At 47.6% G+C, this 61,927-nt stretch overlaps 2 pseudogenes, besides 5 other annotated features; both read right to left on the minus strand.

Moving 5' to 3' along the window:
• Nucleotides 21,071-21,847, minus strand: BCAR1P1 (BCAR1 pseudogene 1; annotated as a pseudogene).
• Nucleotides 43,104-43,400, minus strand: RN7SL584P (RNA, 7SL, cytoplasmic 584, pseudogene; annotated as a pseudogene).
• Nucleotides 48,607-49,395: an enhancer, noted in NCBI's record as "H3K27ac-H3K4me1 hESC enhancer chr15:20306489-20307277 (GRCh37/hg19 assembly coordinates)". NCBI's record gives its function as "activates a minimal SCP1, AML or CMV promoter by ChIP-STARR-seq in naive H9 embryonic stem cells {active_cell/tissue: H9 hESC(naive)}" and the evidence as "EXISTENCE:reporter gene assay evidence [ECO:0000049][PMID:30033119]".
• Nucleotides 49,467-49,988: an enhancer, noted in NCBI's record as "OCT4-H3K27ac-H3K4me1 hESC enhancer chr15:20307349-20307870 (GRCh37/hg19 assembly coordinates)". NCBI's record gives its function as "activates a minimal SCP1, AML or CMV promoter by ChIP-STARR-seq in primed H9 embryonic stem cells {active_cell/tissue: H9 hESC(primed)}" and the evidence as "EXISTENCE:reporter gene assay evidence [ECO:0000049][PMID:30033119]".
• Nucleotides 49,989-50,508: an enhancer, noted in NCBI's record as "H3K27ac-H3K4me1 hESC enhancer chr15:20307871-20308390 (GRCh37/hg19 assembly coordinates)". NCBI's record gives its function as "activates a minimal SCP1, AML or CMV promoter by ChIP-STARR-seq in primed H9 embryonic stem cells {active_cell/tissue: H9 hESC(primed)}" and the evidence as "EXISTENCE:reporter gene assay evidence [ECO:0000049][PMID:30033119]".
• Nucleotides 50,509-51,029: an enhancer, noted in NCBI's record as "H3K27ac-H3K4me1 hESC enhancer chr15:20308391-20308911 (GRCh37/hg19 assembly coordinates)". NCBI's record gives its function as "activates a minimal SCP1, AML or CMV promoter by ChIP-STARR-seq in primed H9 embryonic stem cells {active_cell/tissue: H9 hESC(primed)}" and the evidence as "EXISTENCE:reporter gene assay evidence [ECO:0000049][PMID:30033119]".
• Nucleotides 52,591-53,111: an enhancer, noted in NCBI's record as "H3K27ac-H3K4me1 hESC enhancer chr15:20310473-20310993 (GRCh37/hg19 assembly coordinates)". NCBI's record gives its function as "activates a minimal SCP1, AML or CMV promoter by ChIP-STARR-seq in naive H9 embryonic stem cells {active_cell/tissue: H9 hESC(naive)}" and the evidence as "EXISTENCE:reporter gene assay evidence [ECO:0000049][PMID:30033119]".

A 61,927-nucleotide genomic window follows, 5' to 3' on the forward strand; every position in this document is an offset into this window, starting at 1 on the left:
AACAATCTCCAGAAACTGTTGTTGAAGAAACAGAGGCATCACACTTACTAGAAAAATATATTGTATTTCATATATTATGGGCATACAACGTGATGTTTTGATATATGCGTGCATTGTGAAATTATTAAATCAAGTAAATAAACATGTCTGTCACCTCACATACTGCTTTTTTTATGGTGTAAATGTGTAAAATCTACTCTCTTATCAGTTTTCAAGTATATATAGTACATTAGTATCACTGAGGTCTGACCATGGTGTGCAATAGATCTTCAAACGAATTCCTTCTGTCTAACCAAAACTCTGTACCCTTTCACCAGGGCCTCAGCTTTTACATCCTCCTAACGCCAGCTCCTGGTAGGCAACATTCTACTCTCTACTTCTCTGAGTTCAACATTTTTAGATTGCATGTGTAAGTGAGATCATGGAGTAATTTTTATACCAGGCTTATTTCACTCAACATAAAGACATTTAAATGCTCAACATCACTCACTAATCATCAGGGAAATGCAAATTAAAACTGGGATGAGATATCACCTCACACATCTTACAATGGCTTAGTCTGAGTCTGTTTTTGTGTTGCTATAACAGAATACCAGAGACTGGGCATTTCTTTTTTTTGAGACAGAGCCTCGCTCTGTTTCCCAGGCTGAAGGGCAGTGGCATGATCTCCGTTCACTGCCAGCTCCGTCTCCCGGGTTCACCCCATTCTCCTGCCTCAGCCTCCCGAGTAGCTGGGACTACAGGCACCCACAACATGGAGACTGGGCAATTTTTAAAGAAAAGGAATTTATACTTAATGGTACTTGAGTCAGAGAAGCCCAATATCAAGGGGCTGGCATCTGAAAAAGGCCTTCTCACTGCATCATCTAACAGCAGAGGAGGATGAGCAAGAGACCACTTGTCTGTGAGAAAAAAAGAGGCCATCTTTTATTAGAAACTCGCTCCTGTAATAACTAGCCCACTCCCATGATAGTGACAGTAATCCATTCATGAGGACAGAGACTTCATGACCTGATCACATAATAAAGTCCCACCTCTCAACACTGTTGCATTAAAGATTTTTTCCAAATCATAAACTTTGGGTGACACATTTAAACCATAGCATTCCATTCCTAATACTAAAATGTATGTCCCAATTACAATGTAAACTACATACATTCCATCCCAACTGTCTTCAAAGTCTTAACTCATCCAGCATCAATGCAAAAGTATGAAGTCCAAAGTCTCATCTAAATCAGATATGAGTGACACTGAAGGCACAATTTAGTCTGATATAAATTGTTTCCATCTGTGAGCCTATAAAATCAAAATAAGTTATCTACTTTCAAATACAGTGAATGATGAGGCAGGTATGGGATAGAAATTCCCATTTCAAAGCTCAGAGAGAGGCAAGGAGAAGGGGTGCATAGTCCAAAACCCAACATGGGAAACAACATTAAGCCTTAAACCTGGAAAAAATCCTCCTTGACTGCATCCTGTGCACACTGGGGAGGGGGATGGGCCCCCAAGGCCTCCAGCAGTCTTGCCTCTATGGATTTTCTGGGTTCAGTCCACTCAGCCTCTCTCACAGGTGGGACTGTCAAGCCTCTAGCTCTCCTAGGTGGACTGGATACCCTTTGTGGTGCCTCCAAACCCATATTTCTGCTTGGCATTGTGCTGAGGGCTCAGTGTGGTGACTCTGTCTCTGCAACAACTCACTGCCCGAGACCTTAGGCTGTCCACAGCATTCTTTGAAATCTACGTGGAGAAAGCCATGCCCTCGTGGTTCTTCTATTCTGCACACCTGCAGAATTAACAACACATGGATGCCATGGAAGTTGATGACTTGTACCATTGAAGTGATGGCTTGAGCCACACCTAGGTCCTCCTGAGCCACAGCATGGGCAGCCAAGGAGTGCTGTGCCTGGACACAGGGAACGGAGTCCTAAAGTGCCTGCTAGAAGTGAGGCCATAGATTTGCTTCAAATTTCTTCCATCATATATCCTCGTTTATGGCTCTGAACTTCCACTTTACAGAAAGACCTAGGGATGAGCACAATTCAGCCACATTCTTTGCCACTTTATGGCAAGGATGGCCTTTGCTCCATTTTCTGATGAGCTATTCTTCTTTTTCTCCTGAGACGTCATCAGAACGGCCTTTATTGTCCATGGTTCTACCAACATTCTAATGGTCATCACTTGAATAATCTCTAAGAAGTTTCAGAATTTCCTCACAACTCTCTTCTTCTGAGTCCTCAAAAGAATCACCTCTAGTGTTCTATTCAGGGCAATCTAGACTTTTTATAGTCTGATCCTCCAAATTATTCCAGACTTTGTGCATTACTACATCCACTTCTACATTTTGGAGTATTTGTAATCACAAAAGCCCCACCTCTTGATACTGATTTTTTTGTCTTAGTCCACTTTGTGGTGCAATGAGGCAATACCACAGACTGACTAAGTATAAGTAAAAGAAATTTGTGTTCTCACAGTTCTAGAGCCTGGGAAGTCCAATATCAAGGTGCTAGCATCTTGCAGGGGCCTTCTTGCTGTGACACCTATGTGGGAGGCAGGAAAGCATGTGCGAAGGAGAGAAATGGGGCTAAATTCATCTTCTAATGAGGACCCCAGGCCTGTAGTAACTAATCTACTCCCTCTATGAGTAACCCACTCTGCCAATAATGGCATTAATTGCTTCATGAGGGCAGAGCCCTCATGACCTAATCATTCCTGAAAGTTCTTACCTCTGGACACTATGGAATTTGGGATTAAGTTTCCAATATACATTCTTTCTAAATAGCCAGAGCTTTTTAATAGGTTTACCACCCAAGGCTACATGAGGCTGTGAAGCAGTGGCCTGAGGGTGACTGTCCTTTGTGAGAATGGAGAGGAGTGAACTGACTCATGGAGACACAAGTAGATGAAGTAAAGGGACTCATTGCTTCATTACATGGATAGTGAGGGTGACTGAAGGCATTAACGGATTAATCGTGGTGGCAAAACCATCTGAGGTGGACACCACGGGGAGCCAACCAGAAAAAGAGGACACATCCCATTAAATGGTGCTTCATCTCCTTGCAAAACCAATGAAAGAAAGCGAAACACAACGCCATAGTGTATACCAGACAGTGGATTGAGGGAAGAGTTTCCTAAGTCGTAATCGACAAAGTGGAGAAAACATACAAATCTTTGCACGGTGCTAACATTTGGACTGTGGCTTCATTGTTTCTTATTAACATTTTAGTGAAATATTGCTAGAAGGAGACTGAAAATGAAGTATGAAAAGTTAAATGGGATTTCTGTTCCAAGTTAGTCCTTTTCAGATGAGAGGAACTAAGAAGTTACAGGGAAGAAACAATAATATCTGCTGAGCAAGATTTTTGCAGGGCAGGCCAAGGAATTACCAAGGAGAAAAAGGAAATGTCAGCTTCACCTTGCATCTGCTCCCGAGCCAGGTCCTGAGCACCCCCTGCTGGCGCTGATCGTCCCCTGGTGTCTGATCCCCTCTGGTTCCCTCAGCTTCCCTGGTGGTGTCTGAGCCACTCTACTGGTGTCTGAGCCCCTCTGCCTGCCCTCAGCTCCCCCTCGTGGTCTGAGCCACCCTGGTGGTGTCTGAACCCCGCTTGTGATGTCCTGAGCCCCTCTATTAGTGTCTGAGCCCTACTGGTGGGTCCTGAGCCCCTTTGGTGGTGTCTGAGCCCCCTGGTTTTGACCCCCCCCTTCTGCATCCTGAGCCCTCCTGGTAGTGTCTGAGTGTTATTTTCACCATACACTCAAATAAGATTGAGCAGTGATTCTTTCATCTGTGGTGGTCATTCCAAGTGATCTGTCCAGGGCACATGGGGACTCTATCCCTAGGACCACTTGTCCCCACAGAAGGAGAAACCACAGTAGCAGCACCAAGGGTAGGTCACAGCATTGTCACCAGGAGTCCCCATATTCTTCTCCCAGACGCAGTGAACCTTGTCACCCTCTTCCCACACTCCACAGGGGGTGTACAAAGAGGCATCTTGCATTGACCTGACCCTGGGATGTTATGGAAAAGGAGACAGCCTGAGCTCATGACTCCTGGAATTACATGCTCCAGTCTTGGCTATATACAGACCTGCAATTCTTTTCCTTTTACTCAGGCACTTTGCCTTCTGGTTGAGGACAGTGTTCTACAGCCCTCCACAGTGTGCTAGAGCTGACTAGAGTCGAATAGCCACTTTCTTTGTGCAAGTTTCCTTTCTGTGACTTTACTGGATTTCAATGGTAGTAAGCGTTCATCCAGACAGATTCCAAGACAGTGTCCACATGAAAGGAAAACAAAGGCTGATGGGCAGAGACGCCCTGAGCATCCAGTCCCAGGGTACCTTTGCCAGCTGCCCTTCCAAACATCCAGAGGCAGGGAAGGGAGGAGCCCTGCTGAGCAGTGCACACATGTCCGCAGAGAGAATGTCACAGAAATGCAGCTCTGCTCCCGCTCATGAGAAGCAGCTCATCCGCTGTCCTGCAGGCCCTGGTGAGGAGCCAGCCCATGTTTGGGTCCCTCCTCAGCATCCCCACCATGGAGCCTGTGCCTGCTCATCACTGTTGAGGGAGCATCCCTCCTGCAGCAGGCTCACTTGTGGCTGCCCCACACAGGGCTGCTCTCAGTGTGTTTTCTCTGTGCTTCCAGGACTCCCTTGTGAACTTCAGCTTGGGGAGGTCGAGGACACATGAGGCTGCCCTGGGCATTCTCTGAGCCTTCTGCAAAGACTCTGGTTTCACCTTCGCTAACAATAGCTTGAGCTGTGTCCAGCAGACTGGAGTGGGTGGCACAAGTGTGTAATCCAGCTGGAAAAAATCAGTACTATTCTCCATCAGACAAGGAAGAACTCAAAAGAATTCTTGCTGTTTAACAGGGAGCTGAGCAAGAGTAAGGTGTAGAAAGCTTACTTAAAGAAATAATAACAGATAAATTTCCAAAACTTGAGAAAGATATAAATATCCAGGTACAGGAAGGCATGACAACACCAAACAGAATCAACAAAAATAAGACTACTACAAGACATATACTAATCACACTTTCAAAGACAAGGACAAAAAATGGATCCTAAAACCAGCAAGAGGAAAGAAACAAATAACATATGAAGGCATTCCAATTCCTCTGGCAACAGGCTTCTCAATGCAAATTACACAGGCCAGGAGGGAATGGATTGACATTTTTTAAGTGCTCAAAAGAAAAAAAAACCTGCCATCCAAGAATATATTCTTCAGCAAATTACCCCTCCAATTGAAAGGAGAGATAAAGACTTTCCTAAACAGAAAAAAGATGAGAGGATTCACCACCCTCAGGCCCATCTTACAAGAAATGCTAAAGGGAGTTCTTAAATCTCAAAGAAAAAAATGCTAAAGAATAAAACAAAACTTTTATAAATATAAAACCCACTGGTAAAATTAGGTACATGGAGAAACCCAGGGGATGGAGTCAAAATGTAGAATTTTTCTGTGTCTTTTTTGCCTTTGCTTGTTTCTGTTCTTTCATTTGAGTTGTCATCTCCTTTAAATAACTTCTCATATCTATAAGGTGTTTCTTTTAAGACTCATGATGACCACAGCACAAAAACCTATAACTGATTCACTAAAAATCAGAAGCAACAAATTCTACTGAAGAAAATCACTGAACCACAAAAACAAGAAAAAGAAAGAAAGAAAGAAAGAAGGAAGGAAGGAAGGAAGGAAGGAAGGAAGGAGGAAGGAAGGAAGGAAGGAAGGAAGGAAGAAAGAAAGAAAGAAAGAAAGAAAGAAAGAAAGAAAGAAAGAAAGAAAGAGGGAGGGAGGGAAGAAGGAAGGAAGGAAGGAAGGAAGGAAGGGAGACAGGAGTCTCAAAACTGCCAGAAAATGGGCAACAAAATGGCAGTGGTTGCTCCTTCCTTCTCTTTTCCCCCAACTAGACGGCATCGCTCCTCACACTATGCTACCTGGCGTTGGGACAGGAGTGACACAGGTCATGCTGAACTGTTGTTCTTATTCTCTTCAATGTGTCGTTTCTTACTTTTAGGCTGTAACCAGGTATGGGGATCTCTCACTTGGCTTCCTTAGCTCTTGTGAAGGATTTTTGGACGTGGATAGTTGTTCAGATTAATGTTCCGGCAGGGAACCATCACTGGAGAGTCCTATTCCGCCATCTTGCTCCTGGATGATCACTCAAGACTGTCAGACTAAAGGACACACATACACTGAAACTGAAAAGAAGGAATGAAAGAAGACATTTCACGTAAATGTTAACCAAAAGAGAGTGAGGTGGGAGTATCTACATATATATCAGAAAAAAATAGATTTTAAGTAAAAAGCTCTCACAAAAGACAAAGATCTTTGTCTTATATAATTATTATATGTGATACAAAGTTTCACTTATCAGAAAGATACAGTTATGCACACACACACATGCATCCAACATCAAAGTACCTAGACATATAAAACTATCATTTACAGATCAGAGAGGAGACACAGAAAGCAATACAATACAATTAGGAGATTTCAACACCCCACGTTCATCAATAGATAGAACATACAGACAGAAAATCAGTAGGGAAACAGCAGACCTGAATAGCACTAGAGACCAAATTGACCTAACAGATAGATACAGAACATTCAATTCAAGTCCAGCAGAGCATGCATTCTCCCCAAATGCACAGGGAACATTCTTCAGGATAGATCACGTGCTAGGTACTACACATGACCTTAGCCAAAAGGCTGAGGAATGATTACCTCACATGTTAGGTCACAAAGAAGACTCAACAAAATTAAGAAGACTGAATCGCATCAAGTATCATTTCTGACAATGGATTGAAACTAGAAATCACTAATAGGGAAAAAGTTGAAAATTTACAAAGAAGTATAAGCTAAGCAAACTTAAAAGATAATGTAGAAAATATTTTGAAATAAATGACAGTGAAAACGCACTACATTGAAACATGGGATACTGCAAAAGCAGTACTAAGAGGGAAATTCATAATGATGCCCACCTACATTAAAAGAGAAGAAAGGGGCTGGACATGGTGGCTCTCACCTGTAATCCTAGCACTTTGAGAGGCTGAGGTTGGTGGATAATTTGAGGTCAGGAGCTCAAGACCAGCCTGGCCAACATGGTGAAGCCCTGTCTCTACTAAAAATACAAAAATACAAAAATTACCTGGGTGTGGTGACTCATGCCTATAATCCAAACTACTCAGGAGGTGGAGGTTGTGGTGAGCCGACATTGCACCACTGCACTCGATGTTTATTGCGGCACTATTCACAACAGCAAAGACTTGGAACCAACCCAAATGTCCAACAATGATAGACTGGCTTAAGAAAATGTGGCACATATACACCATGGAATACTATGCAGCCATAGAAAAGGATGAGTTCATGTCCTTTGTAGGGACATGGATGAAGCTGGAAACCATCATTCTCAGCAAACTATCACAAGGATAAAAAACCAAAAACCGCATGTTCTCACTCATGGGTGGGAATTGAACAATGAGAACACTTGGACATAGGGTGGGGAACATCACACACCAGGGCCTGTCATGGGGTGGGGGGAGGGGGGAGGGATAGCCTTAGGAGATATACCTAATGTAAATGACGAGTTAATGGGTGCAGCACACCAATATGGTGCATGTATACATTTGTAACAAACCTGCACGTTGTGCACATGTACCCTAGAACTTAAAGTATAAAAAAAAGAGTTTGAAAAAAATAATAGAAAAATAAAAAAAAAGAAGAGAAAGAACCTAAATTAATCTTATTAATCTTACACCTCCGGATTTAGAGAAAGAATAAGTAAGTCCTAAGTTAGAATGAAATAATAAAGATTAGAGTAGAAATTAATGAAATACAAAACAGAAAAATAATAGGAAAAATCAACAAACTAAGGGCTTTTGAAAAAAAAGACAAAATTGACAAAACTTTAGCTAGACTACAAAAAAAGAATACTCAAATAAATAGCATCAGAACTGATCAAGGAGACATTACAACTGATGCTACAGAAATAAAAATGATCATGATGTGATATGATCTGGATCTGTGTCCCCAACCAAATGTCATGTTCAGTTGTAATCCTCAGTGTTGGAGGTTGGGGCTCAGCGGGAGGTGATTGGATCATGGAGAAGGTTGGTTTCTCATGGTTTAACACCATACCCCTTGGTGCTGTCGTCCGATAGTGAGTTCTCCTGAGATCTGGTTGTTTAAAAGCATGTAGCGTGGCCGGATGCGGTGGTTCACGCCTGTAATCCCAGCACTCTGGGAGGCCGTGGTGGGCGGATCGCGAGGTCAGGAGGAGACCATCCTGGCTAACACGGTGAAACCCTGTCTCCACGAAGAAATACAAAAAATTAGCCAGGCGTGGTGGGGAGTGCCTGTAGTCCCAGCTAGTCAGGAGGCTGAGGCAGGAGAATGGCGTGAAGCCGGTAGGCGGAGTTTGCAGTGAGCTGAAATCGTGCCACTGCACTCCAGCCTGGGCCACAGAGTGAGACTGTGTCTAAAAAATAAATAAATAAATAATAGAAAAAAATAAAATAAATAAATAAATAATAGAAAAAATAAATAATTAATTAAATAATAGAAAAAATAAATAAATAAATAAAGCATGCAGCACCTCCGGTTCTCTCTCTTGCTCCTGCTTCAGCCATGGAAGAGGTTCTCCTTTACCTTCCACCGTGACTGAGTTTCCTGAGGCCTCCCCAGATGCAGATCTTGCCATGCTTTCTGTACAGCCTGCAGAACTTCTTTTTTTTTTTTCATAAATTACCCTGACTCAGGTATTTATAGTAGGGCAAAAACAGACTCATACATGGAGACGACTATAAATCATTATTGAATAAACACCAACACATTGGATAACCTAGAAGAAATGGGTAAATTCCTCAAAACATACATTCTACCAAGACTGAATCATAAAGAAATAGAAAACCTGAAGAGACCAAAAATGAACAAGGAGATTGAAACAGCAATCAAAAATCTCCCAATCAAGAAGATTTGAAAATCAAGTTCAAGTGGTTTCTCCAGTGAATTCTACCAAATGTTTAAAGAAGAACTAAAACTAATAACTCTAAACTCTCCTAGAAAGTTAAAGGAACACTTTCAAAATATTTTTATGTGAGCACTCTCAGTCTGATACCAAAGACAGGCAAAGGCCATTTAAGAAAAGAGAACTACAGTTCATATCCCTAATTTGTATAGGTACAAAATTCAACAAAACCCAGCAAATCAAATTCAACAGCACAATAAAAGGAACCTATCCCACCACCAGAAATGCATGATAAAGTGGGATACATCTCTGAGATGTTCCTGTTTGAAACACAAAATCAAACATCTTTGTAGTAACTCTAAGAGCTGTAGCCTGGCCTGGCACAGTGGCTCAAACCTGTAATCCCAGCACTTTGGGAGGCCAGCGTGGGCGGATCACCTGAAGTCGGGAGTTCGAGACCAGCCTGACCAACATGGAGAAACCCTGTCTCTACTAAAAATACAACATTGGCAGAGTGTGGTGGTGCATGCCTGTAATCACAGCTACTTGGAGGGCTAAGGCAGGAGAACAGCTTGAACCAGGGAGGCTGAGGTTGCAGTGAGCAGAGATCTTGCCATTGCACTCCAGCCTGGGCAACTCCATCTCAAAAACAAACAAACAAACAAACAAACAAACAAAAACCTGTAGCCTTTTGGCAAGGAGATGCTTCAAGCCATTCTGAATGTAGTCACACCATAAATAACACATACCCAAACTCCAAGTGGATGATTCTTGGGTTAAATCGTTTTAACTGTGTTCAAAGTATTTTTGAGCTTTGGTTTCTCCCCAGGGTTACCATCACTCTTTTACCAGCACGATGTTGTTGACTGGTCACAACTGATGCAACGACAACCACAGCTGTGACTTTAAATTTTACCATCAGATGTTGATTGGAGACAATAACCAATTACCATACACCTCAAGATTCGTGGAGAAATCATGGTTTCATGGAGAAATCAAGATAACATCTACTTGAGCTCATCTGGTACCACCAAGCATGTATCTTGAGAGCTTCATAAATTACCAGAGTTAGCAAACAAATTTACAAGAAAAAAACAACGCCATCAAAAAGTGGGCGAAGGATATGAATAGACACTTCTCAAAAGAAGACATTTATGCAGCCAAAAGACACATGAAAAAATGCTCCTCATCACTAGCCATCAGAGAAATGCAGATCAAAACCACAATGAGATACCATCTCACACCAGTTAGAATGGCGATCATTAAAAAGTCAGGAAACAACAGGTGTTGGAGAGGATGTGGAGAAATAGGAACACTTTTACACTGCTGGTGGGACTGTAAACTAGTTCAACCATTGTGGAAGTCAGTGTGGCGATTCCTTAGGGATCTAGGACTAGAAATACCATTTGGCCCAGCCATCCCATTACTGGGTATATACCCAAAGGACTATAAATCATGCTGCTATAAAGACACATGCACACGTATGTTTATTGTGGCACTGTTCACAATAGCAAAGACTTGGAACCAACCTAAATGTCCAGCAATGATAGACTGGATTAAGAAAATGTGGCACATATACACCATGGAATACTATGCAGCCATAAAAAAGGATGAGTTCATGTCCTTTGTAGGGACATGGACGAGACTGGAAACCAACATTCTCAGCAAACTATCGCAAGGACAAAAAATCAAACACCACGTGTTCTCGCTCAGAGGTGGGAATTGAACAAAGAGACCACTTGGACACAGGAAGGGGAACGTCACACACTGGGGCCTGTCGTGGTGTGGGGGGAGGGGGAGGGATAGCACTAGGAGATATACCTAATGTAAATGACGAGTTAATGGGTGCAGCACACCAATGTGGCACATGTATACATATGTAACAAACCTGCACATTGTGCACATATACCCTAGAACTTAAAGTATAATAAAAATAAAAGAAAAAAGAAAAACAAAGAAATTATCAGAGTTAGTTACACAACCAGATTTTTCTATTATTTTAAATTTAAAATCAGGAGTTAAACATTCATATTCTGTAATGGCTTTCTGAATGCCTCCAGAGCTTGATCACTTGAATGTTTAAATAGGATTATAACCTAGGTTACAGCGACTAGTTTTGAATAATAATCTGCTGGAGTATGCTCTTTCACTTCCTTACTACCTAATTTGTGTGGGTGCCAATCTTCACATCAGCCAGCACAGGGAAAGGAGGTGTGTATTTAAAGGTTCCTTAACATTGTCCATCTTTTTTGGTGATGATTATGTTCTACTTGTTTTCAATGTTTTCTGCTGTGTACATTAAGAGTGTACAACATGGTGTTTAGATATACACATGCATAGTAAAAAGGTTACCACAACCTAGCAGCAAATTAACCAATCAATTTCCTTTTATGGTTACCGTTTTGTAGCAGGAGAAACTAAATTCTACTCTTTTAGCAAATGTTCAGTATACAATAAAATATAACTACAGCCTACCTGCTGCACACAAGAGCTCTTGATTTTATAACTGCAAGCTCTTTCTTGTGTAGCGTCTGCATAACTGCAAACTCTAACTTCTGTAGCTTCTGCGTGACTGCAAATGTGTTAACTTTCACCTATTTCTCCCCATTTCCTACCTCTCCACACCCCTGGTAGCCATCATTTCACTCTCTGTTTCTATGGATTTGATATTTTTAAAGATTTTACATGTAAGTGAGAACTTGCTGTATTTTTATCTTGTGTCTGGCTCATTTCACTTAGCACTACGTCCTCTGGATCTATCCATGTTGTTGTAAATGACAGTCGATCTCCTTCCTTCTTGTCCAGTATTGGGGTATGTTTCATCAAGTCTTCTTTTTCCCTGAAAACATCCCCAAATCATGCACTATTTCAACACTTACCTTCTAGATATCAGTCTCTTTGTCTATTTTTGAGACTTGGCTAGCTTACACCTTCTAGTCACTGGCTTAAATTCTACTATTCAGCGTGGGTTTACTTCAGCTGATGGTGATGGTACCTCCTTCTCCATAACATGCAGTTTCAGTTTTGAGATGTGATCCATCAGCACATATTGTGAGGCTCACATTACCAATGGGAGTCTGTAATACACCTAAGCAATATGCAGGCAGTTTCCTCACTAAGATGAGACGGGGTGAGCACAGCTTGATATTCTGCCACGCCTCCTGCCTGTCTCACTACTCACTACACACTAAATTTGAACTCACATGAAGTTCAGGTTAATGTTTCAATCTGTTTGGTTTAATTTAATTTTTACTTCAAGATTATTTCCATTATTATATGTGGCTATTTCAGTACAAATTGAAGGAAAGGCAACTTTTATTGCCTTTATTTATGAGGCTTTATTTATGGGCATGATGACAGCAGTTTTAAAAGTCACATTCCGACATAGTGATGGGCTGGATGAAGAGAGGGCATTCCCTCTGAAATGCTCTTCGGAAGGATCAGAAATGCCTCAATCGACCAACTCTCCTGTCCTCATGACTAGAGCTGTGTCACATCTTCAGAGAGACACACATCCGTGGTAGGAAGGATAAGATTACATGGATGAATCTGGCTGTTTTCTAATGTTTTGCCTGAGATGAATCCAAATATATGGGGAATGGTTATTTTTATTATTTTGGGATTTGTAAGCAATGGCTGAAAACAAGAATACTTTTTAAGATGACATTTTATTTTTGTGACATTCTGTTATTTCATTGTAGAGATTGACAATTACATTTTCTTTTTCAAAAAATAAATTGTATTATGTATATCTAAGACATACAACATGATATGGAATAAATATATACAGTAAAATGATGACTATAGTGAAATAAATTAATGCAGCCCTCAACTTACAGAGTTACCCACCTCCCCCATTTGGCAAGAACAGCTATAACCTCAGTTAGCAAAGTCCTGGATGCAATGCACCCTTATTAACTTCCTCATGTTGCACGTTGGATCTGTGGCAGCTTCCAGATGGGAAAGCCTCAAAGAGTCAGACGTGACGATATGGGGGTGCTGCATCTGAGCACACAGCTCCCTGCAATCCTCTCTGTTCCCAGGTGTCCTGTCCCAGGTGCAGCCGTAGGAGGGGCAAAGCCCTCGCAGGCAATCTCCGTGTCCCATGCTGCTTCCCGCTGCTCCGTTACCAGGGGTTACTCAGGGGGGGTGGATCCCCCGACCTGCAGGGAAAGGTTGGAATGCAATGGATTGCTCACCTCTGTTATGGAGGGAGCATATAGTTTATCCCTACCATCAAAGTTGAGTATCCATCTCCAGAGATGCATTCAGGATACATCCGGTTCTCCTTGCAGCTGAGTTTTGTGACTACTGAGGACACAGCCCTGTATGACTGTGTAAGAGACACAGAGAGGAGATCCCAGTGTGGGCCCAGACACAAACCTCACTGCAGGGGTGCCTGGGACCTGGATGGCAGGGGCCCCCAGGGCCCAGCCTCAGGGCATATGCAACCAAGGAGGGCATATGGGGAGGGAATCATCACCCAGGGTTTCCTTTCCTTAATGAACAGCATCTGAGCCATGGAACCTCTGCTTTATATCTGGGCTACGGAGTGGCCTGAGGCACCTGAGATGCAAGCACAATGGAGATGTTTAAGATTCTGTATGAGCATATGTGACATCACAGTTCTTTTTCCTCATCTCTCGGATTTCACTGAAACTGTGAAGAGAACTGTCATCCTACTGGCACTGTGTGCTGTGCAGGAAATTTCTAAAATATGGTAACCATCATGAGGGATGCCTTCGTGGCTGCACTGTGCTGGGAAGAGTCACACCAGGGAGAAATCCTGTGAGGAACCCTGGACTCCACCGGCTGTGCCCAGCACAGCTGTGAAAGACCCAGTTGATGTCCAAGAAATGAGAATGCAAACATCTGCCTCCAGCACATAGGAAATTACAGCAAACGATTCCATGTCCCGTGGTCCCTCTATCCCCAAATTCTTTCCCTTTTCCCAAAATCAAGGAGGAGAACTGGAGTTTCCAGTCCATAGCCTGAGCCAGCCACCACGTGTGTGTCCCCAGCCTTTCCCAGAGCTGCCTGAGGGGCTGGACAAGACCTGCTCCCTTCCCTCCTGCTCACACAGCTGCACAGGGGAGCTCCTGCAGGCTGTTAGCATCCCAGTTTCCAAACAGCTTTCATATCCACAGGATTCATTTCTTGCTGTTACTATTGTTATTTTGCCTGAGCATTCTCATGACTGCATCACTTGTCAGAGACACGTGCCCTGCACTGAAACCCCACTCTCTGCTTTCCACAAAGATGGAGTTCCTTAGACCTTCATCTGCTAGAAGGATCTGATGTCTTGTCCTTACACTGGCCAAGCATTGTCTGATATGCCCCAGTTGGCACACAGACATTATGGATTATTTGCACCTGTGTGGGAATGGTCTATAATTGGGACACGTGTCTAGACTCAAAGATGCCTGGATGGTCTATAATTGGGACATGTGTCTAGACTCAAAGATGGCTGGATGGTCTATAATTGGGACACGTGTCTAGACTCAAAGATGCCTGGATGGTCTATAATTTGGGACATGTGTCTAGACTCAAAGATGCCTGGATGGCCTATAATTGGGAACCGTGTCTAGACTCAAAGATGCCTGAATGGTCTATAATTGGGACACGTGTCTAGACTCAACGATGCCTGGATGGAAAAGGTGCAGGCTGCTCCACTGATGTCACCTGTTTCATCATAGTTTTATGATTTAATAAAAGTCATATTTTTTTCATTTTTGCACATCAAATTTTTTTCTGTGTTCCATATTCCTAAGCCCATCTTTGAGCTCACAGCCCTTTCCCAAGAAATCAACTTCTAGACCTCCCTCTTCTCGGGGCTCCGAGGTGATTTCTGAGTGGCATCCTCTCCACCTCCCTGCTGGGAACAGAGCCAGTCGCAGGGCTCATGGGCAGCTTTAGAATGCCTGCTACTCCGGGGTGTCCCCCTGCTTCTCACTGGAGAAGAGGCCTCTGGGGTGGTCACAGCCTCTTTCTCCACATGAATCCTGAGAGTTCTTCCTGAGCTACACAGCTGGGGGAAGACGGCCCTAAGAGACGTGAAAAGAGAGACATGGGAAGTGAGGTGTCTCAGCTCTTGTCTCCCCTGGTTGGTGTGGCCTGACCTCACCAGAGCCCCAGCCTAACCCACCTGACCTGTCCCCAGGAGCTGTACTGAGCGATGGCTGCACCTGCTCAGTTACCTGTGGGGCCCAGTGCCTCTGAGAGAGGTGCCCAGTGAGGGCTCTGCAGGGCTCCCCCCGAGCAGGAGCTGGGCTGAGGTAAATCAGCAGGAAGGAGGGGCTGCCCAGGCCCCGGGGAGGCAGGCAGCGTGGAGAGGAGACAGAGGCGCACTGGGAGGGAGCAAGCCAGTCAGGACCACCCTCTCAGCTCTGAGAAATGAGCTATGCTCACGGAATGCTCACACTGACCACTGAAAGACTTGACTATGATGATGACTCTCCCTGTGTTAGCAGGTGGGTGTAAGCACCTGCTTCCCAGGTTCAAGCCATTCTCCTGCCTCAGCCTCCTGAGTACCTGGAATTACAGGCACCTGCCACCACGCCTGGCTAATTTTTTTGTATTTTTAGTAGAGATGGGGTTTCACCGTTCACCATGGTGGTCAGGCTGGTCTCGAACTCCTGACCTCAGGTGATCCACCTGTCTCAGCCTCCCAAAGTGCTGGGATTGTAGGTGCTAGCCACTGCACCAGCCTCAACACAACTCTTTTAGGGTCAATATCTTGAGACCCACAAGGAATTTCCTTTGAGCAAATTCTGTGGGAGGTATGTAGCCTTTTATCTTTATAGTTATGTATTTAGGAAAAAAAAAAAATGAGAGACAGGTTTGTGTGACACAGTTCCCAGCTAGCCTTTTCCCTGTAGCGTAGTGAGTCTGAGATCCCAAGATTTTATTTTTCTTTTATAATATAAACATGAAATAATAAGAAATGTATATTTGTAAGATCTGAGAGCTACAGTGTAAAAGAAAATAACACAGAAAAAGAATACACACACTCGCACACACACACATACACACAAACACACATATATGGTCTCTGTCCCTGTCTCCTGGTGCACAGCTCCTGAAACCCTTGGAATCTCCCAAGTGATGTGTCTTTATGGATGCTAATGAGACGACTGATTTCTGGGGACTCCCAAAGGACTGGTGGCCAGGGGAACCAACCTCGTGATTACGGGGTTAAACTTTTCAGCCCCCTATCCCCTGATTTCCAGGGATGGGGAGGAGCTGAAGGTTGAGTTGATCACCAGTGGTCAATGATTTAATCAGTCGTGCTTATGTGGCCATCGTGGGTGGCTCATGTCTGAAATCCCAGCATTTTGGGAGGCCAAGGCGGGAAGATCACTTGAGGCCAGGAGTTTGAGACCAGCCTGGGCAACATACTGAGAATTCATCTCTACAAATAAAAAAAAAATAGCCAGGCATGGTAGTGCATGCCTGTGGTCCAGCTACTCAGGAGGCAGAGGTGGGATGATCAATTGAGTCCAGGAGATCAAGGCTGCAGCCAGCTATGATTGCAGCACTGCATGCCAGCTTGGGTGACAGAGCTAGACCCCGTCTCAAAAACAAAACAAAATGAAACGAAACAAAAAACAAACTAAAAACCAAATCATGCCTATGTCATGAAGTCATGAAACTCAGGACAGCGGCCGGGCGTAGTGGCTCATGCCTGTAATCCCTGCACTTTGGGAGGCCAAGGCAGGCAGATCACTTGAGGTCAGGAGTTTGAGACCAGCTTAGGCAACATAGTGAGATTCTGTCTCTATTTTTTTTTAATTAAAAAAAAAGATAAAGTAAACATGGGGCAGAGGAAGCAGTCAGATATGCATTTGTCCCAGGTGAGCAGAGGGATGACCTTGAGTTCTGTCCTTTGTCCTGCAAGGATAAGCTATCAATTTACATTGTCAGGGAAATTCAACAGAACTGTTCTAAGGTCAAAATCTTGAGGCCCACGAGGAATTTCTTCATGGGCAAATTGTGAGGGAAGTATGTAGCTTTTTAAAAAAATCTTTGTAGGTATCTATTTAGGAACAAAATGGGGGAGGCAGGTTTGCATGATCCAGTTTCCAGCTTGACTTTTGCTTTTGGCTTAGTGAGTTGGTGGTCCTGAGATTTCTTTGCCTTTAGCAGTCATTATTCAGGGAAGAGGGTATGGTCTTGATACTCAAAATTTCTTAGGCGAGAAATCTACCAGGGTTTGGATGAGACCATACATTGCTCATTCAGTATCTCAAACCCAGAAAGATGAGTTACTGACATTGAATGTGTGAAAGGAAAACAAACAGCTCTGTTGAATTTTTTGAATTTCATCTAAAACAGTTCTGGGTTTTGTTTTGTTTAGTTTTTGAGACAGAGTCTTGCTCTATTGCCCAGGCTAGAGTGCAATGGTGTGATCTTGGCTCACTGCAACCTCTGCCTCCTGGTTCAAGCAATTCTCCTGCCTCAGCCTCCTCAGTAGCTAGTATTACAGGCATGCACCACCATACTCGGGTAATTTTTGTATTTGTAGTAGAGACAGGGTTTCACCATATTGGCCAGGCTGGTCTCCAACTCCTAGCCTCATGCAATTCACCTACCTCAGCCTCCTAAAGAACTGGGATTACAGGCATGAGCCACCATACCCAGCCAAAACAGTTATGTTGAATCTCACCCTGACAACATAAATGAAAAACTTGTCTTCACAGGTAAGGGACAAAGGACAGATTTAAAAGTCATCCATCTGCACACTGGAGACAAAAGCATATCTGACTGTTTCCTGTAGTCTATGTGTATTTTTCTTCTGTAAAAATGCAGATTCACTGAGTGCAAGATGAATACATAATTGACTATTCCTCCACCCTTTTCTTTCCGCATGTAAAATGTGGGTTCCATGAATGCTGATCAAAGACTAAAAGGAACACAAATGCTTGGCTTTTCAATATGCTCTCCCTTCCCGCTTGTTTTTCCTTTTGCCTTCCCCTACTGGCCACTCTTTTTCCATTTACTTATTCATTCATTCATTTATTCATTTATTTATTTATTTATTTGGAGATGGAGTCTCACTCTATTGCCCAGGCTGGAGGCAATGGCATGATCTCAGCTCACTGCAACCTCCGTCTCCCAGGTTCAAGCAATTCTCCTGCCTCAGCCTCCTGAGTAGCTGAGACTACAGGCACCCGCCACCACACCTGGCTAGTTTTTGTATTTTAGTAGAGACAGGGTTTCACCAAGTTGGCCAGGCTGGTCTTGAACTCCTGACATCGTGATCTGCCCACCTCAGCCTCCCAAAGTGCTGGGATTACAGGCATGAGCCACTGCACCTGACCTATTTTTTTAAGACAGAATCTTGCTCTGTTGCTCAGGTTGGAGTGCAGTGGTGCAATCTCGGCTCACTGCAACCTCTGCCACTTGGGTTCAATCAATTCTCCTGCCTCAGTCTCCTCAGTAGCTGGGATTACAGGCATGCGCCACCACACCCAGCTAATTTTTGTATTTTTGGTAGAGACAGGGTTTCACCATATTGGCCAGGCTGGTCTCGAACTCCTGACCTCAGCTGAGGAGACTGAGACAATCCTGGTCAATATAGTAAAACCCCATCTCTACTAAAAATACAAAAATTAACTGTGCGTGGTGGCAGATGCCTGTACTCCCAGCTACTTGCCAGGCTGATGCAGGAGAATCACTTGAACCAGGGAGTCAGAGGTTTCAGTGAGCCAAGGTCACACCACTGCACTCCAGCCTGATGACAGAGCAAGACTCCGTGTCAAAAAAAAAAAAAAAAAAAAAAAAAAAAAAAAAAAAAGGGCTGGGCGCGGTGGCTCACGCCTGTAATCCCAGCACTTTGGGAGGCTGAGGTGGGCAGATCACGAGGTCAGGAGATCGAGACTGTCCTGGCTAACATGGTGAAAACCTGTCTCTACTAAAACTACAAAAAAAAATTAGCCGGGTGTGGTGGCGGGCACCTGTAGTCCCAGCTACTCGGGAGGCTGAGGCAGGAGAATGTGGCATGAACCCAGGAGGCGGAGCTTTCAGTGAGCCGAGATCATGCCACTGCACTCCAGCCTGGGTGACAGAGCGAAACTCGGTCTCAAAAAAAAAAGAGAGAGAGAGAACTTAGTGATTTTAAAGGTTTTTTTCCTTTCTTTTGATATCTAATGTTGGATTTACAACTTTGAAATGCAAAACTACATGTACAAATCTGTGAAACACAGGGCAGATGCTAGACAAAATATGCCAGAATTTCCCAGTGATTACCTCTATTGGAAAATTTCATCTCCAGACTTTTCCATACATTATGCATTTTCTACAGCAAACAAGCATTGCTTTTGTGATCATAAAATACAAGCAGACACAATCAAGACTGGGGGAGGTTTCCTGGGGGAGAGCAGCCAGGCCCAGGATGCAGGGCTCTCCTTCCTGGGACATCAGCCAGGTCAGGGCCCTTGAGGCACAGGTCTGGGCAGCTCTACCAGTGGGCATGGGCAGAGAAGGACCCAGCTGGTTGAGCCCCTGATGCAATTGAGGGCAGGCCCCTTGCCGGAGAGGGAGACAGAACAGCTGCCAAAACACAGCCTTGAGGCCAGGCTCTGTCTGGGGGTCTCGCTGCTGCTCCCCAGCCCACAGGGCTTCCAGCCGCACCAGGACAAGCTTCACTGCAAAGGCGGGAGAGGAGGGGAGGGGATGTGCCTTACCTTGGGGCGTGTGCAGTGTGGACTGTGTGTGCGTGTGCATATGCACATACATTTGTACGTTTGTGGGATACTGGTGGGTGCACAAGCTTTGTATGTGTGGACGTACATGTGTCTGTGTGTGGGGTGTGTATGCACGTGTGTTTACACATATGGGGTTTGGGTGTGCACGTGTTCATACATATGATGTGCGCATGTGTGGGCATATACATGTGTCCATTTATGGGGTATGGGATGCAGATATGTGCATGTATTCATGCACATTCATGTAGCGCATGTGTGTGTTACAGCATATGGTGAGTGCATGGGTGTTCGTATCTGTGGGGTACAGGTATCATGCACGTGTGTTCATCTGTGTGGGGTGTGGGTATACGTGGACCGTGGCCTGAGGCTCCCCCACAGGACACTGCTCCCTGCCGCCTCCCCAGGGGCTAACAGGACCCTGCTCCTCTTGCTAAAGCCAGTTTGGGAGCAGCCCCACCCAGGCAGCCCCAAGCCAACCAGGCTCGCCTCTGACCAGATGGCTGAAGGAGCAGGTAGAGCAGGAAGTGTGAGCCAGTGACCCAGGTTCCCCTGGTGGCCAGGCTTGGTGGCCCATGTCCATGGAGTCCCCCACCTGCCAATGACCTCCAGCCATGTCTCCTGGGTACCAGGCCACCCATGGGTGGGGGTGGGGGTAACTCCCTGCTGACTCACTGCTCAGCTGGCACCAATGAGGTCTCCACCTCAGCCCTGGGCTGAGTGTCCAGTGCTGAGTCCTTCCTACAGGCAGGTGAGCTTGGGAGGCAGGGACCCTGTGGACTTGGGGAGCGGGCTCAGGGTCTGGAGGCCAGAGGCCTTGTCCCCAGGCCCGGCATCCCATCAGCAAGAGCCCAGGAGGCTCTCAGGGCAGCACTCCTCTAGCAATCTCAGGGGCAGCGTCCTCCCAGGAGTCACATCCAGATCACCATACGTACCTGCTGGCCCCTAGCATGTCCCATAAGTGGAGAGGGGTTGGCCTGTGGAGGCAGGGGTGGCCAGAATATGTGCCGGAACCCCATCTACAGGCTGACACCTAAACCCAAATGGCACAGGGGAGCCTGAGCATGAAGTGGCTGGCCTCTCCCTCGCGGGGGCCCAGCAACTGCTGACTCCATGTGCCAAGCCCCGCCTGCCCGCTGGAAAGCCTCAACAGACTGCTCCCTGTGGTGACACCACCACTCGGGTCGGCTTGGCTGAGGCCAGCGGAGCATCTCCCCTCTAGGTCCATTCACATCCATCTTCCCTGGACAAATGAACACTCCCCAAACACTCACTTGCCACTTTGACCCCAGACCAAACACACAGCCACTCCTGGAGTGCCGGTGACTGAGGGTGGCTGGGCCCTTCTGTGCCCACAAAGCAGGGCCTGGGCTATACCTGTGGGGCTGCACGACTGTGCCAGGACAGCCTTACCTTTGCTGGGGGCTTCGTGCCCTCCCAGCTGCGTGTGTCCATGGACGAGGGGACCTGGTAGATGTCATGCCCCATCCCGGCAGAAGGTGGCACCTGGTAAATATCCTGGGCAGGGCCTCCAGGCCCTGGGGACACCTGGTACAGGTCTGTGGCCGGGCTGGGAAACGGGTGATGGGGCGTCTGCTTCGAGAAGGTGGATGTCTGCTTGGCTGGGGGCGACTGGAACTGAGGGCTGGGACCCGGGACTTGGTAGAGGCCTTGCTGAGCCTTGCTGGGAGTGGGCACCAGGTAGACGCTGTCGGGCTGGGGCTGGTAGGTGTTGGGGAGCATGGGCGTGTACTGGGAGGCCGGAGGCACTGGGGCATGGAGGCCAGGCTGAGGCTGGGCCGGGGTGGCGGGAGGGCCGGGGCCAGGCCCTGCTGGCTTCTTATCATACATACCCACCAAGATCTTGAGGTGGTTCCCAGGCACGATGCCCTGGCGCCCGTGCAGCGAGCAGAGCCACCAGCCATCCAGGCCCTGCGTGTCCTGCTCCAGCACCGTCATGATGTCGCCCTTGCGGAAGGAGAGCTCATCCGGGGACTCGGCCACATTGACATAGAGGGCTTTGGCCAGCACATTCAGGTGGTTCATGGTGTCCGGCGGGCCTGGGGCCCCGGCTCCCGTGGGGGCGCACACCGAGCTGCCCGGGCCGCGTGCCCTCGGGGCTCCGAGCGCGCCGCAGCCGCCCCGGTGCCGCCGCGCAGCTGCCGCCTCGGCCATCCACAGCCGGTCCCTTAAGTTTTTTTTTCTTATTGTGACAAAAAGCATATAAGATTAACTGTCTTAACCATTTGTAAATGTACTATTCAGTAGAATTATGTATATTGACATTGCTGTGAAACATCTCCGGGACCTTTTCATCTTGTGAAACGGAATCCCTGTACCCATTAAACAGCGATTCCCCAGTTCCCCTTCTCCCAGCCACTGGTAACTATCATTCCACTTTCTGTTTCTATGAATTTGACTACTTTAGATACCTTATATAGTGGAATCATGCAGTATTTATTGTTTGTGACTGGCTTATTTCCCTTAACATAATGTCGTCAAGGCTTACGTATGTTACAGCACGTGACAAGATTTTCTTCCTTTTTAAGGCTGAATACTACTCCATTGTATGTATAAATCACATTTTGTGTATCCATTCATCCATTCATGGCCTTTGGGTTGCTTCTATCTCTTGTGATTGTGAACAATGGTGCTGTGAACGTGGATGTGCAAACAATCTCTTTGAGACCCTGCTTTTAATTCTTTGATTATATATCCAGAAGTGGGATTGCTAGATCATATGGTAGTTCTATGTTTCATTTTTTGAGGACCCTCCGTACTGTTTCCCATAACCATAATAGCTGCATCATTTTACAATCCCACTAACGGCACACAAAGCTTCTGGTTTCTCTACATCCTCAAAAATGCTTGTTTGTGTTTTTTTCTTTTTCTTTTTTTTTTTTTTGAGACAGAGGCTTATCCTGATGCCCAGGCTGGAGCACAGTGACATGATCATAGTTTATTGCAGCCTGGAGCTCCTGGGCTCAAGGGATCCACCTGCTTCAGCCTCCTGAGTAGCTGGACTACAGGCATGCACCACCACACCCAGCTAATTTTTGTATTTTTGGTAGCAACAGGGTTTTGCCATGTTGCCCAGGTTGGTCTCCAACTCTTGGCCTCAGATGATCCACCTGCCTCAGCCTCCCAATGTGCTGGGATTACAGGCGTGAACCACCATGACGAGCCAAATGAGGCTAATTTTAAATTCTTTTGTAGAGACAGTATTTCATTATGTTGCCCAGGCTGGCCCCAAACACGTAGCTTCAAGTGATCCTCTTGCCTGGGCTGCTCAAAGTGCTGGGATTGGCCGGGTGTGGTGGCTCATACCTGTAATCCCAGCACTTTGGGAGGCTGAGTCGGGCAGATCCCGAAGTCAGGAGTTTGAGACCAGCCTGGACAATATGTTGAAGCCCCGTCTCTACTAAAAATACAAAAATTAGCCAGGCATGGTAGAGCGTGCCTGTAATCCCAGCTACTTGGGAGGGTGAGGCAGGAGAATTACTTGAACCTGGGAGGCAGAGGTTGCAGAGAGCTGAGATTGCACCATTGCACTCCAGCCTGGGTGACATAGCAAGACTCTGTCTCACGGGTGGGGAAAGCGGGGAGGGCTGGGATTACAGGTGTGAGTCACTATGCCTGGTCCACTTATTGTTTTTGATGGTAGCCAACCTAATGGGTATGAGGTGATAGCTCACTGTGGTTTATTTCTCTGATTAGTGATGGTGACCATCTTTTCATATGCTTTTTTGGCCATTTGTATGGCATATTCACCCAGAATAGGTAATTTTTTTAAAACATAAAAATTTAAAAATTATTTTTTAAAAGAAATAATTTGTGTGTGTGTGTGTGTGTGTGTGTGTGTGTGTGAGAGAGAGAGAGAGATGGAGTCTTGCTCTGTTGCCCAGGTTGGAGTGCAATAGCACCATCTTGGCTCACTACAACCTCCGCCTCCCGGGTTCAAGCAATTCTCCTGCCTCAGCCTCCCAAGGAGCTGGGACTACAGGCGGGTGCCACCACGCCTGGTTAATTTAGGTATTTTTGGTAGAGACAGGGTTTTGGCATGTTGACTGGGCTTGTCTTGAACTCCTGGCCTCAAGTGATCCTGTGCTGGGATTACAGGCGTGAGCCACTGCACCGGGTCTCTGTTCTTGTCAAAAATCAATTAATCGTAGATATTTTGATTTATATCCGGACTCTCATTTCTGTTACACTGGACTGTACCTCTACCTATAGGCCAGTACCAGAGCCTTTTTTTTCCTTTCTTCTTACTGGTAAACTGAAGTCACATCACAGTCTTGATTATTGTAGCTTAGTAGGTTTTAAGATTGGAAAGTATAAATTCTCCAACTTTGTTCTCCTCTTTCAAGATTGTTTTGTCTAATCTGGGTTCTTTGCATTGCTATATGAATTTTAGGATCAGCTTCTCCATTTCTGCCAGAAAGGCAGCTGGGATTTTGATAGAGGTTGCATTGAATCTGTAGATTAGTTTGGGGATTATTGTTGTCATAACCATGTTTAGTCTTCCAATCCATGAATATGAGATGTCTTGATTTAGGTCTTCTTTAATTTTTTTTTTTGTTGGTGGTGGTGAGATGAGGTCTCCCTCTGTTACCCAGGCTGAAGTGCATGATCTCAGCTCACTGCAACCTCTGCCTCCTGGGCTCAAGCCATCCTCCTACCTCAGCCTCCTTAGTAGCTGGGACTACAGTCATGCACCACCCCACCTGGCTAATTTTTGTATTTTTTGTAGGGATGAGGTTTTACCATGTTGCCCAGGATGGTCTTGAGCTCCTGATCTCAAAGCAATCCACCCGCCTCAGCCTCCCAAAGTGCTGAGCTTAAAAGCATGAGCCACTGGGCCTGGTCAGGTGTTCTTTAATTTTTTTCAACAATGTTTCAGAGTTTTCAGTATATGAGTCTCAGACCTCTTTTTTTGAATTATTTCCTATGTGTTTTATTCTTTCAGATGTTATTACAAATGGAATTTCTTAATTTCATTTTTGGATAGTTCATTACTAGTGTATGAAATATAATTGATCTTTGTGTATGGATCTTGTGCCTTTGACCTTGCTGAACTTGTTTATTAGCATGTGTTTTCTCTTTCTCTCTCTGTCTCTAGTGTGTGTGTGGGTGGGGGAAACTTTCTTAGGCTTTCTATATACAAGATCACATCTGCCGGGCACAGTGGCTCACGCCTGTAATCTCAGCACTTTGGGAGGCCGAGGTGGATGGGTCACCTGAAGTCAGGAGTTCGAGACCAGCCTGGCCAACATGATGAAACCCTGTCTCTACTAAAAAAAATACAATTGGCTGGGCATAATGGTGGGTGCCTGTATCCCAGCTACTCAGGAAGCTGAGGCAGGAGAATCACTTGAATCCAGGAGGCAGAGGTTGCAGTGAGGCAAGATCGCGCCACCACACTCCGGCCTGGGCAACAAGAGCAAAACTCCGTCTCAAAAGTAAATAAACAAATAAAAAGATCACATCGTCTGGAAATATAGTTTTACTTTTTCATTTCTAATATAGATGCCATTTATTTTATTTTTTTTGTGTGCCTAATTGTCCTGGCTGGAACTTCCTCTTTTTTTTTGAGACCGAGTTTTGCTCTTGTTGCCCAGGCTCTGAGGTGCAGTGGCATGATCTTGGCTCACTGCAACGTCCACCTCCCAAGTTCAAGTGACTCTCCTGCCTCAGCCTCCCGAGTAGCTGGGATTATAGGCATGCACCATCACATCTGGCTAATTTTTGTATTTTTAGTAGAGACTGGGTTTCACCATGTTAGTCAGGCAGGTCTCGAACCACTGACCTCAGGTGATCCACCCACCTTGGCCTCCCAAAGTGCTGGGATTATAGGCATGAGCCACCGTGCCCGGACTGGAACTTTCAATATAATGTAGATTATAAGTGACAAGAGTAGATGTACTTGCCTAGTTCCTGATCTTAGGGGGAAAGCTTTGTTTTCCCCATTTAATACATTGTTAGCTGTGGGTTTTTCATAGATGCCTTTAGCAAGTAAAGAAAGTTTCTTTCTATTCCTAGTTTGTGGACTGTTTCTATCATGAAAGGGTGTTGGATTTTGTCAGAAAATTTTTGTGTTTATTGAGAAGATCATGTGGTTTTTGCTTTTTATTCTACTTTTATGGTGCATTATATCAGTTGATTTTTGGGTGTTACTCCAAGCAGGCATGAATCCTACTTGGTCATGTTATAGAATCTTTTTATGTATTACTGGACTTGGCTTGCTAGTATTTTGTTGCAGTTTTTTTTTTTTTTGGTCTTTATGAGAAATATTGGTTATTATTTTTCTTTTCTCATGATGCCTTTGGTTTTGGTACCAGGAAAATATTGGCCTCAATGAATGAGTTTGAAAGTGTCAGCCGGGCACAGTGGGTCACACCCATAATCCCAGCACTTTGGGGGACTGAGGTGGGTGGATAATAAGGTCAGGTGTTCCGAGACCAGCCTGGCCAACATGGTGAAACCCCGTCTCTATTAAAAATACAAAAAAAATTAGCCAGACTTGGTTGTGCGCACCTGTATTCCCAGATACTTGGGAGGCTGAGGCAGGAAAATCGCCTGATTCCGGGAGAGGTTGCAGTGAGCCAAGATTGAGCCATTGCACTGCAGCCTGGGTGACAGAGGGAGACTCTGTAGTATAAGAGGAAGGAATGCATGTTTGTAGTATAAGAGGAAGGAAGGCATTAGAAGGAGGCCTGAAGATTCATTTGGGGGATTTGGGGTGATAGGTAAGGTCAGGGCTTGGAGAGGACAGGAAACTTTTCTTTTTTTTAGACAGTGTCTCACTCTGCCTCCCAGGCTGGAGTGCAGTGGCGCAATCTCTGCTCACTGCAACCTCCGCCTCCTAGTTCAAGTGATTCTCCTGCCTCAGCCTCCCAAGCATCTGGGACTACAGCCACACACCACCATGCACAGCTAATTTTTGTTTCTTTCTTTTTTTTTTTTTTTTTTTTTTTTTTGAGACAGAGTCTCACTCCCTCACCCAGCCTGGAGTGCAGTGGCACGATCTCAGTTCACTGTGACCTCCACCTCCTGGTTCAAGTGATTCTCCTGCTTCAGCCCCCCGAGTAGCTATGATTACAGGCATGTACCACAAGCCTGGCTAGTTTTTGTATATTTTATTTTATTTTATTTTACATTATTTTATTTTATTTTTGAGATGGAGTTTTGCTCTTTCGCCCAGGCTGGAGTGCAGTGACGCAATTTCGGCTCACCACAAGCTCCGCTTCCCAGGTTCATGCCATTCTTTTACCTCAGCCTCCCGAGTAGCTGGGACTACAGGCACCCGCCACCACACCTGGCTAGTTTTTGTATTTTAGTAGAGATGGGGTTTCACCAAGTTGGCCAGGCTGGTCTCGAACTCCTGACATTGTGATCTGCCCACCTCAGCCTCCCAAAGTGCTGGGATTACAGGCATGAGCCACTGCACCTGACCTATTTTTTTAAGACGGAGTCTTGCTCTGTTGCTCAGGTTGGAGTGCAGTGGTGCAATCTTGGCTCACTGCAACCTCTGCCAGTTGGGTTCAATCAATTCTCCTGCCTCAGTCTCCTCAGTAGCTGGGATTACAGGCATGCGCCACCACACCCAGCTAATTTTTGTATTTTTGGTAGAGACAGGGTTTCACCATATTGGCCAGGCTGGTCTCGAACTCCTGACCTCAGCTGAGGAGACTGAGACAATCCTGGTCAACATAGTAAAACCCCATCTCTACTAAAAATACAAAAATTAACTGTGCGTGGTGGCACATGCCTGTAATCCCAGCTACTTGCCAGGCTGATGCAGGAGAATCACTTGAACCAGGGAGTCAGAGGTTTCAGTGAGCCGAGGTCACACCACTGCACTCCAGCCTGATGACAGAGCAAGACGCCATGTCAAAAAAAAAAAAAAAAAAAAAGGCTGGGCGCAGTGGCTCACGCCTGTAATCCCAGCACTTTGGGAGGCCCAGGTGGGCAGATCACGAGGTCAGGAGATCGAGACTGTCCTGGCTAACATGGTGAAAACCTGTCTCTACTAAAACTACAAAAAAAAATTAGCCGGGTGTGGTGGCGGGCACCTGTAGTCCCAGCTACTCGGGAGGCTGAGGCAGGAGAATGTGGCGTGAACCCAGGAAGCGGAGCTTTCAGTGAGCCGAGATCGTGCCACTGCACTCCAGCCTGGGTGACAGAGCAAAACTCGGTCTCAAAAAAAAAGAGAGAGAGAGAGAACTTAGTAATTTTAAAGTTTTTTTTTCTTATTGTGACAAAAAGCATGAGGTTCTCAAGGTTCACGCCATGATGGTGCCACTGCACTCCAGCCCCTTCCCTCTACTTTGCTGCCACTCGGATGGGGGAAGCTCTGGAAGACTTCTTAGGGAAGTGGCATATAAACTGTGTGTCATACTTGTTGTTGTTTTTTTTTTTTTTTTTGGAGACAGGGTCTTGCTGTGTCCCACAGGCTGGAGTGCAGTCGCATGATCACAGCTTACCATGGCCTCAAACTCCTGGCTCAAGCAATCCTCCCATCTCAGCCTCCCAAGAGGCTAGGACTACAGGCAAACACCACCACGCCCAACTAATTTTTAAAATTCATCCCACGTAGAAGAGGGGGAAAGGCATGAAAGGGCATTTGTGGCAGAGGAACAGTGTGAGCAAAGACCAATAGTCTGGGAAAAGGAGGAGGATAGGCTGTGGGTGGAGCAGGAAATGTGGGTGCTTCTCTTGGCAAAGGATTCTGAATGCCAGGTGAGCAGGACGAATGTATCTTGTGGGCGCCAGAGAGGCCTGGGCCTCAGCCTGCCCCTGTAAAATGAGGTGATTAGACTGGTCTGCTTCAGGCCTTCCTAGGGCAAGGGGCTGTCACAGAAAGGGTCTACTCTAGGTTCTTCCAGGTTCAACCCCAGAAAGGCAGAATGGGAAGTGGCTGGAGCAGCTCAGAGGCTAGGGGTAATATTTTGCTCCAGAGCCCAAGTCTGAGAATGACTATTTTACCAAGCTGTCTGCATTGCATCCCTAAGTCACCCTGGCTAACCCTCCACCCAGTCAGGGTCCTGCAGGGAAAACCCAGGCCTTGGGTCAGGAGGCAAGAAGGGTGATGGGTGTCTTACCCCTGGCTCCACCCTAGGTAAGGGTTGGCCCTCTTGGAGCCTCAACTTGCTCATATGCACAATGGAGGAGCTGTGCCTTGGGCTCTCTAAGCCTCTCTCCCCAGGACAGCACTGTCATTCTGGAGATGGGAACAGCATTAGCAAAGGAACGGAAGTAGGATTGTGAGGACCTTGTTGGGCAACAGACAGGCAGGTGAGGCTGGAGAATGGAGTCCCTAGAAGTGGATGGTTCTTGTTGGGGTTGGCTGGATCCAAGGGGTATGACCTTCCTCCTTATGTGCAGAACTGGGTGAGCCCTAGGTCATGGCCAGCAGCCCTCGGAGTGGGACTGAGGACCTGTTGGGAAACCAGTTTGGCAAGGCCATCATCTCCATGATGTCATCCAGCCACTGTGTTCTCTGGGCAATAGTGCCAGGCAAACTTCTGGCCCTGCAGGAGGAGAAAGGGCCTCAGATGCCCACTGGGCAGCAATGAATTCCAGGAGACCCAGCCTCACAGACAAAGGAGAGGCAAGGGGCTGGAACAGGAAGGAGAGAGTTCTGGATGTGCCAGCCTGGACCTCTTTAGACTTCTGGGAGTCCCTGATGCCTGGGCGCAGGGAGTGGGGGTCTAGGCTCATGGTGGGACACTATGTAATTGCTACCTGATGGGTTGGACACTGGCTCCTGATCATGCTTATACTACATGTGTGGCAATTTTGTTACCACTATGACCTTCACAGCTTGAGTCCTGTGAGGTAGGACCACCATTATACAGATAAGGAGACAGACTCAGAACCCTCGTTCTTTTGTTGTTTTTTTTTGTTTTGTTTTGTCTTTGAGACAGAGTCTCACTCTGTCGCCCAGGCTGGAGAGTGGAGTGGCACAACCATGGCTTACTGCAGCCTTGACCTCCCAGGCTCACAGTGGGACTACAGACACATGCCACCATGCCCGGCTAATTTTTTTTATTTTTTGTAGAGACAAGGGTCTCCCTGTGTTGCCAGGGCTAGTCTTGAACTCCTGGGTTCAAGCAATCCTCCTGCCTTGACCTTCTGAAGTGCTAAGATTACAGGCGTGAGCCACTGCGCCTGGCCAGAACATTTGTTCTTAATCACCATATTCTACCATCCACCATTTGGAAGCTCCGCTTGGATGAAGCCTGAGCACTGGGGAGACCTGGGCCTCAGTCTGCCCATCTGTAAAATGAGGGGGTTTGACTGGCTTCCTTCAGGCCCTCCTAGGGCAAAAAACTGTAACAAGAAGGGTCTAGATTCTTCCAGGTTCAGCCCTGGACTGGCAGAGTAGGGAGTATCTGGAGCAGCTCAGGGGCCGAGGGTATTTTGGCTCCAGAGTCCAGTCCGAGAATGAATATTTTACCAACCTGTCAGTGTGGGATCCCAGCAAACCCTTCTCTCTACTTCTGAACATAGCACCTGAATCTTGGCATCACAGAGTCCTGGATACCCACCTTATGGTTCAAATAGGTAACTGAGTCCCAGAGAGGACAAGGGACAGGCTTCAGGTAGTGTAGCAAATCAGGAGCAGAGCCATTCTGCATCCCAGATTCTCAACCTCCCAAAACTTTGTTTCCTCCTCAGGTCCTGGCACACTTAAGCATGAAATAACTGACACATATTGAGTGCCTATGGCATACCATGCACTCATGTAACCATCACCACAGCCCTATAAAGCAGATGCTAATAGTCTGTCCCTTTTATGGGCAAAGAAACTGAGGCTCAGAGAGGGGAAGTCATTTGTCCAAGTTGACACTGCATGTTGGTGGTAGGGAAGGGATTTGAACCCAGGTATATAGGCCCTTCCCCCTCAGCAGATCCAGTAAGCCTCACTGGAGGCATGAAGACCTGTAGACAGCAGGGTGGATGGCTCCTTTGCTGGTTCTGAAGGCGCGCAGTGTCCAATTCAGAGTTTCCACGCAGGCCTGGCCTCTCTGGGGCAGGCAGAAAAGTGCTGAGGCTGCAGAAGGGCTCTGAATCTTCCCAGAGGAGGCGGCCATGGTGGGAGGCAGTGCTCTGCACCAACCTCAGAGCCAAGTGTAGACATGGTGGCTGGACCAGCTGCAAACAAGGGAAGGCAGGCAGGGTGGGGCCCAAACCCTAACCCAGCCTCCAAGCCGTGTTCCCAGCCTTCCGCCAGCCAGGCCCTGCCCTACCACCCTTCTCGCTCCCCACCTGGATTTGAGATGAGGACGCCGGGCCTAATAATAGCCAAACGGCAGCAGAGGCAGTGCCTGGAGCCACTGCCAGTTGGAGCCTGGGGTCCCCCATGGTCTCATGTTGGCCTCCAACAGGGTTCAGAACTTTAAAAGTACTGCACTCCAGCCTGGGCGACAGAGTGAGGTCTTGTCTCAAAAACAAAAACAAAACAAAACAAAAACCCTTTAAAATAGCAACTGCTTATGAAGTTTATAATATGTGCTGGGCACTGTGCTAAAGCATAGCCCACAGTAACTTACTTATTCCTCACCCTACCCCCACTGGCTAAGACTATTTCTTTTTTTTTTTTTTTTAAGACAGAGTCTCACTCTGTCACCCAGGCTAGAGTGCAGTGGCGCAATCTCGGCTCACTGAAACCCCTGCCTCCTGGCTTCAAGTGATTCTCCTGCCTCAGCCTCCCAATTAGCTGGGATTACAGGGGCCCGTCACCACGCCTGGCTAATTTTTGTATTTTCAGTAGAGACGGGGTTTCGACATGTTGGCCAGGCTGGTCTTGAACTCCTGAACTGAGGTGATCCATCTGCCTCGGCCTCCCAAAATGCTGGGATTACAGGCATGAGCCACTGTGCCTGGCCAGGCTAAGACTATTCTTAGCCCTTTTGATGGATGGAACACTGCCCCTGATGATAACAGGAACTTGGCAGCCTTCAATTGCTGAGCATGCATACTGTCCCTCCTTGGCACTCTGCTAAGCACTTTCTTTGTATTTTCCCATTGATTCCCCATGGCATTATGAGACAGATGCTAATTTCTTTAGACGAAGAAAAAAATGAGGCCCAGAGAGAAAAGTGACTTGCCCAAGGTCACACAGCTATAATGGACAGAGTCGAGACTCAAACCTAGGACTTTCTAACTGTAGCGAGGCTAAGACCTTAGATTCTGGAAACAGACAAACTTAAGTACGGTGGGTTCATCACTGCTCCTTAGCTATGCAGCCTTGGCAAGTCACATCACCTGCCTGAGCCTCTGTTTTCTCCTCTGTAAATTGAGGGTTTGGGGGAGATAATACTAACACTCCCTGACAGCTATTAAGCCCACGTTGGGTGTAATAAAATAGGTAATTTACAGCACACATTTCCATGGTGCATTCCCTCAGTCAATTCTCACAATAGCCCCCAATGTTAGGACTCCTCTCTTCCAGCACCTGTGTTTTTTGGTTGTTGTGTTTTTTTGTTTGTTTTTTTTTTTAGACAGTTTCACTCTTGTTGCCCAGGCTGGAGTGCAATGGCACAATCTCAGCTCACTGCAACCTCCGCTTCCTGGGTTCAAGCGATTCTCCTGCCTCAGCCTCCTGAGTAGTGAGTAGCTAGGATTACTGGCGTGCGCCACCACGCCTGGCTAAGTTTTATATTTTTAGTAGAGACGGGATTTCACCATGTTGTCCAGGCTAGTCTTGAACTCCTGAACTCAGGTGATTCGCCTGCCTTGGCCTCCCAAAGTGCTGGGATTACAGGTGAGAGCCACCATGCCCGGCCCCAGCACCTGTTTTATAGAAGGGAAATGTGAGTCTCAGAGAGGAGCGGCACTTGCCCAAAATCAATAGCAAGTGAGTCAGGACTTAAGCCCAGGGCTGTGGTTCTAGAGGCTGAGCTCTTTTTTATTTTTTAAGACAGGATCTCTGTCACCCAAGCTGGAGTGCAGTGGTGTGATCATGGCACACTACAGCCTTGACCTGTCTGGGCTCAGGTGATCCTCTCACCTCAGCCTCCCGAGTAGCTGGGACTACAGGCACTCACCACCACACCTGACAAATTTTTATAGAGATGGAGTTTCCCCATGTTGTCCAGGCTGGTCTCAAACTCCTAGTTTCAAGTAATCCGTCCACCTCAGCCTCCCAAAGTGCTGGAATTACACAGGTGTGAGCCACCATTCCCAGCCAGGCATGTGACTATTTTTGGCCAATAGAATATATGGAAGTGGCATTGCCAGTTCGAAGCCTGGGTGTTAAGAGATTGGGCCTTAAGAGATTCCACTCATTCTCTTGGAACTCTCGCAGCTGTTATGTGAACAAGCCTGGGCTATCCTGCCTAAGAGACCACTGGAACAGGGACTAGTTATCCTAGCTGAAGCTGTCCTAGTCAGTCACCATCTAATCCAATAGCTGACCACAGATACATGAGTAAGCCCAACTGAGACCAGAAAAATCTTTAGCTGAGCCCAGGCTAAAGTGCCAGTCCATGAAATCTTGAGCTAAAAAAATGGTTGCTGTTTTAAGGCACTAAGTTTTGGGGTGGTTTGTTATGTAGCATTGTTGTGGCAATTGATAACTGATACACAGTTTTATTCAGTGTAATTAATGCTGGCTGCTGTAACAAACAAAATATCTCAGTGGTTTAACCCAATCAGAGTTTATTTCTCACTCCTGCAAAGTCTGATATAGGTTGGGGCTCTCCCAGGGAGCTCTTTTCCAAGCAGTGACCTTGCCCCCCAATCCTGCCTCCACCCCAGGCTCTCCATGGAATCTATTCCTGAATCCTCTGCATGTGGAAAGGGAATCAGAAAATCAAAGGAGGCACATCCACACTTAACTGCCTTTGCGCAGGGGTCACGTATAATTTCATTGGCCTTTATGTAGTCACATGACTCTACTAACTGCAGGAAAAATGAGAACATGACCTTCCTGTGTGTCCAGGAAAAGGAAACAGGTTACAGAACACAAAGCATTGCTTCTGTTACATTCCTCCTGTTGTGGGGCTGGTGTGCGTGCATGCATGCGTGTGTGTGTGTGTGTGTGTGTGTGTCTGTGTCTGTATGTGTGGTGGGAGTTGGAGGGGCGTGTGTGTTAAGTAGAGAATTAACATCTATAAAGAATCAACAGTGGTGCATGCCTGTAATCCCACTACTCTGGGGAGCTGAGGCAGGAGGATTGCTTGAGCTCAGGAGGTTGAGGCTGCACTGAACTGAGATCATGCCATTGCACTCCAGCCTGGGTGACAGAGCAAGACCGTGTCTCAAGAAAAAAAAAAAAAGAGAGAGAGAGAGAGAGAATCAACTTCAGCACCTACCATGTGTTAGCTTAAATAAGGGACAAGTTATAGGTAAAGAATTTGAGGCTCAGCTTAACTGGGCCTGGTGCCGCATGCCTGTAGTCCCAGCTACTTGGGAGGCTGAAGTGGGAGGATCACTTGACCCTAGGAGGTTGAGGCTGCAGTAAGCAGAGATTGCCCACTGCATTCCAGCCTGGGTGGCAGAATAAGACCTTGTCTTAAAAAAAAGAAAGAGGCTGGGCACAGTGGCTCATGCCTGTAATCCCAGCACTCTGGGGGGCTGAGGCGGGCAGATCACCAGAGGTCAGGAGTTCGAGACAAGCCTGGCCAAGATGGTGAAACCCGGTCTGTACTAAAAATACAAAAATTAGCCAGGCGTGGTGGTGGGCACCTGTAATCCCAGCTACTTGGGAGGCTGAGGCAGGAAAATGGTTTGAACCTGGAAGGCGGAGGTTGCAGTGAACTGAGATCATGCCATTGCGCTCCAGCCTGGGTGAAAAGAGGGAAATTCCATCTCAAAAAAAGAAAAAGAAAAAAAGAATCTGAGACTCAGAAAGGTTGAGGAACTTGCCCCAAATCATACAGCAAGCCAGTTGAGTAGCTATTTTGCGGTAGTGAAGGGCTCAGGGAGATCTGGAGTTGGACAGATCTAGGTACAAATCCCAACTCTGTCAATTCTTCACTGTGTGACATTTGGCAAGTTACTTAATTTCTCTAGGCCTCAGTTTCCTCATCCACAAAGTGGGGAGCTAATACTTCCAACCTTATAAGGTTGGGAGTGATCATTCACAGAGCTTGCATGGGATGGGGATCCTGGTACATGGGCCTTACATAATGAATGTCAGCCACATAGGCAGAAATGATGCTATCTCTGATCTTACCCTGCCAGGGTCCATGAATTTGGCCAAGGGGATTTATTATGTTTTCGATAAATCCTATCCCTTCCCTCTGTCTCTTGTGGTGTAAATGGTTTTATTTACTTCATTAAGAGATGGCAATTTGGCTAAGTGTGGTGGCTCATGCCTGTAATCCCAGCACTTTGGGGGGCTGAGGTGGGAGGATCGCTTGAGTCCAGGAGTTCAAGACCAGCCTGGGCAACATGGCAAAACCCCATCTCTACAAAAAGTACAAAAATGAGCTGGGTGTGGTGGCACCCACCTATAGTCCCAGCCACTTGGGAGGCTGAGGTGGGAGAATCCCTTGAGCCTGGAAGGTGGAGGTTGCAGTGAGCTGAGATCATGCCACTGCACTCCAGATTGGGTATCGGAGTGAAACTCTGCCTCCAAAAAAAAAAAAAGAGAGAGAGAGAAAGAGAGAGCTAGAACTATTTCCCCAGTTGAATTTTTTTTAATTAATTAAGTTTTTAATTTTTTGAGACAGGGTCTCACTCTGTCTCTCAGGCTGGAGTGCAATGGTGTGATCACAGCTCACTGCAGCCTCGACCTCCTGGGCTCAAGCGATACTCCCACCTCAGCCGGTGCATGCCACTATGCCCAGCTAATTTTATGTATTTTGTTTTTGGTAGAGATCAGGTCTCACTTTGTTGCCCAGCTGGTCTCAAACTCCTGGGCTCAAGCAATCCTCCTGCCTCAGCCTCCCAAAGTGCTAGGATTACAGGTGTGAGCCATGATGCCCGCTCCAGCTGAATATTTGTTACTGAATAAACCTTTATAAGCACAAAGCCCCTGAACACCTATGGCTGCTGACAGATGTCTGAAATGCCTCCATTACTGCATTTTTTTTTGAGACAGGGTCTAGCTCTGTTGCACAGGTAGGAGTGCAGTGGCGCAATCATGGCTCACTGAAGCCTTGAACTCCTGGGTGCAAGCAATCCTCCTGCCTCAGCCACCGAAGTAGCTGGGACTACAGGCACACACCACCATGTCTGGCTAATTTTCTTATTTTTTGTACAGATGAGATCTTGCTGTGTTGCCCAGACTGGTCTGGAACTCCTGGCCTCAGCAATACTCCTGCCTTGCCTCCCAAAGTATTGGGATTACAGGAGTGACCCACTGCACTCAGGCTTAAATCTTTTTTTCTTTTTTTTTTTTTTTTGAGACAGAGTTTTACTCTGTCGCCCAGGCTGGAGTGCAGTGGCGTGATCTCAGCTCCCTGCAACCTCTGCTTCCCGGGTTCAAGCAATCCTCCTGCCTCAGCCTCCCAAGTAGCTGGGACTACAGGTGCATTCCACCACACCCGGTTAATTTTTGTATTTTTAGTAGAGACGGGGTTTCATGATGTTGGCCAGGCTGGTCTTGAACCCCTGACCTCAAGTGATCCGCCCACCTGGGCCTCCCAAAGTGCTGGGATTACAGGCATGAGCCATCGTGCCTGGCTGGCTTAAATAATTTTTAAAGTTTTGTTTTGAACAGGTAGTTCTGGGAGGCCAGAGGAGTTATCTCTCAGGAGATAATTATGCTCAAGTCTGGAAGATAAGAAATTGTTGAACAAAAAACTAAGTTGGTCTCGACGTGGGGGTGGGGGTGTTCCAGGCAAGGGGAACAGACTACGCAAATGTCCCAAGGCAGGAACAATCTCCAGAAACTGATGGAAGACCAACGTGAGTGAAGTATGAAGGGTAAGGGAGAAGTGGGGTTTGGATGGGGAGAGGGGAAAAGGCCCAGACTGAAAGGCCCCTGTGGGAACCTTCATAATTTGCAGGACCTGGTGCAAAATGAGAAAAAGGAGCTCCTTGTTCAAAAATTATTAAGTATTTCAAGATAGTGACAGCAGAGCATTACACTGACCCTTCATTGCATGAAGCTGGCCCTGCTCATGGACCATAGTAAGAGGAAAGGACTTTCATGTGAGGGCTGCAGGGACCCATGGAAGGTTTTTGAGCTAGAGGTGATGAGATCTGATTTGCATACGCTTTAGTTGCTGTCGTCACTACCCCACACCTGGATGATGTGTGTCTCTGCACAGGTGGCCTGCTTCACTTTCCTCTTAAACATGTCACTCCCCTGCTCAAGAACCTGGGGTGGTTCCTACTTCCTATTAGACCCAGCCCAGATTCCCTATCCAGACACCCAGAGGCCCTTCAAAATCTTCCCTTACTGGATTTAGTTAATCTAATGTCAACAAAGGCTGTGTGCTGAATCCCAGAGAGATGATGACTCAACCCAAGTTCACACAGCAATTATAGGAGAGCAAGTCAAGGCTGGAACCCAGGTTTCCTGAGGTCGGCCCATCCAGCCCTGAGCGAAGGTGCAGTCCTCTGAAGTGTTTTGTATCCCCCATCCTAGCACAGAGCCATGCACACAGTAGATGCTCAATCTGTGCCTGTGGCCGTGAGTTCGTTCCTCTTAGGGCACATCTCTGCCAGGGCATGGGTGTCCCAGAGTCCAGGATGCAGTTAGCATCCTTCCTGACTCCTTCTCTCCCTCATCCCTACCTCTAGGCATTCACCAAGCCCCACCGCACCCAGGCCAGCTGGCCAGGTCCTGCCCATAGACATGTTGTTTGGCCTGTGCAGTGTTTTAAAGCTTTTCCAATTCATCGTTCTAACATTTTAAAAAATCCGGAAACTTCACATGGCAACCCGCATCTTGTGTCTCTTTGCAAAGTCTCAAGCCTGGGTCTGGGTTCCTTCGGGGAGGCAGTTCTCTCCAACCTCTGAGCTTGCGGTGGGTGGGGTGGGGAGCGGTCACTGTAGTCCCCAGTGGGGCGCCTGAATTTGGGACTTTGAAGCGACAGTGCCCTAATTACCTCCAAGGACCAATAAGGATGCTGGAAGCTGATTCAATCAGACGTATAATAACCCCTCCTTCTGGAGCGGGGCCAGGTGGGGGCAAACGCCGCCTCTGGTCTCTAACAACAGGGAGTAGGAGGGGTGTTTTGCCCTAAACCTTACAACTAGCCCCAACCTGATGTTTGACTTCAGAATCCCTTAGGGCTTCATAGATGAAATGAATGCCCCTGAGAGAGGCCATGCTGCTTCCTCTCACCTGGCCTCTGCCTTTGCTTTCTTCTCCCCCGGGACTGTGCTCTTCGACCTCATCTTCACTCTGGCTGGCTCCGGATTACCATTCAGATCTTAACTCACACGTCACCTCCTTAGAAAGGTCTTCCCAGAGCACGTATCTGAAGCTCCCCAAAATTACTCTGTACTGTAATTACTCCCCATCACAGCACTGACGATCGGAAATGATTAATTTTTTTGTTGTCTCCTGCTAGACTGTGAGCTCTGAGAAGCCAGGGACTTGGGTTTGTCTCGCTCAACAGGGTCCCCAGGACCTAGAAAGGATCTGGCATCAACGAAGGGGCTCAACACACATGTGTGGAACAACTGAACCACTGGATTCACAAAACAGCTTTCCCTGAAGGATGCATGTGACCCCTGGGTCAGCCAGCCAGCATGGGTGGGAGCCAGTAAGGAGGCAGCCAATTTGCAATTAGGGAGCAATTAATAACTACCCAATTGGTACAAAAGACAGCTGAGGGGCTGGGAGGAGAACAAGGGAATGAAGCTCAGAAAGGAGCCTCAGGTCTTTCTTGGAAAATACTGGGAGCGGGCAATGAGGAATCCCCGGGGTAACATTTGAAAACCTCTTCTGTTATTGGAGATTTAAATGATCAGAAGCCCCCCTAAAAGGACTTGGTCCCTTTAAAACATTTTTTTTTTTGAGATGGAGTTTCACTTTTGTCACCCAGGCTAGAGTGCAATGGCACGGTCTTGGCTCACTGCAACCTCCACCTCCCAGGTTCAAGTGATTCTCCTGCCTCAGCCTCCCGAGTAGCTGGGATTACAGGCGTCCACCACCACACCCAGCTAAATTTTGTATTTTTAATAGAGATGGGGTTTCACCATATTGGCCTATTGGTCTCAAACTCCTGACCTCAGGTGATCCACATGCCTCGGCCTCCCAAAGTGCTGGGATTACAAATGTGAGCCACCATGCCTGGCCAAAACATTTTTTAATGGTTTGTAGAGATGAGATTTCACTATGCCCAGGCTGGTCTTAAACTCTTGGACTCAAGAGATCTGCCCACCTCGGCCTCCCAAAGTGCTGGGATTATAGGCATGAGCCACTGAGCCCAGCCAGGACTTGGTCCTTTAAGAAGCAGGTGTGGGCCGGGTGCGGTGGTTCACGCCTGTAATCCCAGCACTTTGGGAGGCTGAGGCAGGCGGATCACAAGGTCAGGAGATCGAAACCATTCTGGCTAACACGGTGAAACCCTGTCTCTACTAAAAATACAAAAAAAAATTCACCGGGCATGGTGGCCGGCGCCTGTAGTCCCAGCTACTCAGGAGGCTGAGGCAGGAGGATGGCATGAACCCAGGAGGCAGAGCTTGCAGTGAGCCAAGATCGTGCCACTGCACTCCAGCCTGGGCAACAGAGCAAGACTTGTCTCAAAAAAAAAAAAAAAGAAGAAGCAGGTGTGCCGGGCTTGGTGTCTCATGCCTGTAATCCCAGCACTTTGGGAGGCCTAAGGGGGAGGATCACGAGGTCAAGAGATCAAGATCATCCTGGCCGACATGGTGAAACCCCATCTCCACTAAAAATACAAAAATTAGCTCGGTGTGGTGGCACTCACCTGTAGTCCCAGCTACTCAGGAGGCTGAGGCAGGAGAATTGCTTGAACCTGGGAGGTGGAGATTGCAGCGAGCTAAGATCATGCCACTGCACTCCAGCCTGATGACAGAGCAAGACTCCATGTCAAAAAAAAAAAACAACCTTTCTGGGCATGGTGGTGTGTGCCTGTAGTCCCAGCTACTCAAGAGGCTGAAGTAGGAAGATTGTTTGAGTCCAGGAGTTTAAGCTTGCACTGAGTCATGATCACACCACTGCACTCCAGCCTGGGCAACAGAGACAGACTCTGTCTCTAAATAAATCAGTAAATCCTGCCTTAGATAAAAATTGCAGACCAGGTGTGGTGGCTCACACCTGTAATCCCAGCACTTTGGCAGGACGAGGTCGGTGGATTGCTTGAGCTTAGGAGTTCAAGAGCGGCCTCGGCAACATGGCAAAACTCTGTCTTTACAAAAAAATACAAAAATTAGCCAGGCATGGTGGCATACACCTGTAGTCCCAGCTACTCAGGAAACTGAGCTGGGAGGATCACTTCAGCCTAAGAGGTTGAGGCTGCAGTGAGCTGTGATTGTGCCACTGCACTCCAGCCTGGGCAACAGAGCAAGACCCTGTCTCAAAAAATAAAATAAAACAAAATAAAATAAAATTGCTGTTGGATTAATTAGGAGGTTTGATATGGAGCAAGTCATCCTTTCATGTTTTGAAGTAACTTTAAAGTTTGTCCACTCAGTAAGACACAAGTATCCATTTGGGCTTCTTCAATATTCTATGGGGTTTGGCCGGGCATGGTGGCTCATACCTGTAATCCCAGCACTTTGGGAGGCCAAGGAGGGCGGATCACTTGAAGCCAGGAGTTCGACACCAGCATGGTAACACGGTGAAACCCCATCTCTACTAAAAATACAAAAATTAGCCAGGCGTGGTGGTGCATCACTGTAGTCCCAGCTGCTTGGGAGGCTGAGGCATGAGAATTGCTTGAATCTGGGAGGTAGAGATTGTGTGAACCAAGATCGTGCAACTGTACTCCAGTCTGGGTGACAGAGTGAGACTCTGTCTCAAAAAAATAAAATAAAATATTCTATGGGGTTCAAGAGTTTCGTTTTTAGGGCCAAAGCATTATTATTGGAGGAAGGCAATCCCTACTTCTCCCACTTATTTCTGCCATGGGAGGAGGGTTCTCCTGCCCAACACCCACAGGCCCAGGCACCTGGAGGCAACTCTAAAAACAGCAGGAGACTACTGAAGGAAATTGTCCATCTCTACGAGGCACTCCTTGTGTCTCCAGAATTTATTAAATGACATCACAGTAAGGCTTGGCAAGTAGGATAAGGGAGTTAGACCAGGGAGGACAGACAGAAGTCTGCAGGCCTGAACACAGGCAGGAAGGAAACGGAAAATGCAAACAGGAGAGGTGAGGCCAGAGCTGAGCACTGCAGAAGGAAAATGAACAACCCTAGTTTGTATTACAGAACACTTTCACAAGTACGGTCTGCCTTTATCCTCAGCAGTTCTTACTGGTAAGATATAATGATATCCATTTTATAGATAAGGATCCTAAAGCCCAGCAAGGTCATGGATCTACACATAACTGAGCCACACATCTTAGATCAGTGCTTTTTCTGCTTGGCACACCCCACAGGGACTGGCACATAATGGGTAAAGAGTTGACATTTATTGAAGAAAAGTAGAAGGTATGCATTTGACAGCACTTAAAAAAAAATGTAGGCCAGGCGCGGTGGCTCACGTCTGTAATCCCAGCACTTTGGGAGGCTGAGGTGGGTGAATCACCTGAGGTCAGGAGTTTGAGACCAGCCTGGCCAACATGGTGAAACCACATCTCTACTAAAAATACAAAAATTAGCCCAGTGTCATTGCATGTGCCTGTAATTCCAGCTACTCAGGAGGCTGAGGCAGAAGAATCGCTTGAACGTGGGAGGTGGAGGTTGCAGTGAGCCAAGATCGCACCACTGCACTCCAGCCTGAGCAACAGAGCAAGACTCCATCACAAAAAATAAAAATAAAATAGAAGCTGATAGGGTATATTTGAGGGGGAAAAGATTCAATAACAGAAATTGAAATGTAGGTAAGCATGAGGAAGTTGTAAGCACTTCCTAGCTCTGTCTTTTTTTTTTTTTTTGAGACGGAGTTTCACTCTTGTTGCCCAGGGTAAAGTGCAATGGCGTGATCTCGGCTCACGGCAACCTCCACCTCCCGGGTTCAAGCGATTCTCCTGCCTCAGCCTCCTGACTAGCTGGGATCCACCTCCCGGGTTCAAGCGATTCTCCTGCCTCGGCCTCCCGAGTAGCTGGGATTACAGGCATGCGCCACCATGCCCAGCTAATTTTGTATTTTTAGTAGAGACAGGGTTTCTCCATGTTGATCAGGCTGGTCTCAAACTCCCGACCTCAGGTGATCCACCCGCCTCAGCCTCCCAAAGTGCTGTGATTACAGGTGTGAGCCACTGCACCCAGCCTCTAGCTCTGTCTCTTACTTGAATGTGATCTCACCCTGTGTGCCTCAGCTTCCTCATTTGGAAATCCAGGTCTCAGAGTCAGGAAGTAACTTTTTGGTTACCTTACACTGAACACTGAAGGTTGCATAAGAGTTGGTTACATGCTGGGCGCAGTGGCTCATGCCTGTAATCCTAGCACTTTGGGAGGCCGAGGTAGGTGGCTCATCTGAAGACAGGAGTTTGAGACCAGCCTGGCCAACATGGTGAAACCCCGACTCTATTAAAAATACAAAAATTAGCCAGGTGTGGTGGCACTTGCCTGTAATCCCAGCTACTCGGGAGGCTGAGGCAGGAGAATCTCTGGAACCCGGGAGGCAGAGGCTGCAGTGAGCAAAGATTGTGCCACTGCACTCCAGCTGGAGACAGAGCAAGACTCCGTCTCCAAAAAAAAAAAAGAGAGATACACTCCAGGTAGATGGGACTGCATGAGCAACGGCTTGGGTTAGAAATTATGGCAGCATGGATGAGAGACACTGTTCTCATGTATTTTGTTTCACGAGGACAATAATAAAACTTGTTTACTGTGATGACAATTAAATAAGATAATGCAGGTAAGGTGCTTAGCAGAGGCTTGTACATAATGAACTCAGTAATGGTGCTTGTTTTTACTGCTATTTTTGTTGTTTTTACAGATTAAAAAAACAAAGGCTCTGATAGGTGATATGTAGGCCAGGCACACAGCTATTGGTTGTTGAGCAGGATTTGAACCCACAGCTTTTATTTATTTATTTATTTATTTATTTATTTATTTACTTATTTACTTACATTTTTAAATTTAATTTAATTTTTTTTTTTTTTGAGATAGGTTCTCACTCATTGCCCAGGCTGCAGTGCAGTGATGTGATCTCGGCTCACTGCAACCTCTGCCTCCCAGGTTCAAGTGATTCTCCTGCCTTAGCCTCCTGAGTAGCTGGGACCACAGGCACATGAAATCATGACCAGCTAATTTTTATATTTTTAGTAAAGACAGGGTTTCGCCATATTGGCCAGGCTGGTCTTGAACTCCTGACCTCAAGTGATCCGCCCACCTTGGCCTCCTGAAGTGCTGGGATTACAGGCGTGAGCCCACTGCACCCAGCCTATTTATTTGCTTTTAGAGACGGAGTCTCACTATGTTGTCTAGGGTGGAATGCAGTGGCTATTCACAGTCACAATCCCTCCACTGATCAGCACAGTTTTGACCTGCTCCATTTTCATCCTGGGCCTGTTCACCCCTCCTTAGACACCCTTGCTTACAGGAGGTCACCATATTGAAGCTGAACTTAGCACAGACACTCGATCAATATAGCACACTACAGCCTAGAACTCTTGGGCTCAAGAATCCCTAGGCTTATCCTCCTGCCTCAGCCTTCTGAGGAGCAGGAACCACAGGGACACACCACTGTTCCCGGCACCATATCTTCTTGACACTAAGAGACCAGGCTCTGAACCACTGTGTTCAAGTTACCCCGTTGTGGGGCCTCTGTTCCTGCCCTAGGGGCCTCCCTGACTCAGCAACTGTGGGTGGCCTTGCTTCTGTGCCTGGACAGCAGAGGAGGTGAGAAGCCTTCCAGTTCCTTGAAAACCAAATACGGCCAGACCAGGCCTCTGAGGCCCAACCCTCAGGCTTGGCCTGCTCCTGCCTGCTCATATGGGCTGTGGGGCGCAACTCCCTACTCAACCTCCTGGCTCTGCTCCAGGAGGCTCTGGCAGAACCTCCATCCAGATCCTCCTTCTCAGGATCTTGTTGGGAAAAATACTGAAAGAGAACATAAAATGAGTGCCTCTCATCCATGCTGCAATAATTCCTAATTCTAAGACTTTGCTCATGTAATTTGGTCCACAGAGTACCTCTCAAATCAGTGTTTAATGTGTCTTTGGTGGCCAGTGTGAGCTATCAGGAAGAGTTACTTTATAACTGTGAGACCTGCAGTAAGTCACTCATCTCATCCATCCACCCATCCATCCATCCATCCATCCATCTACCCACCCATTGGGCACCTACCTGTGCCAAACACATTACATACAGACTCTTCTTCCAGACCGGAAACTCCATGAGAATTGCAGACCAGGTGTCAAAAGATAATTATTCAGGGCAGGCATGGTGGCTCATGCCTGTAATCCCAGCACTTTGGGAGGCCGAGGTGGGTGGATCACTTGAAGTCAGGAGTTTGAGACCAGCCTGGCCAACATGGTGAAACCCTGCCTCTACTAATAATGCAAAAATCAGCCAGGCGTGGTGGCATGCATCTGTAATACCAGACACTTGGGAGGCTGAGACAGAAGAATCACTTGAATCCAGGAGGTAGAGGTTGCAGTGAGCCAAGATCGTGCCATTGCACTCCAGTCTAGGCAACAGAGTAAGACTCTGTCTCAAAAAATAATAAAAAAATTAAAAAAAAGATAATTATTCAACCAATATCCATGTGTCTCAATGTGTCTCCTCCAATTTATATATTGAAACATAATCTGCAATGTGGTAGTATTAAGAGGTGGGACTTTTGGGGGCGATCACTTCATGAAGCTCCATCCTTATAAATGGGATTAGTGCCCTTATAAAAGAAGCCTGAGGGAGTTTGTTCACCCCTTCTACCATGTAAGGACACATAGAAGACGTCCTCTATGAGGAACAGGCCCTCATTGACACCCAATCTACTGACGCCTTGTTCGTGGATTTCTCGGCCTCTAGAACTATGAGCAACATATTTCTGTTGTTTATATATTACTGAGTCTGAGGTATTTTGTTATAACAACAGGAGCAGACTAAGACAATGAACCGATGGGCCAAGGCTTGTCCTTACTACAGTCCTGGTAAGGCTGTTATCATTATCACCCCCATTTCACAGTTGAGAAGCCCGACACTCAGAGAGGGGAAGTACAAAGAACATACAGCCAGAGATGAGTGGAGCTGAGACTTGGCCAAGTTCTTAACCCTCCTAACAGGGAGGAACCATGCTAAGGGGCAGGCCCTGGAGGAGGACACGGACCATTTCTCCTTCAGCTCTTGGCTTCCTTGGCAGGAAGTGGATTAATTCTTTCTCTTGTCTCCTTCCTAACCAAGCCTTTGAGGGTGCCCAGCTCAGAGTCTACAAAGTCCTTTTCAAGGTTTCCAGAGCCCTCCTCTCAGCCCTGTAGGGGATTCAGGGCGGGGGGACCTTCCTCATGGTTCAGATGGGAGAATTGAGGCCTCTATTGCCCACAGTTATGTGCCATATTAGGGGCCTGGAATCTCATGCTTCAAGAAACTGAGCATGGAACTGGCTGCTAGATATTTCCTGTAGGTGTGGTATGAAGCTCTTAGAGTCTGACAGGTCCTAGCTCTGCCACTTACAAGTTATGCAGTCTTAGAGGAATCACTTCACCCCTCTGAACTGCAGACTTCTCCCCTGAATAGTGAGGACAGTGCTAGTACCTATTTGAGAGATGTTGGGAGGATGAAATGAAACAATGCTTGTGAAGCACTTAGCGTAGTACCTGGAACATAGTCAGTGCTCCAACAATGAGGCTATTATGGTACTAAGTACCTAAAACAGAACATCAGACTGGTAGGAATATCCATGCTGAGGGTAATGTTAGCTAATGTTTCCCTTTTTTTGAGACAGAATCTCGCTCTGTCGCCCAGGCTGGAGTGCCATGGCCCAATCTCAGCTCACTTCAACCTCCACTTCCCAGATTCAAGCAATTCTCCTGCCTCAGCCTCCCATGTAGCTGGGATTACAGGCACAAGCCACTTCGCCAGCTAATTTTTGTATTTTTAGTAGAGACAGTGTTTCACTGTGTTGGCCAGGCTGGTCTCCTACTCCTGGCCTCAAGTGATCCACCCTCCTTGGCCTCCCAAATTGTTAGGATAACAGGCGTGAGCCACCATGCCTGGCCAGCTAACGTCTTTTTTATTGCTACTATGTACCAGACACATTCATCTGGACAATATCCCTGTAACTTAGTGCCATTTTACAGATGTGATAACTAAAATTAGCCCAGCTAATTTTCTTGTATATTTAGTAGAGACGGGTTTTCACCATGTTGGCCAACCTGGTCTTTTTTTTTTTTTTCTCAGATGGAATCTTGCTCTGTTGCCCAGGCTGGAGTGCAGTGGTGCAATCTTCGTTCGCTGCAACCTCCAACTCCCGGGTTCAAGCAATTCTCCTCCCTGGGCCTCCCGAGTAGCTGGGGTTACAGGCGTGTGCCAGCACGCCCAGCTAATTTTCTTGTATATTTAGTAGAGACGGGGTTTCACCATGTTGACCTGGCTGGTCTTTTTTTTGTTTGTTTGTTTGTTTTGTTTTTCTGAGATGGAATCTTGCTCTGTTGCCCAGGCTGGAGTGCAGAGGTGCAATCTTGGTTCGCTGAAACCTCCACCTCCCGGGTTCAAGCGATCCTCCTGCCTGGGCCTCCTGAGTACCTGGGGTTACAGGCGTGTGCCAGCACGCCCAGCTAATTTTGTTGTATATTTAGTAGAGACGGGGTTTCACCATGTTGGCCAGGCTGGTCTTTTTTTCTTTTTTCTTTTTTTTCTGAGATGGAGTCTGGCTCTGTTGTCCAGGCTGGAGTGCAGTTGTGCAATCTTGGTGCACTGCAACCTCCACCTCCAGGGTTCAAGCGATCCTCCTGCTTGGGCCTCCTGAGTAGCTGGGATTACAGGCATGTGCCACCACGCCCAGCTAATTTTTTTGTATATTTATTAGAGACAGGGTTCCGCTATGTTGGCCAGGCTGGTGTTTCTCTTATTTTTTTGAGATGGAGTCTTGCTCTATTGCCGAGGCTGGAGTGCTTCTTTTTTTCAGATGGAGTCTCACTCTGTTGCCCAGGCTGGAGTGCTTCTTTTTTTTGAAATGGAGTCTCACTCTGTTGCCCAGGCTGGAGTACAGTGGCGCAATCTTGGCTCGCTGCAGCCTCCACCTCCTGGGTTCAAGTGATCCTCCTGCCTGGGCCTCCCGAGTAGCTGGGATTACAGGCCTGTGCCACCACGCCCAGCTAATTTTTTTGTATATTTAGTAGAGACGGGGTTTCACCATGTTGGCCAGGCTGGTGTGTTTTTTTTTTTTTTTTTTGGTTTTTTTTTTTTTTTGGAGATGGAATCTCGCTTTACTGCCCAGGCTGGATGGAGTGCTTCTTTTTTTTCAGATGGAGTCTCACTCTGTTGCCGAGGCTGGAGTACAGTTGTGCAATCTTGGCTTGCTGCAGCCTCCACTTCCCGGGTTCAAGCGATCCTCCTGCCTGGGCCTCCTGAGTAGCTGGGATTACAGGTGTGTGCCACCACGCCCAGCTAATTTCTTTGTATATTTAGTAGAGACGAGGTTTCACCAAGTTGGCCAGGCTGGTCTTTTTTTTTTTTTTTTTTTTTTTTTTTTCTGAGAGGGAGTCTCGCCCTGTTGCCCAGGCTGGAGTGCAGTGGTGCAATCTTGGTTCGCTGCAACCTCCACCTCCCGGGTTCAACAGATCTTCCTGCCTGGGCCTCCCAAGTAGCTGGGATTACAGGCGTGTGCCACCACGCCCAGCTGATTTTTTTGTATATTTATTAGAGACGGGGTTCCACTATATTGGCCAGGCTGGTGTTTTGTTTTGTTTTTTTTTTTTTGGAGATGGACTCTCGCTCTACTGCCCAGGCTGGATGGAGTGCTTCTTTTTTTCAGATGGAGTGTGGCTGGGTGGCTTGGGTGGCTGGGCTGGCTGGCTGGCTTGGCTGGGTGGCTTGGCTGGCTGGCTGGCTGGCTTCGGTGGCTGGGTGGCTTGGCTGGCTTGGCTGGCTGGCTGGCTGGCTTGGCTGGCTTGGCTGGCTGGCAGGCTTGGCTGGAATGACTGGATTGGCTGGCTTGGCTGGCTGGCAGGCTTGGCTGGAATGGCTGGCTTGGCTGGCTTGGCTGGCTGGCAGGCTTGACTGGAATGGCTGGCTTGGCTGGCTTGGTTGGCTGGCTGGCTTGGCTGGCTTGGCTGGCTGGGTGGCTTGGCTGGCTTGGCTGGCTGGCCGGCTTGGCTACCTTGGCTGGCTGGCAGGCTTGGCTGGATTGGCTGGCTGGGTGGCTTGGCTGGCTTGGCTGGCTGGCTGGCTGGCTTGGCTGGCTTGGCTGGCTGGCAGGCTTGGCTGGAATGGCTGGCTTGGCTACCTTGGCTGGCTGGCAGGCTTGGCTGGATTGGCTGGCCTGGATGGCTTGGCTGGCTGGCTGGCTTGGCTAGCATGGCTGGCTCGCTTGGCTGGCTGGGTGGCTTGGGTGGCTTGGCTGGCTGGCTGTCTTGGCTGGCTGGCTGGCATGGCTGGCTTGGCTGACTAGGTGGCTTGACCGGCTTGGCTGGCTGGGTGGCTTGGCCGGCTTGGCTGGCTGGCTGGCTTGGCCGGCCTGGGTGGCTGGCTGGCTTGGCTGGCTGGGTGGCTGGCTGACTTGGCTGGCTGGGTGGCTTGGCTGGCTTGGCTGGCTTGGCTCTCTGGCAGGCTTGGCTGGATTGGCTCTCTGGCAGGCTTGGCTGGATTGGCTGGCTTGCCTGGTTTGGCCGGCTTGGCTGGCTGGCAGGCTTGGCCGGCTTGGCTGGCTGGCTGGCTTGGCCGGCTTGTCCGGCTGGGTGGCTTGACTGGCTTGGCTGGCTGGGTGGCTTGGGTGGCTTGGCTGGCTGGGTGGCTTGGCTGGCTTGGCAGGATGGGTGGCTAGGCTGGCTTGGCTGGCTGGCTGGCTTGGCTGGCTTGGCTAGCTTGCCTGGCTTGGCTGGCTTGGCTGGCTTGGCTGGCTGGGTGGCTGGCTGGCTTGGCCAGCTGGGTGTCTTGGCTGGCTTGGCTGGCTTGGGTGTCTTGGCTGGCTAGGCTGGCTGGCTGGCTTGGCTGGCTTGGATGGCTGGCTGGCTTGGCTGGTTTGGGTGGCTTGGCTGGCTAGCTGGCTTGGCTGGATGGGTGGCTTGGCTGGGTTGGTGGGCTGGCTGGCTTGGCTGGCTTGGCTGGCTTGGATGGCTGGCTGGCTTGGCTTGCTTGGCTGTCTGGGTGGCTTGGCTGGCTGGCTGGCTTGGTTGGCTTCGCTGGCTGACTGGCTTGGCTGGCTTCGCTGGCTTGACTGTTTGGGTGGCTTGGCCGGCTTGGATGGCTGGGTGGCTTGGCCGGCTTGGTTGGCTGGCTGGCTTGGCTGCCTCGGTGGCTGGCTGGCTTGGCTGGCTGGGTGGCTGGCTGGCTTGGCTGGCTGGGTGGCTTGACTGGCTTGGCTGGCTGGCTGTCTTGGCTTTCTAGCTGGCATGGCTGGCTTGGCTGGCTGACTGGGTGCCTGGCTGGCTTGGCTGGCTTGGGTGGCTTGGCTGGCTAGGCTGGGTGGCTGTCTGGCTTGGCTGGCAGGTTGGCTTGGCTGGCTTGGCTGGCTTGGGTGGCTTGGCTGGCTAGGGTGGCTGGCTGGCTTGGCTGGCTTGGGGGGCTGGCTGGCTTGGCTGGCTTGGCTGGCTAGGCTGGGTGGCTGGGTGGCTTGGCTGGCTTGGCTGGCTTGGGTGGCTTGGCTGGCTAGGCTGGGTGGCTGGGTGGCTTGGCTGGCTTGGGTGGCTTGGGTGGCTTGGCTGGCTAGGGTGGCTGGCTGGGTGGCTTGGCTGGCTTGGCTGGCTTGGGTGGCTTGGCTGGCTAGGGTGGCTGGCTGGGTGGCTTAGGGGGCTGGCTGGCTTGGCTGGCTTGGCTGGCTTGGCTGGCTAGGCTGGGTGGCTGGGTGGCTTGGCTGGCTTGGCTGGCTTGGGTGGCTTTGCTGGCTAGGGTGGCTGGCTGGCTTGGCTGGCTTGGGGGGCTGGCTGGCTTGGCTGGCTTTGCTGGCTGGGTGGCTGGCTGGCTTGGCTGGCTTGGCTGGCTGGCTGGCTTGGCTGGCTTGGCTGGCTTGGATGGCTGGCTGGCTTGGCTTGCTTGGCTGGCTGGTTGGCTTGGCTGGCTGGCTTGGCTGGCTTGGCTGGCTGGCTGGCTTGGCTGGCTGACTGGCATGGTTGGCTTCGCTGGCTTGGCTGGCTGGCTTGGCTGGCTTGGCTGGCTGGCTGGCTTGTCTGGCTTGGCTGGCTGGCTTGGCTGGCTTGGCTGGCTTGGCTGGCTTGGCCGGCTGGCAGGCTTGCCTGGCTTTTCTGGCTTACTGGCTTGGCTGGCTTGGTCGGCTTGGCTGGCTGGCTTGGGTGGCTTGGCTGGCTTGGCTGGCTGGCAGGCTTGGCTGGCTTGGCTGGGTTGGCTGGCTGGCTGTCTTGGCCGGCTTGGCTTGCTTGGCTGCCTGTGCTGGCTGGCTGGCTGGGCTGTCTGGCTGGTTGGCTGGCTTGTCTGGCTTAGCTGCCTGTGCTGGCTGGCTGGCTGGGCTGTCTGGCTGGTTGGCTGGCTTGGCTGGCTTGGCTGGCTTGACTGACCGGCTTGGCTGGCTTTGCTCTCTTGGCTGGCTTGGCTGGGAGGCTGGCTTTGCTGGGTGGCTGGCTGGCTTGGCTGGTGGTCTGGTTTGGCTGGCTGACTGGCTGGGCTGGCTGGGCTCGCTGGCTGGCTTGCCCGGCTTGGCTGGCTGGGCTGGCTGGGCTCGCTGGCTGGCTTGCCCGGCTTTGCTGGCTGGCTGGCTGGGCTGGCTTGGCTGGCTTGGCTGGCTGGGTGGCTTGGCTGGCTGGCTGGTTTGCCTAGCTTGGCTGGCTGGCTTGGCTGGCTGGGTGGGTTGGCTGCCTTGGCTGGCTGGCTGTCTTGGCTTTCTAGCTGGCATGGCTGGCTTGGCTGACTGGGTGCCTGGCTGGCTTGGCTGGCTGGGTGGCTTGGCTGGCTTGGCTGGCTTGGGTGGCTGGGTGGCTTGGCTGGCTGGCTTGGCCGGCTGGGCTGGCTGGCTGGCTTGGCTGGCTGACTGGCATGGTTGGCTTCGCTGGCTTGACTGTTTGGGTGGCTTGGCCGGCTGGGTGGCTTGGCTGGCTTGCCTGGCTGGGTGGCTTGGCTGGCTTGGCTGGCTGGCTGGCTTGGCTGGCTTGGCTGGCTTACTGGCTTGGCTGGCTTGGTCGGCTTGGCTGGCTGGCTTGGGTGGCTTGGCTGGCTTGGCTGGCTGGCAGGCTTGGCTGGCTTGGCTGGGTTGGCTGGCTGGCTGTCTTGGCCGGCTTGGCTGGCTGGCTGGCATGGCTTGCTTGGCTGCCTGTGCTGGCTGGCTGGCTGGGCTGTCTGGCTGGTTGGCTGGCTTGTCTGGCTTAGCTGCCTGTGCTGGCTGGCTGGCTGGGCTGTCTGGCTGGTTGGCTGGCTTGGCTGGCTTGGCTGGCTTGACTGACCGGCTTGGCTGGCTTTGCTCTCTTGGCTGGCTTGGCTGGGTGGCTGGCTTTGCTGGGTGGCTGGCTGGCTTGGCTGGTGGTCTGGTTTGGCTGGCTGACTGGCTGGGCTGGCTGGGCTCGCTGGCTGGCTTGCCCGGCTGGGCTGGCTGGGCTGGCTGGGCTCGCTGGCTGGCTTGCCCGGCTTGGCTGGCTGGCTGGCTGGGCTGGCTTGGCTGCCTTGGCTGGCTTGGCTGGCTGGCTGGCTTGGCTGGCTTTGCTGGCTGGCTGGCTGGGCCGGCTTGGCTGGCTTGGCTGGCTGGGTGGCTTGGCTGGCTGGCTGGTTTGCCTAGCTTGGCTGGCTGGCTTGGTTGGCTGAGTGGGTTGGCTGCCTTGGCTGGCTGGCTGTCTTGGCTTTCTAGCTGGCATGGCTGGCTTGGCTGACTGGGTGCCTGGCTGGCTTGGCTGGCTGGGTGGCTTGGCTGGCTTGGCTGGCTTGGGTGGCTGGGTGGCTTGGCTGGATTGGCTGGCCGGCTGGGCTGGTTTACACGGCTGGCTGGCTTGGCTGGCTTGGCTGGCTGGCTGTCTTGTGTGGCTGGCTGGCATGGCTGGCTTGGCTGACTGGGTGGCTGGCGGGCTTGGCTGTCTGGGTGGTTTGGCTGGCTTGGCTGGCTGGGTGGCTGGCTGGCTTGGCTGGCTGGGTGGCTTGGCTGGCTGCGTGGCTTGGCAGGCTTGGCTGGCTGGGTGGCTGGCTGGCTTGGCTGGCTGGGTGGCTTGGCTGGCTTGGCTGGCTGGGTGGCTTCGCTGGCTTGGCTGGCTAGGTGGCTTGGCTGGCTTGGCTGTCTGGGTGGCTTGGCTGGCTTGGCTGGCTGGGTGGCTTCGCTGGCTTGGCTGGCTAGGTGGCTTGGCTGGCTTGGCTGGCTTGGGTGGCTGGGTGGCTTGGCTGGATTGGCTGGCCGGCTGGGCTGGCTTACACGGCTGGCTGGCTTGGCTGGCTTGGCTGGCTGGCTGTCTTGTGTGGCTGGCTGGCATGGCTGGCTTGGCTGACTGGGTGGCTGGCGGGCTTGGCTGTCTGGGTGGTTTGGCTGGCTTGGCTGGCTGGGTGGCTGGCTGGCTTGGCTGGCTGGGTGGCTTGGCTGGCTGCGTGGCTTGGCAGGCTTGGCTGGCTGGGTGGCTGGCTGGCTTGGCTGGCTGGGTGGCTTGGCTGGCTTGGCTGGCTGGGTGGCTTCGCTGGCTTGGCTGGCTAGGTGGCTTGGCTGGCTTGGCTGTCTGGGTGGCTTGGCTGGCTTGGCTGGCTGGCTGCCTTGGCTGGCTTGGCTGGCTGGGTGGCTTGACTGGCTTGGCTGGCTGGGTGGCTGTCTGGCTTTGCTGGCTGGGTGGCTTGGCTGGCTTGGCTGGCTTGGGTGGCTTGGCTGGCTAGGCTGGGTGGCTGTCTGGCTTGGCTGGCTGGGTGGCTTGGCTGGCTTGGCTGGCTTGGGTGGCTTGGCTGGCTAGGGTGGCTGGCTGGCTTGGCTGGCTTGGGGGGCTGGCTGGCTTGGCTGGCTTGGCTGGCTAGGCTGGGTGGCTGGGTGGCTTGGCTGGCTTGGCTGGCTTTGGTGGCTTGGCTGGCTAGGGTGGCTGGCTGGCTTGGCTGGCTTGGGGGGCTGGCTGGCTTGGCTGGCTTTGCTGGCTGTGTGGCTGGCTGGCTTGGCTGGCTTGGCTGGGTGGCTGGCTTGGCTGGCTTGGCTGGCTTGACTGGCTTGGATGGCTGGCTGGCTTGGCTTGCTTGGCTGGCTGGTTGGCTTGGCTGGGTTGCTTGGCTGGCTTGGCTGGCTGGCTGGCTTGGCTGGCTGACTGGCATGGTTGGCTTCGCTGGCTTGACTGTTTGGGTGGCTTGGCCAGCTTGGCTGGCTGAGTGGCTTGGCTGGCTTTGCTGGCTGGGTGGCTTGGCTGGCTTGGCTGGCTGGGCGGTCCACTGGCTTGGCTGCCTGACTGGCTGGCTGGCTGGCTGGCTGGCTTGGCTGGCTGGGTGGCTTGGTTGGCTTGGCTGGCTGGCTGTCTTGGCTGGCTGGCTGGCATGGCTGGCTTGGCTGACTGGGTGGCTGGCAGGCTTGGCTGGCTGGGTGTCTTGGCTGGCTGTGTGGCTTGGCTGGCTTGGCTGGCTGGGTGGCTTGGCTGGCTTGGCTGGCTAGGTGGCTTGGCTGGCCTGGCTGGCTGGCTGGCTTGGCTTGCTTGATTGGCTTGGCTGGCTTGGCTGGCTGGCTGGCTCGCTTTGCTGGCTGGCTGGCTGGGCTGGCTTGGCTGGCTTGGCTGACCTGCCTGGCTGAGTGGCTTGGCTGGCTTGGCTGACTGGCTTGGCTGGCTTTGCTGGCTGGTTTTCCTGTCTTGGCTGGCTGGCTGGGCTTTCTTGGCTGGTTGGGCTGGTTGGCTGGCTGGGGCGGCTGGGCCTGCTGGCTGGCTTGGCTGGCTGGCTGGCTTTGCTGGCTTGGCTGGCTGGCAGGCTTGGCTGGCTGGTTGGCTTGGCTGGCTTGGCTGGCTGGAAGCTTGGCTGGGTTGGCTGGCTTGGCTGGCTTTCCTGGCTGGCTGGCTTGGCTGGTTTTTCTGGCTGGCTGGCTGGCTTGGCTGGCTTGGCTGGCTGGCTAGCTTGCTAACTTGGCTGGCTTGGCTGGGTGGGTGGCTTGGATGGCTTGGCTGACTGGCTTGGCTTGCTTGGCTGGCTTGGACATTAAATATAATATATTTGGTACATTAAATATAAACATTGTATACATTAAATATAAACATCTTTTATACATCAAACATAAACATTTTATACATTAAATGTAAACATATACATTAAATATAAACATCTTGTATACATTAAATATAAGAATACATTTGGTACATTTAATGTATACAATACATTAAATATAGACATTTTAGACATTAAATATAAGCATATATTCAGCACATTAAATGTAAACATATTTTATACATTAAATATAAATACTGTATATGTTAAATATAAATATGTATTTTCTATATTAAATATAAATATGTATTCTGTACATTAAATATAAACATTTTCTATATTAAATATAAACATGTATTTTGGATAGTAAATATAACTATACATTGTCTATATTAAATATTAACATGTATTTTGTATATTAAACATAAACATATATTTCCCATATTAAATATAAACATATATTTTTATGTCAAATATAAATATATATTTTATATATTAAATATAAATATGTATTTCCTGTATTAAATATACACATATATATTAAATATAAATATATTTTTCCATATGAAATGTAAACATATTTTAAACATTAAATATATTCATCTTAGATATGGCCCGTGTTGGAATGTGTAATAGATTGAGTATATAATGTCTACTCAATATAAAATTTATATTTATATATGCAGTAATGATTCAGGTTGATTGTAGTTAAGAAAAACAAGCTCCAAATTCGAAAGAAATATGTAAGAAGAGAGACAGGGAGAAAAAATAATGAGGCAGGTAAATGCAACAGACAATTCGAGACCCACAAGTGCAGAGCAGGCTTCCCAGACCCGGGTAATGTCTCCTGGGCTGATAGGAAGCCCTCAACCCCCCAAGTCCTTGTCAGCCATAAACCGCCTGAGCACAGAGCCAGAGGGACCATGTTGGGGCTGGGCCTCCCGACTTCAGTTCCTCTCATTCTGTGCAAAGGAAAAACAATTCAGAATCTACAGAGGTTTAGACGTGTGTAGATGTGGACAGAGAAGTCCGGGCACAGTGGTTTACTGCCCAAGAAGACAGTGAGTCCCCGGAGGAATAGAATAATATACATCATGCTAATATATGTCATCCCAGTACTTTGGGAGGCCGAGGTGGGTGGATCACTTGAGGTCAAGAGTTCGAGACCAGCCTGGCCAACATGGTGAAACACCGTCTCTACTAAAAATACAGAAATTAGTTGGCTGCAGGGGTGGATGCCTATGATCCCAGAAACTCGGGAGACAGAGGCAGGACGAACTGCTTGAACCTGGGAGGAGGAGGTTGCAGTGAGCTGAGATCATGCCATTGCACTCCAGCCTGGGGGACAGAGCAAGATCCCGTCTCAAAGAAAAAAGAAAAAAAGAAGTTGTGAGTGCTAAGTTCTCTCTGGATTTTCAGGAGGCCAGTTCTCCAGTCCACGGTGTCCTGGGAGGACAGGGGTTCCTGAGGGTGAACAGAGCCTGTGCCCGGTCAGGTAGGATCACATGTCCCTGAAGTTCAGAACCCAGGAGAATGGGGAGGGTCCTGGGGGTTCCTGCTGCATGGAGGGAAGACCCTCTTTCCACAGGGGCCCCAGAGAGCGAGAGGAAGGAGGAGGGCAGGTCAGTGAGTGTGATGGTCACAGTGGAGAGGGAAGCAGAAAGAAGTGTTCCCACAACAAGACACACACAGTGTCCACGCTGAAGCTACAGAGAGGACCTCTCCACCTGTGTCTGCCGCAAAGCAGTAGGGCGTCTTCTGGCAGCCCAGAGTCACCTCCAGATCCCACCTGCACCATGCTTCCTGCGGGGACTGCCTGTCTTCCTAATACACTGTCTTCTGACCAGTCTTCCAGACAAATCACCGGTTGCTATATATATATATTTTTTTTTTAATAGCTAATATCTTACACTGATATATTTATATTATATATAAATATTTTTGTACTTTATGTTTATGCTATATATACAGATGTAGTTAGCTATTTATGTTATATATAATATAAACATGATGTATATTCTTATATTTCTCTGGGGACTCACTGTCTTAATAAACTGTCTTCTGACCAAATTCTTCCAGACAAATCAGCTGTTGCTATATATATATATATATATATATATATGCTATATATTTTACTGCATAGAATATATAATATATTATATAGCATAGAATATATTATATATTATATATTAATTATATAATATACATTACATATTATATATAATATATTATATTATTATGCTATATCTTATATATTATATATGTTATATATGTATATATATATTATATATACACATATACACATACATACACACATGTATATTTTAATAGCTAATATCTTACACTGGTATATTTATATTACATATGATTATATACAAATATTTTTGTACTTTATGTTTATGCTGTATATACAGATGTAATTAGTTGTTTATGTTATATGTAATATAAACATGATGTATATTCTTATTTTCCTGTGAGGACCCACTGTCTTCTTAATACACTGTCTTCTGACCAAAGTCTTCCACACAAATCAGCTGTTACTATATATATATATATAATATTTATATACACATATACACATACATACGCACATATGTATATTTTAATAGCTAATATCTTACACTGATATATTTATATTACATATAGTTACATACTAATATTTTTGTAGTTTATGTTTATACTATATATACAGATGTCGTTAGGTATTTATGTTATATATAATATATTAACATGATGTATATTCTTATATTCTTCTGGGGACTCACTGTCTTCTTAATACACTGTCTTCTGACTAGAATATTCCAGACAAATCACTGGTTGCTCTCTCTCTCTCTATATATATATTTTTTAATAGCTAATATCTTACACTGATATATTTATATTACATATAGTTATATACAAATATTTTTGTACTTTTGTTTATACTATATACACAGATGTAGTTAGCTATTTATGTTATATATAATATATCAACATGATGTATATTCTTATATTCCTCTGGGGACTCACAGTCTTCTTAATACCTGTCTTCTGACCAGACTCTTCCAGACAAATCAGCTGTTGCAATATATATATTTATTTATTTTTTAATAGCCAGTATCTTACACTGTGGCTCATGCCTGTAATCCCAGCACTTTGGGAGGCCAAGGCGGGTGGATCACCTGAGGTCAGGAGTTTGAGACCATCCTGGCTAACACAGTGAAACCCCATCTCTACTAAAAATACAAAAATTGATTGGGTGTGGTGGTGCATGCCTGTAATCCCAGCTACTCGGGAGGCTGAGGCAGGAGAATCGCTTGAACCCAGGAGGCAGAGGTTGCAGTGAGCCGAGATCGTGTCGCTGCACTCCAGCCTGGGCAACAGAGCGAGACTCCATCTCACACACACAAAACATCTTACACTGATGTATTTATATTACGTGTAGCTGTATATAAATATTTTTGTACTTATATGCTGTGTACTTATATTCTATATATTATAAAACATTTTATAAAATTATACATGTATAAAATGTTACATAAAAATTTTAATACCATTTTATTGCATATATTTCTAAATTTAATATAATGAAATTTTATATATAATAATGTATAACATTTCTAAATTTATTATAATACAATGATATATAATTATTTTCTCATATTATAATTATACATAAGATAATTTATTATAAATAAAATTTTATATAATCTACATTTATTATAATAAAACATATAACACATTTCTAAATTTAATACAATAAAATACTATGTATAATAATTTATAACGTTTCAAAATTTATTATATAATTTTATTATACAATTATTTTGTACATAATTATATATAGTATATAATTGTATTTATAGAAATATAATTATGCATATACAATATGTAATTTTATTTTTACATAGTATATATGCATAATTATGTATTAACAAATATAATAATAATTTTATATACTTATTTACATTAAGTTACATATTATATAAATGATGTTATATGTTATATATATTACATATATTTTTGCTTAATATATTAAATTTAATCTATAAAATTATGTATTACAAATAAAAGTGTATTTTACATATACACTACATATAACTTTATTTATATAAAAATATAAAAGTCACATGGTTAAGTTAATAAAATATATTTATATCAATCTATTCATATAAAATATACACAATGCATATTTATATAAATACAAAGTATATAAAACTTTTACCAGTAGGATGCAAAGAGTTGCTGACCGTCTGCAGAAATCCTGAACCTCTGGAAGCAGAATAAAATCTTACCTCCCAGTCTGCTTTGAAAGGAACAGTAAAGCAGTCCCGAACCCCAAACCCACCCTAAGGGGAGATGGGGGAGTTGGGATGGACACGTTGACCAGTGAGGACTTTCCTTTGCTGGTTTTGAGGTGTCTTAGCCCAGAAGCTAAGACGGGAAGTGATTCTGGAGCAGGTGAGCTGATCACAAGCCTGAGCCAAGAATCCATGGAGCTCATAAATAGCAGAAGCCAGGACCCTGTGCAAATCCTTCTGAAATATCCCCCGTTTACTGGGCTCCTAGGGGTGGGGAAGAAAAATTCCCTGACATTTCGGCCTCAGGGAAAGAGAGAGACATCCCACTGGCCGGAAGCCTCTGCTATTTTTCAGAAGACACCTGGGGCATCACCCTTTCCCAAATGACGGTGATTTTCAGAGTGGTTCACTTTTTGGAGAGACATTTCTGCCCTGGAGATCCATACATATTGAATCCAAACGAATACTTTTTAATTAAAAAAAATTAAACATTAGAAAGTTCAATATTGAGGCAGCTACGAGTTTGAATTCCTCATTTTTCCTAAATGCATATTGTCAAAATCTGTATTGCATTTAGTAACTACCTATGTTTCTAATGTATATAAGGTTACACAATGTTTTCTTCTTTTTCTCCTCCTCAGGGTCAGAATTTGAAATAAAAGTTTTGGAAAGAAAAAACACTCTTGTCTGTTTGTGCAAAAATAAAAGAACCCATATTTTAAGAATATTTTAAGATAAATACAAATTGTGTGTGTGGGGGGGTTGCTTATAAGAATTCTTCATATCCTAAATCAAAGATAGATCTTGTTATTAACCAGAAAACAAAATGTGTGTGTATAAATGTACAACACTCTTACACTCACACAAACACAGGCACACATGCGCACACACACATTCACGCACTCACTGATGTACTCACACAAACACAGGCATTCATGTATAAATACACACCTAAGCATGTATTTATGGAAATATAATTATGCACATACAACATATAATTTTATTTTTACATAGTATATATACATAATTATGTATTAACAAATATAAGATCAATTTTATTATATACTTATTTACATAAAGGTATATATGATATAAATGATGTTATATGGCATGTATATATCACATATAACTTTGCTTAGTATATAAAATTTAATCTATAAAATTATGTATTACAAATAAAAGTATATTTTACATATACACTATATATAACTTTATTATTTATATGAACTATAAAAATCATATGTTTATATTAATAAAATATATTTATTTATATCAATATATTAATATAAAGTATACACAATGTATATTTATATAAAAATTTTTAATTAAAAAATATTCATTTTGGTTCAATATGTATGGATCGCCAGGGCAGAAACGTCTCTTCAAAAGGTGAACCGTTCTCAAAATCACCGTCATTTGGGAAAGAGTGATGCCCCATCCGTTTTCTGAGAAACAGCAGAGGCGTATGGCCAGTGGGGTGTCTCTCTCTTTCCCTGAGGCCGAAAAGTCAGGGAATTTTTCTTCCCCACCCCTAGGAGCTCTGTAAACCGGGGATATTTCAGAAGGATTTGCACAGGGTCCTGGCTTCTGTTGTAAATGAGCTCCATGGATTCTCAGCTCAGGCTTGTGATCAACTCACCTGCTCCAGAATCACTGACACAAATGCAACCACACACTTACACAAACACACATCAACACGAAGACAGAATCACAAAACACACTCATAGAAACACATGGACACACAAAGACATGCACACTCACACAAACGCAGGGACACACACACAAACACAATTACAAAAATGTGTGTTTTTTTGCACACGTGGGTGCACATGCACATTGACATTCTCACAAAGCACACAAACATGTATACATACAAAGACACTCATAAACAGAATCATGAAAACACTCTCATATAAACACGTGGATGGCTACTCACCCACAAAGACGCTCACATATGTCATACACACTCATACACACACTCAGAATCACACAAGCACACACAAACACATAAATACAGTCACACACTCATGCAAACACAGTCACAAAAAGACTCACATAATCATGTGGACACACAAACATAAAAATTCACACACCGGGGCCGGGCAAGGTGGCTCACGCCTGTACTCCCAGAACTTTGGGAGGCTGAGGCGGGCAGATAACTTGAGGTCGGGAGTTCCAGACCAGCCTGGCCAACATGGTGAGACCCCGTCTCTACTCAAAAATACAAAAATTAGCCAGATGTGGTGGCGTATGCCTGTAATCCCAGCTACTCAGGAGGCTGAGGCAGGAGAATCATTTGAACCCGGGAGGCAGAGGTTGCAGTGAGCCAAGATTACGCCACTGCACTCCAGCCTGGGCAACAGAACGAGACTCTGTATCAAAAAAGAAAAATTAGCCAGATGTGGTGGTGGGTGCCTGTAATCCCAGGTACTCAGGAGGCTGAGGCAGAAGAATCATTTGAACCCGGGAGGCGGAGGTTGCTGTGAGCTGAGATTGTGCCTTTGCACTCCAGTATGGGTGACAGAGCGAGACTCCGTCTCAAAAAAAAAAAAAAAGAATTTATACATTGCCATACAGATTCACACACATACATTCATATTCACAAACACACAAATACGATAAACACAGGGGCACACACAAACACCATCACAAAAACACACTTCCATAAAACACAGGAATGCACGCTCACACAGAAACATGCATGGAAACACACGTTGTCTTACAGACTCACAGAAACACTCATCATCACATAAACAGGCACACACAGCCACACAAGCACACACCCACACCCACATCAACACACACACTCCCACACGGCACCCACGCGCTCACTCACACAGGTAGAACAGGCCTGCATTACCTGATAACGCAGTTAAATCAGACGTGATGCTGCCTACCGAGGAGACCTGGAGGCTTCCCATGAATGGGCTTTCAGAAGAGAGGTCTCTGGGTGCATTTGGTGACACCCCAGGCAGTGGGGGAGACGTCCAGGCTGGAAGGCCAGCCACAGCCAGCTCTGCTCAAGGATGCCACGTCCATTTGCTTCAGTAGGATATGCACCCTGGTAACCCAGGTTCCTGCCTCTCCAGGAAACCCCACTGAGGTCAGCACATCCCCCCAGGTTTAGAAGGGGTCTCTGGGTGCATTTGGTGACACCCCAGGCGGGGGGGGACATCCAGGCTGGAAGGCCAGCCACACCCAGCTCTGCCCGCAGATGCCATGTCCATTTGCTTCAGTAGGATCTGCATCCTGTAAACCCTGGTTCCTGCCTCTCCAGGACACCCCACTGAGGTCAGCACACTGCCCAGGTTTAGAAGGGGTCTCTTGGTGAAATGTGGTGACACCCCAGGCAGAAGGGGGGACGCCACAGCCAGCTCTGCCCGCGGATGCCACGTCCATTTGCTTTAGTAGAATCTGTACCTTGGATTCCCAGGTTCCTGCCTCTCCAGGACACCCCACTGACGTTAGCACACCCTCCAGGTTTACAAGCGGTCTCTGGGTACATTTGGTGACACCGCAGGCAGAGGGGAGACGCCACAGCCAGCTCTGCCCGCGGATGCCACGTCCATTTGCTTCAGTAGGATCTGCACCCTGTAAACCCTGGTTCCTGCCCCTCCAGGACACCCCACTGAGGTCAGCACCCCCCACCCCCCACCCCCAGGTTTGTCCAGCTTCGCTGTCTGGGGAGAGACACAGAAAGACCACATTCGGTGGAATTCTGGCTATAACCTTTTGTGGCCGGCAAGAAGGATCACCAAGCTGTCCTG

This window comes from Homo sapiens, chromosome 15 (assembly GCF_000001405.40).
Source record: "Homo sapiens chromosome 15, GRCh38.p14 Primary Assembly".
NCBI classification, from domain to species: Eukaryota; Metazoa; Chordata; class Mammalia; order Primates; family Hominidae; genus Homo; species Homo sapiens.